Raw genomic sequence first — 72,089 nt, forward strand, 5'->3', positions numbered from 1 at the left:
TCCGGTAAGATGTAGATCACAATTTCCCCATCCAAAAACATGCTGGTTGACATAGAGAAAACATGTTCACTTGACCGCTCCGCTTCACAACAAACAAAGAAACACCGGCTGTGTCTCGGTGCTAAAGACAGCTGCAATCCACCGCTTTCCACCAACAGCATTGTTCTTTATAGTCTCCATTATTAAGTGAACAAATTGCAAAAGATTCAGCAACACAAATGTCCAAATTACTGTGTCATTACGCCATGAACAGAAACAACTTTCAGCCATGTTTGGTGCAGCGCTAATATTTCCTTACAGTCCGTGACGTCACGCGTACGTGTCATCATTCCGCGACGTTTTCAACAAAAAACTCGCGGGAAATTTAAAATTGCAATTTTGGCATCTGTTGCAATGTCAAAGGTCTACTGAAATGAGATTTTCTTATTTAAACGGGGATAGCAGGTCCATTCTATGTGTCATACTTGATCATTTCGGAATATTGCCATATTTTTGCTGAAAGGATTTAGTAGAGAACATCGACGATAAAAAAGCCTTGCCTGACAAAAAAGCCTTGCCTGTACCGGAAGTCGCAGACGATGACGTCACCCGTTGATGGCTCCTCACATATTCACATTGTTTTTAATGGGAACCTCCATCAAAAAGTGCTATTCGGACCGAGAAAACGACAATTTCCCCATTAATTTGAGCGAGGATGAAAGATTCGTGTTCGAGGATATTGATAGCAACGGACTAGAAAAAAGAAAAAAAAAACGCGATTGCATTGGGACAGATTCAGATGTTTTTAGACACATTTACTAGGTTAATTCTGGGAAATCCCTTATTTTTCTATTGTGTTGCTAGTGTTTTAGTGAGTTAAATAGTACCTGATAGTCGGAAGGGTGTCTCCACGGGTGTCTTGACGCGCAGTGTCTCAGGGGAGTCGACGGCAGCTATGGACGGCCCAAGCTCAGCTTTTCTCCGGTAAGAACTGACTTTTTAACCACAATTTTCTCACCGAAACCTGCTAGTTGACATTTGGTAGGGATCCATGTTGGCTTGACCGTGCTCTGATCCATAGGAAAGTTTCACCTACGGGAATTTTAAACAAGGAATCACCATGTGTTTGTGTGGCTAAAGGCTAAAGCTTCCCAACTCCATCTTGCTACTTTGACTTCTCCAATATCAATTGAACAAATTGCCAAAGATTCAGCAACACAGATCTCCAAAATACTGTGTAATTATGCCGTTAAAGCAGATGACTTTTAGCTGTGTGTGTGTGCAGCGCTCATACTTACTAAAAACCTGTGACGTCTTGCGTACACGTCATCATTACACAACGTTTTCAAGACAAAACTCCTGGGAAATTTAAAATGGCAATTTAGTAAACTAAAAAGGCTGTATTGGCATGTGTTGCAATGTTAATATTTCATCATTGATATATAAACTATCAGACTGCGTGGTGGGTAGTAGTGGGTTTCAGTAGTCCTTTAAGCATGTCAGCAAAACCCTTAATTCACATTTTTTACAACTAGAAGTGTCGCCCTGTGCTGGCTCATTAATCACATGATGGCCACGCCCAATTTTTGTGTTTTTATATACATTATATTGCCAAAAGTATCCAAATGATCAGAATCAGGTGTCCTAGTCACTTGACCCGGCCACAAGTGTATACAATCAAGGACTTAGGCATGGAGACTGTTTCTCCAAACATTTGTGGCCATTTGGGCCCTCTTAGTAGGAACTGTCATAGGACGCCACCTGTGCAACAAATCCAGTCATGGAATATGCTGTAAAAAAACACCGTAATTGTAACGTAATATTTATTGTCCTTTTTACAGTGTACAATTTGATAGATAGCTTGCTTTAAAACCATAAGTCAAGCAGATATTGAAGTATTTTTGTCTATTTTAACACACATGAAAATGTGTGGAAACTATGGTAATGTATTATTTGTTGCAATGTTGCATAATATTAACATAGATGGATAGTACCTTATTGATTCCTTCAGGAGAGTTTCCTCAATATTTAAAAAGGTATGCAATTTCATGCAGTGTGTATATTTTTTTGTCAAAATGAAAAGAACAAATACATTTAGTACAAAAACATAAAGGTACTTCATTGATGCATATTTTCCTAGGCGTTCGCGGGCCATATACAATGATGTGGCGGGCTAGATTTGGCCCCCAGGCCTTCTGTTTGACACCTGTGTTCTAAAGCAATGGTACTGTTTAATACAATTTTTGGGTGCTCTACCTACATATATAAAAAATACCATATCTTAATGAATATAGTTTTCTACCACCATGCTTGACGTTAGGCATGCTTGACAGTAGGGATGTTGTTCCTGGGGTTAAAGGCATCACCACAGAACTTTTGTCCATGTGATGTCAGATGAAACAAAAATGTAGCTATTTGGCCATAATACCCAGCAATATGTTTGGAGGAGAAAAGGTGAGGCTTTTAATCCCAGAACACCATCCTACCGTAAAAAATGGTGGTGGTAGTGTTATGTTCTGGGCCTGTTTTGCTGCCAATTTAACTGGTGCTTTACATAGAGTAAATGGGACAATGAAAAAGGAGGATTACCTCCAAATTCTTCAGGACAACCTAAATATCGGAACTTGGATTATGGTGCAGTTTACTGCGTGGATTGTTTTCCCGAGATGCAAAAGAACTGGACCGGGCATGGCGTGAAGGTGAATACATGATTAAAGTCTTACTATAGAAAGTGTAAAAAAAAGGCGCTCGCACGGCTAAGGGAACAAAACTAACACTAAAACGTAAACTATGGGCATGAAACAAAAGACACTAACTGTGGCATTAATAAACAAAAACTTACTTGCGGTGACGTGAGCAGGGCAGCATGGACTATGAAATTGCATGAAACAGGCAGCGTGAACTAATCATGAAACGGAGTGATGACGCCAGGACGACTTACTGAAAACGACAGGCTTAAATAGTCTCTGTGATTACAAACAGGTGCGTGAGTCCAACACGTGAGACAGGTGAAACTAATAAGTTGACATGGTGACCAAACTTTGATTGATTGATTGATACTTTTATTAGTAGATTGCACAGTTCAGTACATATTCCGTACAATTGACCACTAAATGGTAACACCCGAATAAGTTTTTCAACTTGTTTAAGTCGGGTCCACTTTAATCAATTCATGGTAGGGAACGTAAAAACAGGAACTAATGGAGTCTTGAAGTAACAGAACATAACTAAACAAAACACGATAACAAGACATGACAATAAAATCATCAGCCCATAGGTTGGGTCTTGGGCGCAGTTGGGTGTTCTAACGGGACAATGACCCCCAAACACACATCAAAAGTGGTAAAGGAATGGCTAAATCATAGGCGCCAGCGCCCCCCGCGAACCCGAACGGGAATAAGCGGCAGAAAATGGATGGATGGATGGATGGGCTATGATTAAGATTTTAAAATGGCCTTCCCAAAGTCCTGACTTAAATGTGTGGACAATGCTAAAGAAACAAGTCCATGTCAGAAAAACAACAAACTTAGCTGAACTACACCAATTTTGTCAAGAGGAGTGGTCAAATATTCAACCAGAAGCTTTCCAGAAGCTTGTGGATGGCTACCAAAAGTGCCTTATAGCAGTGAAACTTGCCAAAGGACATGTAACCAAATATGAACATTACTGTATGTATACTTTTGACCCAGCAGATTTGCTCACATTTTCAGTAGACCCACAATAAATAAATAAAAGAACCAAACTTCATGAATGTTTTTTTGTTGACATCATGTCCCCCCTCTTTAGACCCCAGACTATTTGCAACTGAATCAACATTGCCTCATCTCGTTACGATGACACTCGGTTTTGCTTGAATTGTGTTAAGCCTCGATGACCCAACAATCAATTCCATGTTTCACTGATTTCTTGACTCAAGTGATTGGGATATTTATCTTTCATCCAAACTACGGCCGTTAAAAAAAACATCAACAGTACCAATGAGTCACCCTGTGTTGGACATTTTAAACCTAACATTTCAGGTTTTCTTAAAGGGGAACATTATCACCAGACTTATGTAAGCGTCAATATATACCTTGATGTTGCAGAAAAAAGACCATATGTTTTTTTAACCGATTTCCGAACTTTAAATGGGTGAATTTTGGTGAATTAAACGCCTTTCTATTTATCGCTCTCGGAGCGATGACGTCAGAACGTGACGTCACCTAGGTAGTCAACGCCATTTTCTCCACCACATTACACACAGCAAGTCAGATCAGCTCTGTTATTTTCCGTTTTTTCGACTGTTTTCCGGTACCTTGGAGACATCATGCCTCATCGGTGTGTTGTCGGAGGGTGTAACAACACGATCAGGGACGGATTCAAGTTGATTTACATAGAATGTGCATCTATTAGCACGGCATGCTAATCAATACTAACATGCTATTTAGGCTAGCTGTATGTCCATATTGCATCGTTATGCCTCATTTGTAGCTATATTTGCATCCAGCCTTTCCCTCCATTCACATTTAATGCCAAACAAACACATACCAATCGACTGATTTAAGTTGCTCCAGTGTCACAAGATGAGAAAGTCCCTCGTTTGTTTTTTACCGGCGATGCTACGACAGAAATGGCACAAAGATGGCAAGAATGTCTGGATATCCTGCGACACTCAAAGCAGATGCATTCCCAACGATAAAGTCAACGAAATCACAAAGGTGAGTTTTGTTGATGTTATTGACTTATGTGCTAATCAGACATATTTGGTCGCGGCATGACTGCCAGCTGATCGATGCTAACATGCTATTTAGGCTAGCTGTATGAACATTTGTAGCTGTATTTGCATCCAGCGTTTCCTTCGACCCACATTTAACGCCAAACAAACACTTACCAATCGACTGATTTAAGTTGATCCAGTGTCACAAGATGCAAAACTTTTGATCAGCACATTTTACCGGCGATGCTAAGGCAAACATGGGCGAATAGCGTCAATCGCTATTCGCTCAATAGCTTCGGTTTCTTCTTCAATTTCGTTTTCGCTATCTGCCTCCATACTCCAACCCTCCGTTTCAATACATGCGTAATCTGCTGAATCGCTTAAGCAGCTGAAATCCGAGTCTGAATCCGAGCTAATGTCGCTATATCTTTCTGTGCTATCCACCATCTGTTTGTAGTAGCATCACTATGTGACGTCACAGGGAAATGGACAGTGGTTTCGCAGATAGTGAAAATCAGGCACTTTAAAGCTTTTTTTTAGGGATATTCCGGGACGGGTAAAATTTTGAAAAATAAAATAAGCCAATGGAAACTGATTTTTATTGGTTTTAACCCTTCTGAAATTGTGATAATGTTCCCCCTTATGAAAAGGCTGATGGGCGGCATGCATCCAATCACACCTCATGCAAACATGGTCTGCCAGAGAACAAGAAGACGTAGCAGGAGGGATCAGTGTTGACATGCCCAGGCGTGCTCACCTGCGTAGAAACAAGGTGACGTCGGTGCGTATTAAACTAAGTAGAGGGGGGTCTTAAAGGCGGATTAAAAGCAACCTTAAAGACAAACTAACATGAGTCCTCTTCTGAACGGGTGAGTGCAAGTCTGGAAAGCTGCTCGGCTCACGTCTGTCAGGCTGGCTTTTTAATTGAAAAGCCGGGCCGCCCACCCCCCTCCTTGTTGTCACGCGGCCACTCCGCCATATCAGTCATAATTAAACCTGACTCCCCGACAGGGAGGAGGAGATTAAAAAGTCACGGGAAAAACCTTTAGCAAAGGGCAGTTTTTAGTGACAAAAAGTCTGATCTCCACTTCTGACAGATTCATCAACCTGCTGAGGTTTTATCATCACGCCATGGACTTGAAAAACCTGATGTACCGTATAAATATGCACATGAATGGAGTTGACGGTCCAATTATTTACTGTATAGAGGTCTGTGGAGGGGGGCGTGGCCTGCGGGTCGGCCGCCGAGCGGCGTGTGCAAGGATCGGCCTCGAAAACAGCGGCAGGTGAGTAGATTGCCCGGCTGGGCCTTGTTATGTAATCAGCTGTCGCCTTTATTAGCAGCAGCCGGACTGAGACAAGGAATTAAGAGTTGGAGATAAACAGAGAGAGAGAACACATTGAGACACACAGGACTTAGAAATCGTTAATATATTGCTGGAAAGCACGTCATACTTCCATCCATCCATTTCTACCGCGTGTCCCATTCGGGATCACGGGGGGTTGCTGGAGCCTATCTCAGCTGTATTTGGGCGGAAGGCGGTGTACACGCTGGACAAGTCGCCACCTCATCGCAGGGAAACACAGACAGACAGACAACATTCACACTCACATTCACACACTGGGGCCAGTTTAGTGTTGCCAATCAACCTATCCCCAGGTGCATGTTTTTGGCGGTGGGAAGAAGCCGGAGTACCCGGAGGGAACCCACGCAGTCACGGGGAGAACATGCAAACTCCACACCGAAAAATCCCGAGCCCGGGGTTGAACCCAGGACAACTCAGGACCTTCGTATTGTGAGGCACATGCACGAACCCCTGTTTCACCGTGCTTCCTCCGTCATACTTGTGTATGAAAAATAAAAGGCTTGCTCCAACCTGTCTACCGAGCTCACGGGAGACCTATCGGCACCAGGAAAACCCTCCCCCACTCAAAGACGTTCACAAGGTCAGACTGTTTTTTGTAGGCTGGCGATAATTGGGTATATATTAGTGATGCCCTAAATCTTCAGTTACAGTAGGGAAGTCATTCATAAGGCCCCATCTGTGAAGACTCTTCTTCGGCATGGTAATGGCGGTGTGGTTTTCCCGTGGATGCGTCGAAGCCGAACACAGCATAGGTAAGATAAAGGGTATTTAATAACAAAAGTCTATGAACAAAAATACTGGTGTAAAGAGAAAAAGTAAACAAAAGACGCTAGCGTGAAAGCTAGGATAAAAACAAGGAAAACTAAAACTTGGTACGAGGACACAAAAGAGTAAACAAAACATTCAGCATGAAAGCTAGAAAATAAAGTGGCTTGGCGTGGGAGCTAGCGAGAAAATACATACGAAGGATGAGAGTCGTCACTGATGCGCGTGGGCAAATTAGGATCCGAGAATGAGTAAACAGAAAAGGTGAGCTTAAATAGGAGGGTGAAAATTAGTAGCAGGTGTGCGGGGCGAGACTAACAGGTGGACTGATGTGTAACCATAGTGATGGACAAAAACAGGAAATAAACGGGTCGGACTGAGAATGAAAAAACAAACACGTGAAGATCTGAGCAGCAGATCGCAACAGTATTCCCCCCCAACAAAAGACAGATACCAGATGTCTTAAAAAACAAACAAAAACTTGAACCCCCTCCCCAAAACCAGAAAGTTCACAAACGAAGGGAGGGCGGAGGGAGGCCACGGTGGAGGGTCGCCAGATCGCATGTCCCCGAATCCACCGAGGACACATCATGTGGCGGCGGCGGGTGGAACGCTGCTGCCGAAAAAGTTTTGGCGGGCGACCTCGAAAAGGCCACATTAGTGGCCGCCTCGCAGGATGAGGTGCCCGGCGAGGCGGACGACCCGGGCACGGCCACATCCGTGGCCGACATGGAGGAGGGAGTATCTGGCGAGGAGGATGACCTCGCAGAGGCCACGCCCGTGGTCGACATGGTGGACGACGCCTCAGCACCGAAATCCCAGCAGGCTTGGAAGCAGCAGACGAGGGTGCGGGGACTGCAGCCAAAGCAGGCCCGAGTGCAGCTGGCGAGGATGATGCGGGTGCTGCAGCCGAAGAAGGCGTCGGAGGCGGCCTGGGAGCCGCAGGAGTCGTCGGAGGCGGCCTGGGAGCCGCAGGAGTCGTCGGAGGCGGCCTGGGAGCCGCAGGAGTCGTCATCGACGTGAATGCAGGCGTAGTCGTCGGTGGTGCTGGTGTGGGCTCCAGCCCCGTCGTCGACGCTGGTGTGGGCTCCAGCCCCGTCGTCGACGCTGGTGTGGGCTCCAGCCCCGTCGTCGACGCTGGTGTGGGCTCCAGCCCCGTCGTCGACGCTGGTGTGGGCTCCAGCCCCGTCGTCGGCGGTGCTTGGCGGCGCGGAGCTGGCACCGGTGCTTGGCGGCGCGGAGCTGGCACCGGTGCTTGGCGGCGCGGAGCTGGCACCGGTACCTGTCGTGGTGCTGGTACCGGAGTGGGCTCCAGCTTAGGAACTGGTGCTAGAGTGGGCTCCAGCCTTGGAGTTTGTGCTGGCGTGAGAACCAGTTTAGAGTCTGAAACTGGTGTGAGAACAAGGCTAGAAACATTTTCTGGTGTGAAAACCAGGCGAGAGTCTAATTCTGGTGTGAAAACCAGGTCAGAGTCATGTGCTGGTGTGAGAACCAGACTGGGAGCAGTGCAGAACACCGGTGGTGGAGGACGTGCTGGAGGTAATGACCTCGCGAGTCCGAACACCGGTGGAGGAGGTCTACAAGGCCGTTGAGACTTGGCCGGGGGAAAAACAGGTGGAGGAGGTCTACAAGGCCGTTGAGACTTGGCCGGGGGAAAAACAGGTGGAGGAGGGCTACATGGTGGCTGTGGTTTAGAGGGTAGTATCTGTGCTACCTCCGTAGCACAGCTTTAGGTCATAGCCCCTTCCTCCAGACGGGGATCCCAGACCCGTTCCCTATGGTCAGGGACTGACCTTAAGGGAGGGTGGTGGGAGGTTTGGAGGCGGGCCGACTCCTCCCCTTTAATTTTTCCAGAATTTCCTTTAGAAAAGGGAGGAAACACCTTGGACTTGGCCGGAGAATGAGGTTTTAAAGGAGGTGTAGGAGAAAAACTAGCTGACTGAGGTTGACTAGAATAATAAGAAAAAATATCCTGATAATTCTGTATCTTGTCATAAATGTTATTGATATTCGAAAAAGGTTGGGAATGAGAATTACTGTCCACAATATAAAAATCTTCTGAAAAAATGTCATCAACAGAGGCCGGTGTTGCGTCACCGGTGGGCGTTCCCCAAATGACGTCATCGCTTGTGTCAGAAAAAGTGTCATGGCAGCTTAAGGAATGATTTGAAAAAAAACAAGCAGGATTACCGGTAATGACGGGTGAATCCTGGACGGGGTGAAACTTGCTGTGTCCATGGGGAGGAATAAGTGGTGCTGGAACATTACTGCCGCGCGGGGGACCTCTCCACTGGACCCCCCGCTTCTTCGGGGCAGCGCGAACGGCTTCGGAGGAGACTTCAGGCCCACAGTCGAGTCTTTCCTGCTCCCAAGCCATGAGCTCCAACCACAACCCTAAGTCGAAGGGTTCCTCCCGTGGTTTCGACGCGGAAAAACAACTTGATGCTCGGATCCTACTGTGAAGACTCTTCTTCGGCATGGTAATGCCGGTGTGGTTTTCCCGTGGATGCGTCGAAGCAGAACACAGCATAGGTAAGATAAAGGGTATTTAATAACAAAAGTCTATGAACAAAAATACTGGTGTAAAGAGAAAAAGTAAACAAAAGACGCTAGCGTGAAAGCTAGGATAAAAACAAGGAAAACTAAAACTTGGTACGAGGACACAAAAGAGTAAACAAAACATTCAGCATGAAAGCTAGACAATAAAGTGGCCTGGCGTGAGAGCTAGCGAGAAAATACATACGAAGGATGAGAGTCGTCACTGATGCGCGTGGGCAAATTAGGATCCGAGAATGAGTAAACAGAAAAGGTGAGCTTAAATAGGAGGGTGAAAATTAGTAGCAGGTGTGCGGGGCGAGACTAACAGGTGGACTGATGTGTAACCATAGTGATGGACAAAAACAGGAAATAAACGGGTCAGACTGAGAATGAAAAAACAAACACGTGAAGATCTGAGCAGCAGATCGCAACACCATCCCTGTTAATCTTTCTGCAATGCAGTCTGCTGAAAATGATGGAAAGTGCCACTCGACATGGCAACTGACGCTGTGGTCAAAGTTGAAATTGCCACAAAACACATTTTAAGATATTCTACAATCTACTGCCATCCCCCCAATTTGTCGCTTTTCCTGTGTTAGGTTGAGGGTCAGCAACCCGCGGCTCTAGAGATCTTTAGCGCCACTTTAGTGAATCCCTAGACCTATTTCAGAGATGTGTGAAAATTAAAAAAGAAAAATACATATTTTTTGTTTTAATATATTTTATGTAGGAGAACAAACATGACACAACCCCACTGTTTGTGTTATACATGATTCACTGACGAGAATATTTGGCAAACACCATTTTGTCCTACTAATTTCAGCGATACTTGAACTCACCATAGTTTATTTACATGTACAACTTTATCCGATGCCGCCAAAAGAAGATGTGTTTTATGCCACTCCTTCTTGGCTCATTTTGTCCACCAAACATTTTATGCTGTGTGTGAATGCACAAAGGTGAGCTTTGTTGATTTTATCGATCAGCTGGAGTGCTTATCAGGCATATTCGGTCAATCCATGACTGCAAGCTGTTCTATGCTAGCATGCTATTTACTGTAGGCTAGCTGTATGTACATATTGCATCGTTATGCCTCGTTTGTAGCTATATTTGATCTCATTTAATTTCCTTTACTTATGTCCTCTGTGTGTTTACTTTATATTAGCATGTCTCATGACACATTATCTCATACTTGCCAACCCTCCCGGATTTTCCGGGAGACTCCCGAAATTCAGCGCCTCTCCCGAAAACCTCTCGAAAGAAATTTTCTTCCTAAAATCTCCCGAAATTCAGCGGAGCTGGAGGCCACGCCTCCTCGAGTTCCATGCGGACAGCGGACCTGAGTGGGGACAGGCTGTTTTCACGCCCGCTTTCCCACTTTATAAACAGCTTGCCTGCCCAATCACGTTACAACATCTACGGATTTTAATAAAAAAAACTGCACACACAAGGAGACGAAGCAGAAGAACGAGGAAGTTACAGCCATGGCGACGCCGTCTGTAATAGAGTGATTCTATGTTGTCTGTCGCCATCTCCTGGTGAATGTTGGCTATAGCGTTATGGGGTTGCTTTTTGATTGGCCAACGATTTATGTGGTGTTGCGCACCTGACGGCAAGTGACTCTCGCCAATACGCAAATGGCAGGACAAAGGTTACTATTGTTGGTTTTATTTTAGTAACCAACAAGCACAGTACAGTTAGTAGAACAACTGTGTTTTTATTACTGTGTATTTGATAGGTGCCGTCTGAAATTCAACTATTTCATACATACATATATATATATATATATATATATATATATATATATATATATATATATATATATACATATATATATATATATATATATATATATACTCCCGTCTTAACAACGCCCCCCGCCCCCCAACCCCCCACCTTCCGAAATCGGAGATCTCAAGGTTGGCAAGTATGCATTATCCGTATGTAATATTGAATGCATTTGTCATAATTGTTTGTGTGCCATGTTGTTCCAGACCACAGCAAACTTTACAAAGCTTGCAAAGATTGTAATAAATCCATTAGAAGAAGACAACATGTCCTTTCCTTTAACTAGGACATCTATACTTTTGGCCATTCTGAGCCAGTCCTTTCCAGAAGTTATCTCATCCTGTGAGAAGCCTACATTTTACTAAGGATTTCTAATGTTGTAGAAATGTGTAGAATAAATATTAAAAAACAACATTTCTGTCAACAAAGATTCGCGTCAGCCTTTGATAGTAGGCTATTATAGCTAATATAGACACTTACATTGTGTGTTGCCTTCATTATAACACGTATATAAGTCTTTTAATTTTTTGCGGCTCCAGAAATATATATATATATATATATATATATATATATATATATATATATATATATATATATATATATATATATATATATATATATATATATATATATATACATATACATTGTTACATTGAGAAGATGACTGCACCAAAATGGATACATGGATGATACAGCAGAGGATTGGGAGAATGTCATGTGGTCAGATGAAACCAAAATAGAACTTTTTGGTATAAACTCAACTCGTCGTGTTTGGAGGAAGACAAATACTGAGTTGCATCCCCAGAACACCATACCTACTGTGAAGCATGGGGGTGGAAACATCATGCTTTGGGGCTGTTTTTCTGCTAAGGGGACAGGACGATTGATCCGTGTTAAGGAAAGAATGAATGGGGCCATGTATCGTGAGATTTTGAGCCAAAACCTCCTTCCATCAGTGAGAGCTTTGAATGGTTGAACAAATACTTATTTTTCACAATAATTTACAAATAATTTCTTTAAAATTCCTACAATGTGAATTCTTGTTTTTTTTTTTCATATTCCGTCTCTCACAGTTGAAGTGTACCTATGATGAAAATTACAGACCTCTGTCCTCATTTTATGTGAGAGAACATGCACAATCGGTAGCTGACTAAATACTTTTTTGCCCCACTGTACGATACAACGCCATTACCAATGTGTTTGATGTCATGTGACATGCTACTTTCCATGTGGTTGAATGTCAACAAGACGGCGTCAAAAGCACAGCAAGTTCAATGCAGGAAGTAACGTTTTACTAACGAAAGCAACAACCACAAAACACACTAAAATGAACGTGATATCAAATAAAAATCACACAGCAAACAACACAACATGTCACAACATGTCACAACAACACAACATGTCACAACATGTCAGTACACACACAGCTACGGTACAAACACTACTACCATTACTATGAGAGAATAATGAACAACAAGTCAATGATTAAAGTGACAAACATGCAATAATACAACATCTGGTTTGTGGACAAGGAGACTACAGCTGCATTCAATCTCTTCATTAACCAGTGGTAACACAATCCAGTGAAAAGATATCACATAGCTGTCACTGCCGTCAAAGAGCCGCTAAGCTAACAAAAACATGTGAGCTAAAATGTTGCTCCGTCTAAGAGCAGTCACTTGTATTTGTATTTTTTCATTTGAAGGACAATGTGCAGTTACATTGAGAAGATGACTGCACCAGACGTAATAAGCAACGCCTTAAAAGGGGAACATTATCACCAGACCAATGTAAGCATCAATATATACCTTGATGTTGCAGAAAAAAGACCATGTGTTTTTTTAACCGATTTCCGAACTCTAAAAGGGTGACTTTGGCGATTTAAACGCCTTTCAATTGTTCGCTGTCGGAGCAATGACCTTTCCCTTGTGAAGTTATAATGGGGAGCAATCCACCATTTTCTCAAACACATTACACACACAAGTCAAATCAGCTCTGTTATTTTCAGTTTTTTCGACTGTTTTCCGTACCTTGGAGACATCATGCCTCGTCGGTGTGTTGTCGGAGGGTGTAACAACACGATCAGGGACGGATTCAAGTTGTCTTACGTGGAGTGTGCATCGATTAGCACAGCATGCTAATCGATGCTAACATGGCAGAAATGGCAAGAATGTGTGGATATCCTGCGACACTCAAAGCAGATACATTTCCAACGATAAAGTCAACGAAATCACAAATTAGAGTTTTGTTGATGTTATTGACTTATGTGCTAATCAGACATATTTGGTCAGGGCATGACTGCCAGCAAATCGATGCTAACATGCTATTTAAGCTAGCTGTATGTACATTTGTAGCTATATTAGCATCCAACCTTTCCCTCCACCCACATTTAATGCCAAACAAACACTTACCAATCGACGGATTTAAATTGCTCCAGTGGTCAAAAGATGCAATCATTGGTTAGAAAGCGATCGCCGAATAGCTGCAATAGTTATTCGCTCAATAGCTTCAGTTTCTTCTTCAATTTCGTTTTCGCTATCTGCCTCCACACTCCAACCATCCGTTTCAATACATCCGTGATCTGTTGAATCGCTTAAGCCGCTGAAATCCGAGTCTGAATCCCAGCTAATGTCGCTATATCTTGCTGTTCTATCCGCCATGTTGTTTGTACTGGCGTCACTATGTGACGTCACAGGAAAATGGACGGGTGGATTTACAGATAGCGAAAATCAGGCACTCTAAAGCCTTTTTTCAGGATATTCCATGATGGGTAAAATTTTGAAAAAAAACTTCGAAAAATAAAATCGGCTACTGGGAACTGATTTCTATTGGTTTTAACCCTTCTGAAATTGTGATAATGTTCCCCTTTAAAAAGGCACACACGCTCTGTTCTCATGAAACATCACTCAACTGCATCTGCCAGATATTAAAAATACATTTTTTAATGTATGGTATGCATTAATTAATTTCATGTATTAGGAATAATTATGTCCGTAATTGTATTTGGTAAAGTAACAATTACCCATAAAATAATTATTTTTTAAAAGTAATTTTCCAAACACTGGTAATGAAAGCCATTTTTATTTTATTTTTATATTGACCTATATTTGAGATGAAACGTGAATATACTGTATGTTGATGCAAAAATGTATGGAAATTAATTCAGTTAATTGGCATGCCGTTTCATCCCTAAACTACATTGGATTGGTTTGAGTGTGTTTACTTACCGGTTAAAAACAGAAGGATATTTATTAGTTTTTCAACTTGGCCCTCAGAATAAAGAAGTTTGGACACTCCTTTCGAAAGTTTGTCCTTCTCAATTTGCACCAGCACACTTTATTTTTGTGTGGATCTTTGTGGTTCTGACCTTCCCGAAAGAGTGAACTCCTCTCCGGCTGTAAAAGTCTCACGGGAAATCAAAGTGCTTGTACTTGATTGGCGATGCAAGAGTTCATGTAAACAAGCGGGAAGGCTCCCTCTGGGAGGTCACAACCATAACTTACTTCCTGTTTGCCTAGCAGGGTCCTTAAATAGTCATTTAGATAAAAGCCTGCAGGGTTGGTTGGTTTTTTTATATGCGAGAGAGAGAGAGAGAGAGTTATGGCGTGGCGAAGCTTGTCCATCACAGCGTGTCTTATTTCAATCAGCCAATTAATGCAAGCAATCTGGCCTTATGGGAAGGAAATGCAAATACGTTATGGAACGTCTCCCTCTGAGACCGTTATCAGACAGAGAGTCTCACAATATGCTCCCACAACAGAAACTTCCAGAAAGTCTATTCAATTATTCTTATGGTGGCTCATTGTGTAGACTTTGACTTGGATATGTTCTGCTTCTTCTACGCAGAGGATAATTTGCACGAGCGAGACATGAATGTAAGTACATATTGTTTTATTTATACACTATAATACAAAAAGGCAAAACAAAGGGCGCGCTCGGTGGCGGATAATAATCTATACTAAAACTTCAAACAAAAACAGCACAATGGCATGACTATCCACAAATGAACAGAGCATACTGTCAAAGGCACAAAGCAAACCAAAAACTTGCACTGAGGCATAAATACAAAACGTTTTACATGGCCTGGTCAAACAATAAACAGCGTGGTAAGGCATGAGGGTCCGGCAAGGAAAGGTAGGTGCATGGTCATGAGGGTTCAATACAATCCAGTAGGTAAAGTAGCCAGGCAGAGGAACAGAAAACAAATGGCTTAAATACTAGCTTTAATTATTGGAAACAGGTGTGAGAACTGAGGACCAGGGCGTGACTAGGAGACCAGGTGGAAACTAATGGGTTACTATGGAAACAAACAAAACCAGGAAGTGCAAAACGGGAAACAAGAGTCCAAAAAAACAAAACATAACATGATCAACCATAAAACCTGATTCACAGGCATGACACTCATAAGATATATATTTAATGACTGACTGTCCAGAGTCGAGACCCAGGATGGACCGCTCGTCGGGACCCAGGATGGACCGCTCGCCTGTATCGGTTGGGGACATCTCTACGCTGCTGATCCGCTTGAGATGGTTTCCTGTGGACGGGACTCTCACTGCTGTCTTGGAGCCACTATGGATTGAACTTTCACAGTATCATGTTGGACCCGCTCGACATCCATTGCTTTCGGTCCCCTAGAGGGGGGGGGTTGCCCACATCTGAGGTCCTCTCCAAGGTTTCTCATAGTCAGCATTGTCACTGGCGTCCCACTGAATGTGAATTCTCCCTGCCCACTGGGTGTGAGTTTTCCTTGCCCTTTTGTGGGTTCTTCCGAGGATGTTGTAGTCGTAATGATTTGTGCAGTCCTTTGAGACATTTGTGATTTGGGGCTATATAAATAAACATTGATTGATTGATTGATTGATTAATGCTTGAAAAATTGACTGAAAGTCACCTCAAATGTATAATCCTCCTAATATTACTTTTTCTTGCTCTGTATTTATTTTTATTGAAGAAAAAAAATACACAAATCCAAGTCAATTTGACCTCCTTTTTGGTCGTTATATTTTAATGTGTTTCGATTCATCGCCATTTTGTTGAATTACCGCAGAAATGCAGTCGCTTGTTGATTTATTGTTTGTTTTAACTTGAAGGAGACCTAATTAATTATGTACCTAAAAAAAACAACTAATGTACTACTTTGACAAATTGGGACAAAATAATATAAATAATAAACAAACAATGCCAATACATTTTAATACTTACCTCCAAGCTTGGCACTCAGCATCAAGGGTTGGAATTGGGGGTTGAATCCCCTAAAATTATTCCTGGGCGCAGCCACCGCTGCTGCTCGCTGCTCCCCTCACCTCCCAGAAGGTGACCAAGGGTCATGGGTTGTCAAATGCAGAGAATAATTTTGTCACACCTCGTGTGTGTGTGTGTGTGTAACAATCATTGGTACTTTAACTTTTTAACTTAAAGGCCTACTGAAATGAGATATTCTTATTTAAATGGGGATAGCAGGTCCATTCTGTGTCATACTTGATCATTTCGCGATATTGCCATATTTTTGCTGAAAGGATTTAGTAGAGAACATCGACGATAAAGTTCGCAACTTTTGGTCGCTAATAGAAAAGCACTGCTTTTACCGGAAGTCACAGACGATGATGTCACCAGTTGAGGGCTCCTCACATCCTCACATTGTTTTTAATGGGAACCACCAGCAGCAGTCGACAATTTCCCAATTAATTTGAGCGAGGATGAAAGATTCATGTTTGAGGATATTGATAGCGACGGACTAGAAAAAAAAAAAAATCAAGTTAAAAAAAAAAAGGCGATTGCATTGGGACAGATTTAGATGTTTTTAGACACATTTACAAGGATAATTCTGGGAAATCCCTTATCTTTCTCTTGTGTTGTTAGTGTTTTAGTGAGTGAAATAGTACCTGATAGTCGGAAGTGTGTGTCCACGGGTGTCTAGAGACCAGTGTCTGAAGGAAGTCGACGGCAAGCTCAGCTGATCTCCGGTAAGTGGCGACTTTTTACCACAATTTTCTCACCGAAACCTGCTGGTTGACATTTGGTCGGGATCCATGTTCGCTTGACCGCTCAGATCCGTAGGAAAGCTTCACCGCCGGGAATTTTAAACAAGGAATCACCGTGTGTTTGTGCTGCTAAAGGCTAAAGCTTCCCAACTCCATCTTTCTACTTTGACTTCTCCATTTTTAATTGAACAAATTGCAAAACATTCAGCAACACAGATGTCCAAAATACTGTGTAATTATGCCGTTAAAGCAGACGACTTTTAGCTCTGTGTGTGCGCAGCGCTAATATTTCCTAACCGTCCGTGACGTCACGCATATACATCATCATTCCGCGACGTTTTCAACAAGAAACTCCCGGGAAATTAAAAATTGCAATTTCGTAAACCAAAAAGGCCTTTTTGGCATGTGCTGCAATGTTAATATTTCATCATTGATATATAAACTATCAGACTGCATGGTTGGTAGTAGTGGGTTTCAGTCGGCCTTTAAGTTTGCAACAATTTTTCGCAGGATTGTTATTGCGGGTCTCATTTGTTTGTGTTTTCAAGCAATGGGATCTCACAATATTTCTCAATCAAAGTTGACCTACATAGCCCTTAATCACAAACGTCTCAAAGGGCTGCACAAGCCACAGCGACATCCTCGGCTCGGATCCCGCATCAGGGCAAGAAAAAAACTCAACCCAATGGGAACAACGAAAAACCCTAGAAGGAACCCTTCCCTCACACGGTGCAATGGATGCCGAGTAGATACAGATAATAACTTGAGAGTCCAGTCCACGGTGGTTCTTCAATCAATCAATCAATGTTTACTTATATAGCCCTAAATCACTAGTGTCTCAAAGGGCTGCACAAACCACCACGACATCCTCGGTAGGCCCACATAAGGGCAAGGAAAACTCACACCCAGTGGGACATCGGTGACAATAATGACCCAGTGGGACGTCGGTGACAATAATGACTATGAGAACCTTAGAGAGGAGGAAAGCAATGGATGTCGAGCGGGTCTAACATGATACTGTGAAAGTTCAATCCACAATGGATCCAACACAGTCGCGAGAGTCCAGTCCAAAGCGGATCCAACACAGCAGCGAGAGTCCCGTTCACAGCGGAGCCAGCAGGAAACCATCCCAAGCGGAGGCGGATCAGCAGCGCAGAGATGTCCCCAGCCGATACACAGGCAAGCAGTACATGGCCACCGGATCGGACCGGACCCCCTCCACAGGGGAGAGTGGGACATAGAAGAAAAAGAAAAGAAACAGCAGATCAACTGGTCTAAAAAGGGAAACAGCAGATCAACTGGTCTAAAAAGGGAGTCTATTTAAAGGCTAGAGTATACAAATGAGTTTTAAGGTGAGACTTAAATGCTTCTACTGAGGTGGCATCTCGAACTGTTACCGGGAGGGCATTCCAGAGTACTGGAGCCCGAACGGAAAACGCTCTATAGCCCGCAGACTTTTTTTGGGCTTTGGGAATCACTAACAAGCCGGAGTCCTTTGAACGCAGATACATATGGTACAATACAATCGGCAAGATAGGATGGAGCTAGACCGTGTAGTATTTTATACGTAAGTAGTAACACCTTAAAGTCACGTCTTAAGTGCACAGGAAGCCAGTGCAGGTGAGTCAGTACAGGCGTAATGTGATCAAACTTTCTTGTTCTTGTCAAAAGTCTAGCAGCCGCATTTTGTACCAACTGTAATCTTTTAATGCTAAATGTAATCTTTTTAATGCTAGACATGGGGACATGGTTCTTGCATGTAGAAAGGTCGGGGCGCAGTGACGTCATTGACTAATACAAAAAGTAGTGGTCCATCCCGGGTCCCGACTTTGAACAGCTAGCGATTCACACATGGTCACCTGATAACCTCTCCACACAGGAGAGGGGGGCAGAGCAGAAAAGAGAGACAGCAGATCAACTGATCTAAAAAGGGGTCTATTTAAAAACTGGTGCTCTGGCCCCGGAAATACACTTAATTATGGCTGGTTTACTAAGCTGTATGTTCCGGGTGAGGGAGTCCCCTGTGACTAAGGTGTGGAGCCTGGTAGACTGGGGTGTGGGACTACCTAAAGGGCTAAATATATTATGCGTTTTAACCGGGTCACCATGGCTTGTAGGCCGCTTAGGGGTGTTACAAGTTGGGCTAGTCCGCAGCGTCTAAAGTTACGAAATTACTCTGCTCCAACTTGCGGATATTTTCCTCGAGTAGGGCCAACCTATCCATGAGAACTACAGATGACCAATAATATTGGAATCCTCAGACTTCCGTTAAATGCTTTAAAATGTAATATCGGACATTATCAGTATCGGTTTCAAAAAGTAAAATTCATGACTTTTTAGAAGGCCGGCCCAATCACAAAAAATCTACGGCTTTTCACACACACAAGTATACTTGGTCAACAGCCATACAGGTCACACTGAGGGTGGCCGTATAAACAACTTTAACACTGTTACAAATACGCTCCAAACTGTGAACCCACACCAAACAAGAATGGCAAACACATTTCGGGAGAACATCCGCACCGTATCACAACATAAACACAACGGAACAAATACTGAGAAGCGCTTGCAGCACTAACTCTTGCTACAATATGCACCCCCCAATACTCCGTACCCTCCACCCCACCGAAACCTCGCTTTCCCCCAACCCCGCCCGCCTCAACCTCCTCATGCTCTCTCAGGGAAAGCATGTCCCAAATTCCAAGTTGCTGTTTTGAGGCATGTTAAAAAAAAAGAATGCACTTTGTGACTTCAATAATACATTTTTTGCAGTCCCATGTTGGCATTTTTTTCCATGACTTGAGTTTATTTATTTTGGAAAACCTTGTTACATTTTCTAATGCATCCAGCGGGGCATCACAACAAAATTAGGCATAATAATGGGTTGATTCCACAAATGTATATATTAGTTGATATCAGAATCGGTAATTAAGAGTTGGACAATATCGGATATCAATAAAAAAGCCATTATCGGACATCTCTAATGAGAACGGTGCATGACGAGCAGGGAGTCATACTCACGTTGTTTATTCCACCGAGTCGAGTTCTTGTCGTTTTCGGAGAAGTGGCCGCAAATGCCGTCGGAGCGTAGTTGCTTCCGACAGCGATGTGCTTAGTTTCGTTAGTTTAACAGCTAGCTAGGTTGTTTCTTTCGCCGAGTCGAGTTCTTGCTGTCTTCGGAGCAGAAGAATAGCAGATGCTGACGCAGCAAAGTTGCTTTGAGCCGCGACTTACTTAGTTTCATTAGCTTAGCATCTAGCTGAGAGAGGAGCTGTGAGACAGAGAGTGGGTGCTTTGCAAGTTTGATAATACTACTGGATACGTTTGAGAAGGAATAAAGGAAGCTTTAAAAGAATCAAAAGCACACAGATAGAGAGATAATAGAAACCCTGTTTCCATATGAGTTTGGAAATTGTGTGATGTAAATATAAACGGAATACATCCATCCATCCATTTCCTACCGCTTATTCCCTTTTGGGGTCGCGGGGGGCGCTGGCGCCTATCTCAGCTACAATCGGGCGGAAGGCAGGGTACACCCTGGACAAGTCGCCACCTCATCGCAGGGCCAACACAGATAGACAGACAACATTCACACTCACATTCACACACTAGGGCCAATTTAGTGTTGCCAATCAACCTATCCCCAGGTGCATGTCTTTGGAGGTGGGAGGAAGCCGGAGTACCCGGAGGGAACCCACGCATTCACGGGGAGAATATGCAAACTCCACACAGAAAGATCCCGAGCCTGGATTTGAACCCAGGACTGCAGGAACTTCGTATTGTGAGGCAGACGCACTAACCCCTCTGCCACCGTGAAGCCCATATAAACGGAATACAATGATTTGCAAATCCTTATTAACCCAAATTCAGTTGAATGCACTACAAAAACAAGATATTTGATGTTCAAACTCATAAACTTAATTTTTTTTTGGAATTAATAATTAACTTAGAATTTCATGTCTGTAACATGTGTCAAAGTAGTTGGGAAAGGGCATGTTCACCACTGTGTTACATCACCTTTTCTTTTAACAACACTCAATAAACGTTTGGGAACTGAGGAAAGTAATTGTTGAAGCTTTGAAAGTGGAATTCTTTCCCATTATTGTTTTATGTAGAGCTTCAGTCGTTCAACAGTCCTGGATCTCCACTGTCGTATTTTACGCTTCATAATGCGCCACACATTTTTGATTGGAGACAAGTCTGGACTGCAGGTGGGCCACAAAAGTACCCAAACTCTTTTTTTACACGCGCTGAATGTGGCTTAGCATTGTCTTGCTGAAATAAGCAGGGACTTCCATGAAAAAGACGGCGCTTGGATGGCAGCATATGTTGTTCCTAAGCCTGTATGTACCTTTCAGCATTAATGGTGCCTTGACAGATATGTAAGTTATCCATGCCTTGGGCACTAATGCACCCCCATACCATCACACATTCCTGCTTTTGAACTTTGCGTCGATAACAGTTTGGATGGTTTGCTTCCCTTTTGGTCCGGATGACACGATGTTGAATATTTCCAAAAACAATTTGAAATGTGAACTCGTCAGACCCCAGAACACTTTTCCACTTTCATCAGTCCAACTTACGTAGATGATATTGGGCCCAGAGAAGCCGGCGGCGTTTCTGGATGTAGTTGATAAATGGCTTTCGCTTTGCATAGTAGAGCTTTAACTTGCACTTACAGATGTAGCGACGTACTGTATTTAGTGACAGTGGTTCTCTGAAGTGTTCCTGAGCCCATGTGGTGATATCATTTAAAGATTGATGTCGTTTTTCGATACAGTGCCCCCTGAGGGGATCAAAGGTCACGGTCATTCAATGTTGGTTTCCGGCCATGCCGCTTACGTGGAGTGATTTCTCCAGATTCTCTGAACCTTTTGATGATATTATGGACCGTAGATGTTGAAATCCTTAAATTTCTTGCAATTGCACTTTGAGAAACGTTGTTCTTAAACTGTTTGACTATTTGCTCACGCAGTTGTGGACTAAGGAGTGTACCTCGCCCCATCCTTTCTTGTGAAAGACTGAGCATTTTTTTGGGAAGCTGTTTTTATACCCAATAATGGCACCCACCTGTTCCCAATTAGCCTGCACACCTGTGGGATGTTCCAGATAAGTGTTTGATGAGCATTCCTCAACTTTATCCGTATTTATTGCCACCTTTCCCAATTTCTTTGTCACGTGTTTTTGGCATCAAATTCTAAAGTTAATGATTATTTGCAAAAGAAAAAATGTTTATCAGTTTGAACATCAAATATGTTGTCTTTGTAGCATATTCAACTGAATATGGGTTGAAAATGATTTGCCGATCATTGTATTCCGTTTATATTTACATCTAACACAATTTCCCAACTCATATGGAAACGGGGTTGTACTGGGCTTTTTCGCAGCAGCAGCAGCGGGCGTCAGAGACTTTTCTTTACTTGGCTTTAAAAATACAACTGGACGTTCTAAAAAAAAACAAAAACGGTGAAAACATTTTTCTGTAGTTTTTCCAAGAACCAGGAAATAGGCTTTCAACAAACAAAGGGTTCCACTTTTGTTCAAAACATGTTTCCGTGTTGACATAGTTTGTCCATTAACCCAACATCAATAAACCAGGAAGAATCATGTTAGCCAACAAACAGACGAATGAACAAACACCGAAATGGTGTTTACCTTTCCCCCCCCCACAATTGTTAGTTTTATTTTTTTTATTTTTTGAGTCACAAACAAGTTAGTCTCGGCCCAGAATCAAACAGCGCAGTCCTGTTTGCATTACCTTGTCTTTCAAAAAACAGAAAGTAGATTTCTATCTAAAAAAACAAACTGACATTTTTGTTATATTTTTGTTTCTGCTTGACTTTGAACGACAATGGAACTTCAGCCCTCGCCCCTGAATCCGACATGGCACAGTCCCGTTTGTCCAGTTCCTTCAACCTCCATGAACCAAGACGTAACTTGCTAGCTAATAAACTACAATACTACAACATAAATATTTGTGTTTGCCTTCATTTGAAACTGCCCTCTTTAGACCCAGACTCTGACGTTGCACAGTCTTGTTTGTCCATTGACCTCAACCTCCAAAAACTGAGAAATACAATATCCTGCTAGCTGACAAATGGACGGAATAATAACTGTTAATTTTAACAGAATTTTTCAATTACATTTTCGTCAGTCTTTAGACAAAAATTAGTTAGTTTTAGTCGACTAAATTCCCCAACAATTTAGTCCACTGAAAGTACAGTTAATCTTGTCGACTAAAATATACATTTGACCAACTTCTCATGTCGTGCGGGTTCCAAGGACCACCAAGGAATGACATTTTTGCGAGCAGGTTTACACATATTTTATTTTTCAATACCAGAGTCTCTTCCGGGTTGCTTTTCAGCCTCGCCGTTTTCTTATGCTCGCTTCTCCGCTCCAGCTTTTCAGCCGCGTGCGTCGTCGTCTTCCTTGCGCTCTCTTTCGCTCTCTTTTTGCATCCGCTTCTCGTTCGCTCTTTCTCTTCTCAACGCCTCTCCCCCTACCGTTTCCGGCTGCCGCCCTTTTACACAGTGTGAGAGGATTATTTAATTGTGCCCAGCTAGTACCCGCACTCTTTTACTATGAAGCCACGCTGTTGTAACACATTGCTTTGCATTTTCTTGCTGAAATAAGCAGGGGCGTCCAAGATAATGCTGCTTGGATGGCAACATACGTTGCTCCAAAACCTGTATGTACCTTTCAGCATTAATGGTGCCTTCACAGATGTGTAAGTTACCCATGCCTTGGGCACTAATACACCCCCATACCATCATAGATGCTGGCTTTTGAACTTTGCGCCTATAACAGTCCTGATGGTTGTTTGCCTCTTTGGTCCGGAGGACACGACGTCCACGTTTTCCAAAAACAATTTGAAATGTGGACTTGTCAGACCACAAAACACTTTTCCACTTTGCATCAGTCCATCTTAGATGAGCTCGGGCCCAGCAAAGCCGGCTGCGTTTCTGGGTGTTGTTGATAAATGCCTTTGGCTTTGGATAGTAGAGTTTTAATTTGCACTTACAGATGTAGCGACGAACATTAGTTACTGACAGTGGTTTTCTGAAATATTCCTGAGCCTATGTGGTGATATCCTTTACACACTGATGTCTGTTTTTGATGCAGTACCGCCTGAGGTATCGAACATTATGGGCAATGCCTCTTACGTGCTGTGATTTCTCCAGAGTTTCTGAAACTTTTGATGTTACGCACCGTAGATGCTGAAATCTCTAAATGTGTTGCAATAGCTCGTTGAGTAAAGTTGTTCTTAACCTGTTCGACAATTTGTTGAAGCAATTTATGTAATAAAGTAAACAATAACACAGTCCTCCTTTAGTGCAAGACTGCCTGTAAAACTGAATAACAGGAAATTATAAAATGGGCTCAAAGCTGCCCTGCTCTAACCTATTTGTAAGAGTAACACAAATGCTAATGGTGAGTGCTTGAAGTGGCCTACCAGTCAGTCAGAGCTTCTGAAATGCTGCGTTGAGACAGGGCACCTCCATTCACTGCAAGCTGCAAAGTGTGCGCCATCCAGGGCAGACAAAGCCACACCAAACGCCATCGTAGCTGAGGTGTTTTTTGCTGTATTTTTGTTTTTTCTCGGCGGAGTCTTTAAGCGACAACTGTCTGGTACTACTTTTTTTTAGTGTTTGCTTTTCATCCATCTTCCGCTTGTGTTCATCGTGGTTATCCTTAAGATTCCTGAAAAGGTGGGAGATCTAATTTCTTGTATTAAAGGAAGACGTCTTTATTCCTCCTCGCATAACCAACTTGTTGCAGTCATTGCAAATTGCCAGTTTTTTATCTGTCAGACACACTTTAAAATAATCCCAAACCATTGACATGGTGTCGTTAGTCAGTCACCAATGGAGCTCACTTGTTAGCCACGGCTACAGCACCGGCAACAACACACTCTTGTTGTTGTTATGCCACGCTTGCGGTGGTTTGAATAGGTGATCGAGAGTCGCCAGTTAACCTCTCATTCTGCAGTTGTGCTGCAACTCCTGTGTTGTGTGTGGGAGAGGGGAGAGGGGAGGGGCTGCTGACTTGGAAACGCAACGTCCGTGTTTTACTGGATATGTACCACTCTGTACAGCGGCATTTTAAAAAGTCATTCATTTTAATTTTTGAAACCGATACCGATAAATTCAGATACTACATTTTAATACATTAACCGGCCAATAATATCGGCAGGCCGATATCATCGGCCATCTCTAGTAACGGTAATTAAGTAATTTATTAAATTCATCCACTGCGATAGCCAATCAGATCACAAGTTGTTGATAGTAGCCTATCTAGGAGGCCTGACGTTAACAAAACTGTGATTGGATCTTTTGTCACTCCAAAGTGAGTATCCAATTACAAGTTGCAATTTACTGAAGCAGGAAGTGTTGCACCGTTGCCAGGCCAGGCTGGCAGAGAAATCCCCATTACTCAGTTTTTTAACCCACAAAGAAATAGAAGAAAACGTTGATTAGGTGGCAGATTTATTTTTGTCGGGCCATTTTCAAGAAGGATATTTAAAGAGAAACTACATCTTGTGGGACGACGTCGGCCAACCCAGGAACCTTGCTTAGCTGTCCCGGCGATGAAATGGGGAAATGCCCGCCACTTCCTCTTGAATCAACAGACTACAAGCTGTACCACGGGCTTGTACGGCATGGAATGGGTGCTACAAATTGTGAGTTCAAATACTTAATTTCTCTATTTTTTAATGTATTTTTACAATTTTAATGTTGACAGTACCACATAAGATATGTTTTAATTATTGTATGCGGATTTATTTTTAAATACGCCAGAAAATAGCCTGTATGGTACACTGTAGGGCGTACATATGTTTCTATATAGTATTTCTCCAGCAATGGTCATGTGGGGACATAAACGATGGTATTTTGCGAGGTAATCATTGAATTCGGACATCACTAAAGGCTTAGGTGGGGAACGCACGGCCCGCCACTGACCCACGGTAGGTGTATGTTGCGTTAGTAGGCCTAAAGTCTCTTTGCAAGCACGGCAAACAAATCAACTTCCTTGGTGTTGTTGACACGGAAGGAGTTTGTTTTGTCTTTGCTGCATTGTCCTCGAGGGGAATATTGAAGAAAAGACCTAACCAGGTAGCTTGCAGCCAAAGAAAACCATATTTGTGTTTGAACAAGTGAAAAGAATTGTGAACTTTTCACTCTAATTGTCTATTTCTAGTTCCCAGATCCATCATGCAGAGCAGACGGCGTCTCAAAGATGTTGTCCAGTTTGTAATTTAGTCTAAAATCACAAAAGTTTGAGTGTTCATGCTCAGCCTGCATCCTTTATTAATTTGTGGAAGCTTTGGGGCACCTTCAACAGCTGCCAGCATCTTCAAATTTGCAAAGCTTACACCAATCAGCAGATGTCCGGTTATCATGATTCCGAATTGGTAGATACACTTTATTACCAAAAGTATTTGGCCACCCATTCAATGATGAGAATCAGGTGTCCTAATCACTTTGCCCGTTGTATAAAATGAAGCACTTAGGCATGGAAACTGTTCCGACAAACCTGTGTGAAAGAATGGGACGGTCTCAGCGTGGAGCTGTCATAGGATGCCACCTGTCCAACAAATCCAGTCGTAAAATGTCCTCACTCCTAAATATTTCAAAGTCATTTTTTATTTTTTATGTTTTGTTTGTCATGAAAAAGGGACATTTTTGTCATGAAAAAGGTAGGTTTTTGTGGTTGGTGCACTAATTGTAAGTGTATATTGTGTTTTTTATGTTGATTTAATATATATATATATTTTTTAAATGAATAAAAACTTCTTCTGCGGCCCGGTACCAATTGGGCCACGGCCCGGTGGTTGGGGACCACTGCTTTAAGGTACTCAAAGCGCTATGATACTATTTCCACATTCACCTTTTCACATACACATTCACACACTGATGGCGGGAGCTGCCTTGCAAGGTGCTAACAACAACCTATCAGGAGCAAGGGTGAAGTGTCTTGCTCAAGGACTCAACAGACGTGACTAGGTTGGTAGAAGCCGGGGATCGAACCAGGAACCCTCAGATTGATGGCACGGTCACTCCCCCAACTGCGCCACACCGTCCCCAGTGCAAAAAGAGGCAACAAGAAAGTTGAACAAGACAGGACGAGAGAAAGACGCAAGCAGGGAAGATACGGATAGGGGAGGGAACGCGACCGCCTTTGCCTGTAGAGCCAAGCCGACCGTTATGTGCAAGTCTGCACTATATTTTTTGCAAACACTTAATTTCCCACCTTGATCCGCATCAGACTCCATCCCATAACGAGTCGACTTGTGCCAGATGTCTTCAGGAGTGCCGTGTGACAGGCAGTAATTGTATCTGACTGGTGATGCTGAATGATGCTCAAGTGTGACTACACGCCCCGAGACCCAGAAAACCCCCTCAGGTGTTTTGTTCTGAAGACCCCAGCTTTCAACGCATTGCACATTCCTTCAACATTACATCAAAGGAGCGAAGGTCATTTTAGGTGAAACTTAATTGGCTTCAAAAAAATAAAAAAGGAAGGTACAAGTGGATGTGCCGTGGTGTTGCGTGTCCTATCATCATTTATCAAAGACACGGCGAGTCATACATATTTATACTGTCAGATGGCATTTATGCTTTGTAAATACACAGCGGACTTCTGACTAAATGGGAAGGGAACGTCCAAGTAAATTAGTGTACAAAGCATGGTCCTTATTAGAGGCTGCCTGCACTGATGCCCTCCCACTTTTTGCATAATTACAAATACTTCTTAGGTGGAAAACTTCAAGAACAACTCATTCATGAGTAGTTTTGTTGTTCTTTTGAGTTTGTATTAAAGTGGCGACAAAAGGATGTCCAGTGTGGTTTAAAGTTTTTTTTTTTTGTCCTGTCCAGCTTCTCAGGCAAATCATATAGTTGATGTAGGTGCCCGTATCGGCTGTTCAGATTTACTTTACAAAAGAGAAGTGTAGGATACTTCTCTTGTTGTCTTATTTGAATTTGACTTTATTAAATGTATTTATATTATCATTTGGTGCAGCCGGGCCGGGGCAGGAGGGGATAGAAAGAGAAAAAAAGAAAGACATCCATCCATCCATCCTTTTTCTACCGCTTATTCCCTTTTGGGGTCGCGGGTGGCGCTGGCGCCTATCTCAGCGACAATCGGGCGGAAGGCGGAGTACACCCTGGACAAGTCGCCACCTCAACGCAGGGCCAACACAGATAGACAGACAACATTCACACTCACATTCACACACTAGGGCCAATTTAGTGTTGCCAATCAACCTATCACCAGGTGCATGTCTTTGGAAGTGGGAGGAAGCCAGAGTACCCGGAGGGAACCCACGCAGTCACGGGGAGGACAGGCAAACTCCACACAGAAAGATCCCGAGCCTGGATTTGAACCCAGGACTGCTGGACCTTCGTATTGTGAGGCAGACACACTAACCCCTCTGCCACCGTGAAGCCCAAAAAACAGAGGGGGAAATTGTGGAGATAAGAGGGGGATTAGACAGAGACAAAAACAACAACAGCAAATACAACAATAACAACAACAACAATAGAACAACATCAGCACATACAATATGTACAAATTTGATTGTAAAAGTGATAGCAAATAGGCAGTTAGTGAAATAAATGATATAGTAATAACAATGAGCATTTTTACACTAAAACTGGAGCAATACAAATACCAATAGAAAAAGCGCTATTGATCATGAACTAAACCAATAGTTTACCTCTATTATCAACAATACAGTTGTTCAAATGCAACAATACGTATATATAATGATAGCTAGAAAAATAATAAAAATGAATGAATAAATGAAAAAAAAAAAAAGGAATACCGAAAGATGAAAGGGAAGAGAGAGAGGCAACCTATAATAATCTTGTAGATTGTTATAGTAACAATGAGTTAAGCTCTGTCAATATGCCTTGTGTTACCCAGTTTACCCTAGGGCAACAAGGTTGATATATGTTTGATGAAACATGATTATGTGCATGAGTGTATGTATGTATATGTACTTGTATATGAACAGAATGTGTATATGAAAGTTTGTACAGTAAATGTATATGTACAGTATATGTATGTTTGTACCGTGAATGTGCGTGTGGATTGTTTATAGTTTCAATGCGATTAACGCTCCCGATATCTCTCGGCTTTCCAGGACCGATTCTGATTACCGACCTGGAGGTAAGAAAGCCTCGAACAAACAATGCGCAGGGTCCTTTGATTTTTGCGGGGGTCCCCTTTTTGTATAAAGAGTAGAGGTGGGAATCTTTGGCCACCGCACGATTCAGGAGCTACGATTCCATAAAAAATTTGATTATGAATGCATCTTTAAAGGGGAACATTATCACAATTTCTGAAGGGTTAAAACCAATAAAAATCAGTTCCCAGTGGCTTATTTTATTTTTCGAAGTTTTTCTCAAAATTTTACCCATTACGGAATATCCCGAAAAACAGCTTCAAAGTGCCTGATTTTAACCGTCGTTATATCCACCAGTCCATTATCCTGTGATGTCACAGCGTGATCACACAGAAACAAACATGGCGGATAGCACAGAAAGGTATAGCGATATTAGCTGGGATTCAGACTCGGATTTTAGCGCCGTAAGCGATTCAACAGATTACGCATGTGTTCAAACAATCAATCAATGTTTATTTATATAGCCCTCAATCACAAATGTCTCAAAGGACTGTACAAACCACTATGACTACGACATCCTCGTAAGAACCCACATAAGGGCAAGAAAAACTCACGCCCAGTGGGCAAGGAGAACTCACACCCAGTGGGACGCCAGTGACAATGATGACTATGAGAACCTTAGAGAGGACCTCATATGTGGGCAACCCCTCCCCTCTCGGGGACCGAAAGCAATGGATGTCGAGCAGGTCTAACATGATACTGTGAAAGTTCAATCCAAAGTGGCTCCAACACAGCCGCAAGAGTTCAGTTCAAAGCGGATCCAAGACAGCAGTGAGAGTCCCGTCCACAGGAAACCATCCCAAGCGGAGTGGGATCAGCATCGTAGAGATGTCCCCAACCGATACACAGGCGAGCGGTCCATCCTGGGTCCCGACTCTGGACAGCCAGTACTCTAACATTTGACAACCAAACAATTAAACAAGGCGACACGGTAAAGAATCTGGGTATTATCTTCGACCCAACTCTCTCCTTTGAAGCACACATTAAAAGCGTTACTAAAACGGCCTTCTTTCATCTCCGTAATATCGCTAAAATTCGCTCCATTCTGTCCACTAAAGACGCTGAGATCATTATCCATGCGTTTGTTACGTCTCGCCTCGACTACTGAAACGTATTATTTTCAGGTCTCCCCATGTCTAGCATTAAAAGATTACAGTTGGTACAAAATGCGGCTGCTAGACTTTTGACAAGAACAAGAAAGTTTGATCACATTACGCCTGTACTGGCTCACCTGCACTGGCTTCCTGTGCACTTAAGATGTGACTTTAAGGTTTTACTACTTACGTATAAAACACTACACGGTCTCGCTCCATCCTATCTTGCCGATTGTATTGCACCATATGTCCCGGCAAGAAATCTGCGTTCAAAGGACTCCGGCTTGTTAGTGATTCCCAAAGCCCAAAAAAAGTCTGCGGGCTATAGAGCGTTTTCCGTTCGGGCTCCAGTACTCTGGAATGCCCTCCCGGTAACAGTTCGAGATGCCACCTCAGTAGAAGCATTTAAGTCTCACCTTAAAACTCATTTGTATACTCTAGCCTTTAAATAGACTCCCTTTTTAGACCAGTTGATCTGCCGTTTCTTTTCTTTTTCTCCTATGTCCCACTCTCCCTTGTGGAGGGGGTCCGGTCCGATCCGGTGGCCATGTACTGCTTGCCTGTGTATCGGCTGGGGACATCTCTGCGATACTGATCCGCCTCTGCTTGGGATGGTTTCCTGCTGGCTCCGCTGTGAACGGGACTCTCGCTGCTGTGTTGGATCCGCCTTGGACTGGACTCTTGCGACTGTGTTGGATCCATTGTGGATTGAACTTTCACAGTATCATGTTAGACCCGCTCGACATCCATCGCTTTCCTCCTCTCCAAGGTTCTCATAGTCATCATTGTCACCGACGTCCCACTGGGTGTGGGTTTTCCTTGCCCTTATGTGGGCCGAGGATGTCGTGGTGGTTTGTGCAGCCCTTTGAGACACTAGTGATTTAGGGCTATATAAGTAAACATTGATTGATGATTGATTGATTGAATTTGGACTCTTTAAAATTAAAAATTTGACCGAAAAAAATGAAGAGAAAAACTAGCTCATCGAATCTTTCTGAAAAAAGTTAAAAAAGGATTTATGGAACATAATTAGTAATTTTTCCTGATTAAGATTCATTTCCGAATTTTGTTGACATGTTTTAAATCGGTTAAAATCCAATCTGCACTTTGTTGGACCCAGCTATATTTCTAACAAAGACAAATCATTATTTATTCTAGATTTTCCAGAACAAACATTTTTAAATAAATTCAAAAGACTTTGAAATAAGATTTAAATTTGATTTTACAGATTTTCTAGACTTGCCAGAATATTTGTTTTAATTTTAATCATAATAAGTTTGAAGACATATTTCACAAATGTTCTTCGTTCAAAAATCAGATGCTAAAATGAAGAATTTAAAATGTATTTATTATTCTTTACAATAAAAAAAAATACTTGAACATTGATTTGAATTGTCAGGAAAGAAGAGGAAGGAATTTAAAAGGTAAAAAAGGTATTTGTGTTTAAAAATCTTAAAATCTTTTTTAAGGTTGTATTTTTTCTCTAAAATTGTCTTTCTGAAAGTTATAAGAAGCAAAGTAAAAAAAAAAAAAAGAATTTATTTAAACAAGTAAAGACCAAGTTTTTAAAATATTTTCTTGGATTTTCAAATTCTATTTGAGTTTTGTCAATCTTAGAATTAAAAATACCGAGCAAAGTGATACCAGCTTGCTAGTAAATAAATACAATTTTAAAAAATAGAGGCACCTCACTGGTAATAGTTGCTATTTGAGCTATTTTTAGAACAGGCCAGCGGGCGACTCATCTGGTCCTTACGGGCGACCTGGTGCCCGCGGGCACCGCGTTGGTGACCCCTGCTGTACAGTAAGCCGAAATTCTCCAAGCTTAATGCATACTCTCTCTCTGTGTTTCTCCACCTTCGTCTTGATTGGTCTCGTGTCCCCCTTGGCGTCTTCCAGCAGCAGATCACCTACCTCACCTCCACCTGCAGAGGTCCTTGAAGCACGTGACCAGGCCGCCCACGCCTCCAGCACGCCTGCCCAGGCGTTTGAGGGACCGTCTGCGCGGGAAGTACTGTATCTACAGCAGCCGGGACCAGCGAGGACGCACACCCCCCCAAGTTCGCCTCCTCCCTCCTCTGTGCAGTGACTGTGTTAGGCGCGTGGGGTTCTGCAAACAAAAGTCAGAGGGAGAGTCACGTGCACAGCGCCGTGGTACTGGTGATACTTCCTACTTCTGTTGAGTCCAGTTGTGCCTCGCGGTGCACCGCCAGGTGGTCCTCGGCGAGGGTCACCGCTGCTACCAGGTCTCGGGGTCGGTGACACCGGACCATGGTCGCCGTCCGCGCCGGGATCACCTTCAGAAACTGCTCCACAACCAGCCTCTCCATCACGTGATCGTCCCCCTCCTTCGGTTGCAGCCAGCGCGTCAAAGCCTCTCGGAGCCACTGAGCCTACATGAACGGGCGGTCCTCTCTCTCCAGTCGCAGCACTCGGAACTGGCGCCGGTGGTCTTCTGCGGTGCAACCGGTCTGGTCCAGCACCTCTGGGGAAGTGCACTCGGGAGGCCGCCGGCAGGCTGAGCACCGCTCTTACCGCCTCTCCTGCCAGCAATGGCAGGAGACATACTCTCCACGCGCATGCCTCCGCTGTGGCCACAAAAAGGTCAATGAAGGCATAGGAGTCTTCCTCTTCCCCCATGCGCTGCATGTTGACGGCGGCTCCCACCCGGTCCGCTGGCGCTTGCAGGATTTGGCCCTCCTAGGCCATTTGTTGGCGGACCGCCTCCAGCTGTTGGTGGCTGGCCTTTGGTTGGTCGCCAAATTGGAGGTTGCCCTCCCTTGGACCGTCCTCTGCACCACCAAGGATCAACACGAGAGCCCGGGTTTCAGGATGCAACACTGGTTTATTTTCTATTATTTTGCTTTTCAGCACAAATTGTCTCTCTCGTGCTCTTGCCCCAGTTCCAACCAACTCTCATCTCCTCGGCTGCTGCTTAAACAGAGTGACAGATGATTAGATAACAAGGCCCACCTGGCCCAACTACGCACCTGTCGCTGACTTCAAGGCTGGTCCTGGCACAACCCCTTCCGCTGCAGGTCCACGGGCCACGCCGCCCTCCACACCATTGTCTACCACTTGTCCTTAAACATTTTAACAAAATAATAGAATGGAAAATGACACAATATGTTACTGCATATGTCAGCAGCTAAAGTTGGAGCCTTTTTTTGCTTGCTTACTACTAAAAGACAAGTTTTCTTGTATGTTCACTATTCTATGTAAGGACAAACTTGCAATAAGTACCCTACCGTAATATTTTTTGTGGTCCCCTTTATTTAGAAAACTACCGAAAAGTATCGAAATATATTTTGGTACCGGTACCAAAATATTGGTATCAGGAAAACACAGATTACATCTCATTAGATATGCAATATAAAGTCAAAATTCTTAAGTCAGAAATCAGAAATGTACTTTATATATCAATGTATTCAATTAGTTGGCATTAAGCTTAGTTATAATCAAGTTAACCTAATGTTCATTTTTAAGTAACAGGTGTGTGCTTTTATTTGTTTGAGGACAATTACTTACTGCAATGCCAAATCGGCGTTATTTGCAGGAGAACTCTAACAATAAAATGGACCAGATAAAAACAAAACTTGGGAGTTCCTTTCAGAATCATAAATCTGGGTCAAATGTTCGGCTATAATGTAACCGTAAATCAGACTGCCATTTCGGGTATAAGCTAGCATGTAGCGCTATGTTAGTTTCCAGCAGGTCGACCCACGACCCACGCACAAGCAGCCATCAGGCGCCCAAGACCCGGCATGGATTGTGGCAGCTGCTGGTGCGCCGTGGCCACTCGCGTCCGCTTCCTCGTCGGCCACGGACATGGCCGTTCCTTGATCGCCCGCCTCGCCACATGCAGCGGCGTTCAACAGGTCGCCGTCACCTGACTCTCCCTCTCTCCCTTTCCCTTATCTCAAATCATTCTTCATGTGAAACACCTCCTTGTGGTCTATATGACATGTAATGGTGGTTCTTTCCTCAAAATGTTGCATAGACTATGTTCTACAGATCATCTTTAAACCGCATTTCTTCGGAATGTGGCATTTTGTGGGCAGTCTTATTTACGTGCTTCCATGTCACGGTTCGGGCATGCATCAGTGCGCATTCATCTCTGTGATGCGCTGAGCACAGCTCCAAAAGCGCGCAAAGCAGTGAGCACTAATCACTCTGGTAACACTTAGCAATTATTTCCTACACTTAGTCTTACACCACACAGACTCTTGGGTTTTTGGTCACACTCCATTCTCCTGCTGATGTTGTATATTATTGTTTGATTAATACATATATAGTATTTATATGTAATAAATACATAGAGATTTACTGCTCCCTTGTGTTTGTGCCGTCAACTCCCTCCTGCACACATAACACTCCACTTCGACTTTTTCTTCTACCAGCCATCTTTGTTGTAGTTTTAGCGGATCCATAGCAAAACTACTGACCGATATAAGTAGGAATTATACGCTACTTTGTTCTAGAAATGACAACAGAGCGGATACATGTGCCTGTACGAGTCAGTCTTCCCCACGGCAAAAGGATAGGGAAAAAGAAGGCGCTTATTGACTGCAATGCCAAACTACAATGGCAAATTGGGTACATCTCGACCAGGGACGTGCACATGATTATAGACGGGCAGGGGTTCAAAGTCAGAAAAGGGCAGGACATTTTTTTTTGGTTCTTTACACAATATGGAAATTAATGTAGAATTAAATTTGCTAATAGGAAACTAACTACTTAGCTGTGTGTCCTTTGTAGGTAAAAGTGATTGCCATTTCTTTTGTGTCAACAAATTATTGTCATAATGAGTTAATTCACATTATCATAGGCCTGGAAGACACGAAAAGCAACAAAACACTGGTTTATTATTAGGCTACTTATTGTTAAAGCTAATTACTTTAATATTGAACATTGAACAGTGCAACATGAACTTCGAAAATAAATAAATAAATAAATATCCAAATGGAAAAAACTTCGATGTGAAAATCTGTCTTTCTTCCCTTAACTTGATGAAAACACCATCAAGTTGTAACTTATGGTCTTTCTCACTTAATGCTCAGACTAAACAACTGAAACGCAATACAACTTTATATCTAAACCTGTACTGTCAGAGAAACAGTGCATTTTATTTTGAAAATTAACCCGGTGTTTTATTTTGTATTTTGTACACTACTTCCTGTCACGCACGATCCGCTCTGCTCTGTGCGGAATTGTTGTGCCATGCTCAATTGATGCGCTGTGCTCATTTGATGCGCTGTGCTCCGACGTCCGGCAAAAACAGAAGCTGAAACATTGAATAATAGAATAATACAGCGTTTTTCTGAAATATTACCCATATTAGATGCTGAATAAGTGGACGGAGACTAGACCATAACTCACAGGTTCAAGCTGCTCCACTGTCACTTCTCCTCAGGCCGCAGTTGGCTCTTCCTCCTCTCACTCTCTCACTCACTCACTCGCCCTCTCGCTTTCTCTCTCTGGCGGAAGCGCAGGCTCAAACAACCCAGTATTACAAGAAAACGTGGAGTTTTTGTACCGCTGTTTTTTTTGTTGTTTTGTTTTGTTTTTTTACATCCCTATCAGGAATTTATTAATGTGGTTTAAAGAAAAGAAAAACAAAAAACACACAGGCAGAGGGCACTTTTTAAGACGAGGCAAAAAAGGGCAGGGGTTCAAGCACCCATAGGGCCCTATGTGTGCACGTGCCAGATCTCGACCATATATGGATAATCCGCTAACATCATCGGGATCTGAGCTGATGATGTCGTTGTGGCTTGTGCAGCCCTTTGAGACACTCGTGATTTAGGGCTATATAAATAAACATTGATTGATTGACTGATTGATTGATCATCGGTGCTAAAAAAAATCACAAGTTTTGCTTGTTTAGAGGAAAAATAAGGGAAAGCAAGATTGTTTCATAAATATCTCTTCAATGCCCCCACTGTTTGAGTTCACATTTTTGGGAAATAAAGTGAATTATATTTATATAGCGCTTTTCTCAAGTGACTCAAAGCGCTTTACATAGTGACACCCAATATCTAAGTTACATTTAAACCAGTGTGGGTGGCACTGGGAGCAGGTGGGTAATGTGTCTTGCCCAAGGACACAACGGCAGTAACTAGGATGGCACTAGCGGGAATCGAACCTGAAACCCTCAAGTTGCTGGCACGGCCACTCTACCAACCGAGCTATGCCAAATACACAAAAACAGGCATCGGTAGGTAAGAACAGTTGGGTTTGCATAATCGGGGCCCTTTTAATTTAAAACTCAAAATATATAAAACATTAATGAAATGAAGAAGCCGAAATAAACGTATTAGAATTAACCTGAGGAGTTTGAAGTGGAGAGGCACAACAAGACTGGTCGGTTCATTAAGAAAAAATATTTGAATAATTTAGTTTTTATTTATTAAAACAAAATACTTGGACATAAAATATTTATTTGCACACATGTCCCAACTGGGCTGAACCGTGCCTTTATTTGGTTTGCTGTCTTTGTTTAAAATTCTATTGGCACCATAAGATCACAATCTATTCATATCCCATTCTACTTTAATTATTATGTATATATAATCGTTCGTGGTACTCAATGGGCAACATCTTGGACCTCAAGTACGACATTCCATGCTGGTATGACAATAAAGTGCCTTCAGTCCTTGAATTATTAATGTATCCATCCAATTAGTTCATCATTATGCTCTGGTGCACAATGTATCTTTAAGTATTTTCCTAATGCAGCTTAATAATAAAAATGCATGTTACCGATTGTTCCTTTTTTTTTTTTTAAGAATACTTTCAGATGAATAATAACTGACAAATTCACCGGAAGCAATTAGACTTCATTCAATACGACGTCTATAATTTCAATGCCAGTCATTATTGCACTTATTATATTGTAGCTGGCATAAAGGAGCGGAAAAGTCTTTTATGTGTGCAAAATGACACCAGGCGTAATGGCATGATAGACATGCCATTAATTAAATATAGTATATTTTCAAGGAGGACTTGCAGATAAAAGTTAATATAATGTATTCATTCCATTCAGAGGGAAGTAATTAAAACTCCTTCCACGATGGGTTGTAAAGAGGAACGGACACTAGAAATGATATTCATGTGCACTTAATTTGACTTTGCCAACTTTGCGCTGCTTCATGAACTAAATATGGATTGCCTCTCTGAACATGAAAACAGGGCTTCATGTTTGTATTTTTGTTTTCCCAACTTAGTTTATTTGCAGGGTTATTCCCAACCAAACGTTGACTCTTGGGTGTGCCTCTTCAGGAAAAGTCCTCTTTTCTCATTCTTTTTAAAGACAAGAAACTCAAAAAACAAGTTCAAACATGAGCTAAAAAAATCACAGACACTCATCTTTTTCCGGCCTTTTTTATTATATAACTGCTCCCATAATTAAAACAAAACAAATCACACCTACTCAGTGGCATAGTGGTTAGAGTGTCCGCCCTGAGATTGGTAGGTTGTGAGTTCAAACCCCGGCCGAGTCATACCAAAGACTATAAAAACGTCTGCTTGACACTCAGCATCAAGGGCTGGAATTGTGGGTAAAATCACCAAAAAATATTCCTGGGCGTGGCCACCGCTGCTGCTCACTGCTCTGAGGACTATAAAATGGGACCCATTGTTTCCCTGTTGACACTCAGCATCAAGGGCTGGAATTGGGCGTAAAAATCACCAAAAAATAATCCTGGGCGCGGCCACTGCTGCTGCTCACTGCTCGCCTCTCCTCCCAGGGGGTGATTGGTCAAAAGCAGAGAATAATTTCACCACACCTTGTGTGTGTGTGTGACAATCATTGCTATTTTAAATTTAATTGTGACTTCCTTGTGGTCTACATAACATGTAATAGTGGTTTATCAAAATGTTGCACAGATTATGTTCTACAGACCGTTGTGGGGGGCGGTCTTGTTTACGTGCCTCCACTTCGACAGCGTCTTCTCCCCGCCAACCATGTTGCAGTTTTTAGGGCTTTTACTGCGAGTCTACCGACAGATATAAGTTCGAACTATACGCTACTTTGTGTTAGAAATGGCAAAACCAGAGGATGCATGTGCATGTACGTGCCAGTCTTCCCCACAACACATACTTGCCAACCTTGAGACCTCCGAAATCGGGAGATGTATGGGGTGGCGGTGTTGCGGTGGGTGGGGTTGGGGGGGCGTGGTTTGGTGGTTGCGGGGGTGTATATTCTAGTGTCCCGGAAGAGTTAGTGCTGCAAGGGTGTCTGGGTATTTGTTCTATTTTGTTTATGTTGTGTTACAGTTGTGATCAAAATTATTCAACCCCCACACAATTTTGGTGTTTTAGCAAGTTGGAAATTTATTCCGTATTTTGTTTATAGTCATATAGAATAAAGATGCATTAAATAGACAAATGCAATTTAAAATTACAACATTATATTTTGTAACATACCAAACAGTGTCATTTCTCAATATCTCATTGAGAAAATTATTCAACCCCTTGAAGATCATAACTCTTAAGAACAGAATTGGAATAAGGTCTTTTCAATCAGGTGTTGAAAACACCTGTAGATGTGATTAGAACCATAACGAGCAACAATTAATCTGATTGAAAAAGACTGTGACGCTCAGCTTCTTGTAGATGGTCAATGGTGTATTTGCAACATGGTGAAGTCCAGGGAATGGTCAAAGAAGTCAACAGAGGGGTGGTTTTTCACCACTGTACGCACACAGCGTCCTCTTTCTACCACGCCCAGGTAGTGTTTCCACTGTGCCTTTAGCTTTAAACTTGCGAATTATGCTCCCAACCGTGTCTCTTGGAATGTGTAATGTATTTGCTATTTTCCTATATCCATATCCTTTCTTATGAAGAGAAATTACCTCCTCTCTTGACTTCTTTGACCACTCCCTGGACTTCACCATGTTGCAAATACACCATCGACCAGCTACAAGAAGCTGAACGTCACAATCTTTTTCAATCAGATTAATTGTTGCTCGTTATGGTTCTAATCACATCTACAGGTGTTTTCAACACCTGATTGTAAATACCTTATTCAAATTCTGTTCTTAAGAGTTATGATCTTCAAGGGGTTGAATAATTTTCTCAAAGACATATTGAGAAAAATGTCCTTTTTTAGTACTTTGTAAAATACAGTGTTACAATTTAAGTTGCATTTGTCTATTTGACACATCTTTATTTGATATGACTATGAACAAAATACGGAATAAATGTCCAACTTGCTAAAACACCAACACTGCGTGGGGGTTGAATAACTGTATGGTGCAGATGGATGCCAGAATTTGTAATATCATCCAAAACTAATGTAAAGTATCAAACAACAGAAGATTTAGGATTATTACATTTTAACAGATATTAACAGTAAATAAACATTGATAAGTACATTAATAATTAATTTTCTACCTCTTGTCCCTCATAATTTTGACACAATAATAGAATGAGACATCACACAATATGTTACTGCACATGTCTGCAGACAAATTAAGAGCCTTTTTTTGCTAACTTACAACTAAAAGAGAAAATGTCTACTATGTTCACAATTTAATGTAAGGACAAATGTGTTATTTGATTGCCAAAAGAAACAAATGTTAAATGTGTCTGTGGAAGTTGCCTCCTAGCGGGTTTTGCTGATCACACAGGTGTGCGGGAGACCGGCGTTCAGAGTTCAATTATTGAACATCAATTACATGTTTGTAGATGGGCACGAGTCTCGACTTTTCAGTCCGGTTCTTTCATTTTGGTTCTCTCCGTCTCTCCAAGCCCTCTCTTCTCCTGCTGCTCCTGGCAGCTCCTGACAAAGGCAACAGGTGATCAGACAACCGTTCCTTGCTGGTCAGTCTAATCATCAGCTGTGTTCCAGGCGCACACCCTACGCCTGCAGCAAGCGGGCCGACCACCCCCCCCTCCACAGTGTCATAAGCGTTCCTGTTAAAATAAAGTCAATAACCAATTATTTTTTGTTGTACTTTTTGTTTTGAAAAGTATCGAAATACATTTTGTTACCGGTACCAAAATATTGGTATCAGGACAACCCTAACCTCGACCTTATATATGGAGATATCAGCTGGCGTCACTAGCAACAAGTAAGTCACTTTCTATACAAATTCTATACAGCTTGTTTGGATGAAGTATGAAAGAGGCAAGATTATTTCATAAACATCTCCACCACTCTAGATGTGGGAGATAGCATAACGAAAAAATATCTCCTTCTTCAACGCCATTCACTGATATTTTAGCCTTCTGAACATCCATTCCTTTTCCGGTACCGCAGCTCATTGTACATGTGGGAGACGGGAAAATGCCAATCAAAGCAAACTAAAGTCCTTTTAAGTCTTCTAGAAAAGGGAAATGTGTTACCTGTGTACAGGGGAAGAAGACGGCACAGACAGCAGGGACGTCATTTTATCTCTAAAGTTATTATATATATATATATATATATACATATATATATATATATATATATATATATATATATATATATATATATATATATATATATATATATATATATATATATATATACCGTATTTCCTTGAATTGCCGCAGGGCATATAGTATGTGCCTGCCTTGAAATACTGCCGGGTCAAACTCGCTTCGCAAAAATAATTAGCGCATCCTTTGTATTACCCCCTGCTCAAACACGTGACGTCCGGCTGTCATCATTTTCAAAATGGAAGAGGCTGATTTCAATACTGGTAAATTGAAATCGCATAAAGGAAAGAAGATTAAGAGCTATTCAGTAGGATTTAAGGTCCAAGCTTGAATCACACTAAAATTTTTACTGCATGCCTTTGGTAAGTGCCGGAGTGAAAATAGGTTTTAAAATAATTTGTGCATGCTTACTTTTACCGCATGTCTTTGACAAGCGCAGGAGTAAGAATAGGTTTTAAACTAATTAGCGCCCCTGCGGCAATTCAAGGAAATACGGTATATATGTATACAGTATATATATATATATATATATATATATATATATATATATATATATATAATAGAATGGAATGTAACTAATCCAGAATATGTGTGGTGTGCGACTATGTGTGGAAATTAACTGGGGAGCAGTACCAGTAGTGTGGAGCGAGAGGCGGAGTCCAAGAGGAGCAAGGCTGGCTCAGAGGTCCGTGAGCAGGCAGTAGAGAGGCGTCAAAGTCCATGTCCAGGCGGGAGGTTGAGATCCAAAAGGGGCATTCAGAGAACCAGAGGGGAACACAGGGAGACGAGACACAAAGATAGTGACTCAGGAACGGAGGAATGCTGCTGGAAGACAACAAGGGGGACACAAGAGCAATCAACACCGAGGGGGAGAAACACAGAGAGAGAGTATGCATATACTGTAGCTTGGAGAATTTCAGCTTACTGTACAGGAACAGGTTGCTCCATTCTGGTCCAGGATAGCAGGTTGCGCAGGCTTAAGAAGGCAGGAGAGCTCATCAGCGACATGTGTGTACATTGCTGAATGGCGATTGAATGCAGGCGCTTGCCGCAGCCGGAGTGGTGCGCAGATGAATGCGCTCGGGCCGTGACAAAATGCCTTACTTCGGTAGTCCGTGAAGAATTTGCTACCGGGCCGCATACAAACATTAAATAGTTTCGAAAGGAAGGCATTTTGTCTGACTTAACTTTTTTGGACACACTAATAAGTTTGTTTATGGATGTACACTAAATCTCCTGATAGGAAGACACCATTTGTTATATTTTTTATAACTTTGTTTTATGGAACAATGCACATTAATGAACATGTACAATATAAATGTGCCAGATTGTCGCCAAAGGCTAACCTTTTCTGGTTTATAGTACTTGCAGGGCACCTTTTCGTCGCAAAGAAACAAGCCCAGCGTTATGGTGGGATGTATTTTTCATTCCTATTTTTGTTGTATTTTTCTGCCACAAATGAAAGGATGTTCCGGAAAAATAATGCCTACAATAAACCGTCCCTTACGTTAATATGACACTATTTCATCAAACTACTGTAATTGTTTGCAGTACATTGTTCAGTGTTGTTTTTAATGTAATAGTTATTATCTGAAAGTTAGTGTTTTGTTTTTAAATGTCATGTTACATAACATATACTGTAAAAAAGCAGTTGTTAAATACCAACAATAAAACACCATATTTTATAGCAGTAGTAAATGCAGTGGATAACAGAAACAGTAGATAACCTAACTGACTCTGGTTATAAGACGTAGAAAACACAGGACTTTACTGTCAAGATAATGGAAAATTGTACAATGCATTTGCAAATACTGTAAAGTTACAAGGATACAAATACTCCAAACAAAATGTGCTGAATTATTATGTCTAAATTAAATATGTTTTAGATTGTACATTTCAATTTACAGTATACCTTAATTGTTTTAGGGGTTTGTGTTAAAGCATTAGCCTTGTTAACTTTTGGCTAAGAACACGTTTTGTTCTATTCTTGTGGAAAGTGGTTTCAGGGATTATGTCAATGGGCTTCATTGCATACTGCATGGAAATGAACCACGATGGGGTGGTATAGCCTGGTTGGTAGAGTGGCCGTGCCAGCAACTTGAAGGTTGCAGGTTCAAGTGAGGTTCATGGCTACTGACTTCATCACTGTCAGATTTATAAACATATGAACCCTAAAGAGTATCTTATTCACCATTTGAATGGCAGCAGTTAACGGGTTATGTTTAAAAGCTCATACCGGCATTCTTTACACATGCAAACTGTAGCACACAAAAAACCACATTTAATAAAAAAAAAAAAACGTTATTACGGTCTTACCTTTACTTATAAATGAAGTCCATGTGCCACTCCTTCTGAACAAAAGCTTCGATAACTTGTTTATAGAAGTCTTCCTTATCTTTCTTCAGTTTTAAAAGTTTCTCTGTCTTGATGGAGATCACTGTCTGAAGCAAACCTTTTAGCTTCGGCGTTGGTCCATCTTTAATTATTACCTCCTGCTTTGATTGAAAGTCCAGTTTAGAAAACTGTTTTATTTTAGATATGTAATCATCCATGTTAAAAGTCCAGGGCAGAGGAAAAAATAAACGATCGCTGCCGCTGCACTTGACTTGCTAACTGTAGCTTGTTGTCACTTATTTCAGCCGAGTAATCGCAAGAATGATCCCTGGGATCATTAGCGCCCTCTATCACCATGAGGCGGGAGAACAGGTGCCTCACAGTGCGTCTACGCAGCCGTTTTATGATTGCCCAGCACTAGAAATACGTTACACACATACAGTTGTTGACAAAATACACTTTACATTATATACCTCAGCTAAGTAAACTATGGAAATGTATAATATAATTCATACAGCAATACGGACTCACTGCACAGCAGTTAGCAGTTAGCCGAGTCATTGCGCAATCCATGGTGAGTCTCAACTGGCTGGTGACTCAACGCAAGTCTCTTCTCAGTATTTGAACGGCAAATGTGAAAACTCAACGATTTTGAATAAAAATAATCTAAAACTGGTGAAGTTAAATGGAAAATAACTTTATAAAGTATAATCACTGGATACATATAAAAATGTAATTTTTATTTCTTTTTACATTTTTTTCTTCCCATGATGGCACGTGAGGCACTTCCTCACCTGCCTCCCCTGACTGCACGTCACTGGCAGGTTCGATCAGCCTAGTCACTGCCGTTGTGTCCTTGGGCAAGACACTTTACTCACCTGCTCTCAGTGCCACCCACACTGGTTTAAACGTAACTTAGACATTGGGTTTCACTATGTAAAGCGCTTTACTATCTATGATCCGCCGGCCGGATCATATATAGTTTTTGTTTTTGAGTCCTTTTGTGTATTTTGTTTGTTCTTGACTCTTCCGATTCTTAGTTTTAGCACTTCCTTGTTTGTTTTTGTCACCATGGTAACCTAATTTTCACCTGCCTTGACGCACACTTGTGTTTATTAACCACGTTCTGTATTTAAGCCTGCCCTTTCCGTTCACTCGTTCTCTTCTCTTATTTTGTGTTACACACTGTTTGTGTTCACAAGAGACGACTCGGTTTCTGTATTTGGACTCGCTAACTTCCACGCTTAGCCTTTTGTGTTTTCTAACTCCTATGCTAGCTCTTTGTTTTACCTGTTGTGCCTCGTGCAAGTGTTGTGTCTGTTTCTCTAGCTTACATGGTAGGAGCTCTTTGTTTTCCTTTTTCTGCCTAGCACCAGTGTTTTTGTTCTTAGCCAGTTTTTTAGTTTTAATAAAACAATACTTCTTACCTTTACGCTGTGTCCGTGCCTGATCTGCATCCTGAAAGAGCTCCACCCGCATAACGATGCCAGCCAAGCGTCACACTTTTGTATGCACATTAAATCAACAAAATGTCCTGATTCTGGAGCAATGTTCACAGACTCTAGTATTTGGCTCTCTAAACGTAACGTAGACATTGGGTTTCACTATGTAAAGCGCTTTGAGTCACTAGAGAAAAAGCGTTATATAAATATAATTCACTTCACTTCACTATGTGTTTAAGTGTGTTGGAACTGTTATTAAGCAGCTATTCAACAGATACAGAGCATATAAGCTCATTTTTAGTGGGAACATGTTGCGGAAGGCCTTGTTGTGAGTTGTCCAGTGAAAGGTTGTACAAATACTTTCAAGTTAAATTCCTCATGTACTACTCACATGTTTCCGAAACACAGGCATTTTGCAAATACTAGTAGTAGTGGCGGGGCAGCAAGGTGGCGCTGTTGTTATCGTTCGTGCCTCACAGTGAGAAAGTCCTGGGTTCGATTCCCCGGCTAAGGAGCTTTCTGTGTGGAGTTTGCATGTTCTCCCCATGACTGCGTAAGTTCTCTCCGGTTACTCCGGCTTCCTCCCACCTCCAAAAACATGCACCTGGCGATAGGCTGATTGGCAACACTAAAATTAGCCGTCATTTGCTATACAGTAAACTCCTGGCAGCCAAATTTTATAGGTTTTTTGAACATGTTAACAAAACCTTTTTTTTTTTTAGTAATTTTACCATAGGCAAAAACAGTAATCAATTGTGAAATTAACAAATTCAACATCAACATACCGTAAAGTCCTGTTTTTGGTTGTTTTTTTTTTACGGTGAATTACTGGCAACCGCAGCTGCTGGTATTTTAACGCAAATCGTGCAGATTTTTTTTTCCTATTTCAATGTCAATTTATTTGGATGATTTGATTTGAGACAAGTGTTTTGATTTGCAAGCTCAGTCATGGAACGCATTTAGCTCATTAATTGAGACACTACTGTACGTTTATTGTTTGTGGGTTGACATAATTAGTTATTATCAGGTGACCACAAAGCCTGTGTGCGTGTGTTAAGTAGGGTGTAGCTTATATGCTCAAAGCCCAGAGTGGGCCGTGACATATGGCTTACAACACTATGGAAAGTTAGCAGCCTATTCTTTAATTGTAAGGCTGCCTCAAATAAATAGGGGGGGGGGGGGGGGGGGGGGGGGGAATAGAATTGAAGATTAACAATGTTTTTAATAAAAATTTAAAAAAAGACTAAGTACAAACAATAGCAATACCAGCTCTGGAGAAAGGACCGAGCCGTCTCCAAAATTATCGCCCGCCTCGCGATCTTTTGTCCACATGGGCTGCATCGCCTTGGCAGTTAATGTGGTGTAAGTGTTGGACACACACACAAACACACACACACACACACACACACAAATTATTGTATTTCTTACCTTCTTGAGACTTCTGAAAAATGCCTACCTCTTTAGGACCACCCTTTCTAGATATATAAAGATGTGCAACATTAATAATACATATATACTATGCAAATATGAAAAACGTAAGCTTTTTGTTATTTTTTTTCCATTTTATTTTTTAACTGATTTTTAATCTTCATTATTTACTTCATGGTATTACTGTATGTCTTTATGTACATTTTTTATTCATTTATTTATTTTTTTAGGAATTTTGGCCAAAGGAGGCGAATTTCAATTTCTTAGACACATTTGTTATTCCATATAATGGCCAGAGGGGGAGCATTTCAATTTTTTATTTCAAATGTTGACAAGAGGGGGAGCACTTTTAAAACCAACACACAGTCCATCCATCCATCCATTTTTCTACCAGTCAATTTGAAAAATACTTCCTTTTTGGGACCACCCTAATTTTGATAGATTTCACCACCAGAGGTCCGAATGGGATCTCTATTTTTTGTTTTTTGTAAAGTGCAGAAGGCCGATGATAAACGAGTCACAGACCACAGATGGCCCTTGTGCCACACTTTAGACTACCCAGCTGTAGGAGAAAACGGTTAATGGCCACTACAGTGTTAGTACCGTAGGGTATTTGTTCATCTTATGGTCACATACGGGACACGGGTTGTCTTTCGTCAGCACCGGAAGTCGTAAATATTTTTCGGAGATCAATAGGGAAGTCTTTCTTTAGCTGCCGTCTTGTTTAATCATATATTACTGCCTTTACACCTTTCAAAGTTTACTTTTGTGTGATGATCCGCCGGCTGGATCATATATAGTTTTTGTTTTTGAGTCCTTTTGTGTATTTTGTTTGTTCTTGACTCTTCCGATTCTTAGTTTTTGCACTTCCTTGTTTGTTTTTGTCACCATGGTAACCTAATTTTCACCTGCCTTGACGCACACTTGTGTTTATTAACCACGTTCTGTATTTAAGCCTGCCCTTTCCGTTCACTCGTTCTCTCCTCGTAATTTGTGTTACACACTGTTTGTGTTCACAAGAGATGACTCGGTTTCTGTATTTGGACTCGCTAACTTCCACGCTTAGCCTTTTGTGTTTTCTAACTCATATGCTAGCTCTTTGTTTTACCTGTTGTGCCTCGTGCAAGTGTTGTGTCTGTTTCTCTAGCTTACATGGTAGGAGCTCTTTGTTTGCATTTTTCTGCCTAGCACCAGTGTTTTTGTTCTTAGCCTGTTTTTTAGTTTTAATAAAACAATACTTCTTACCTTTACGCTGTGTCCGTGCCCGATCTGCATCCTGAAAGAGCTCCACCCGCATAACGATGCCAGCCAAGCGTCACACTTTTGTATGCACATTAAATCAACAAAATGTTCTGATTCTGGAGCAATGTTCACAGACTCTAGTATTTGGCTCTCTAATAGATGCAATGGTTTTCCGTACTGGGACCATGATTTCGGTCCTAACTTGATTAGCGGTCCTCATGTGGAAGGTACTTTTCCTTGTTGATGTCTCAAGAAGGGTACAAATACAAGAACACACACACACACTTACACACACAAACACACATTCCTGTCCATTCTCCCTTTGTCTCATTCCTGCATGGTAGCTCTTCTTTTGCAAATGTGATACAATGTGCGTGTATTTGCAAGGCTAGAAATCCACAGGGTGCATTCATGTTACGTCCTTGAACATAATGTACTGCGCGTGGAATGAGATCTCATCACTCTGCCCGATGGTGGGGGAATATTCTTTAAACAGCCCCTTTTACTAGTGATGGGTCGAACGATGCCGAGGGCGCATTATGAAACACAAGAAGTTACACGGTGCCCAAGCCTCGGTGTGCGTGTCACTTTAAGACAAAAGCTTGTGTTTGATATTGATGCAGCATTTTTGAATGTTATTTTCATGACTATTTACATTGGAAATTTTCACTGAATGCATCAAAACTATGTGGAGTTACGTACTTAACAAACAAAAGTGAAATAACAGAAAACACGTTTTATATTTTAGTTTCTTCAAAATAGCCACCCCTTTGCTCCGATTACTGCTTTACACACTCTTGGCATTCACTCCATGAGCTTCAAGAGGTAAGTCAACTAAAATGGTTCTCACTGCACGGTGTGCCTCATTAGGGTTGGTTGGGGGAATTTCTTGCTTTATCAATGGCAGGGGTCTCAGACACGCGGGACGTTATTTTGCGGCCCCCGCCTTAATATGAAAATTCGATGTTAGTGCGGCCCGCAAGTTTTATATGAATGGTGCTTGACAGCGTTGTGTTGTTCGGGTCCAAAATGGCTCTTTCAACGTTCTGGGTTGCCTACCCCTGCATTAGTGGAAAAGCGGCAAATGAGTGAAAGCGACAACGACGTCGCCATGGAGACGAGGGATTTCTTACGTGCCTGGCTGCAGTCACACCGCAACGACACCTGTCCGTCAGTAATAACAGTCCCCGATAACCTGGACCAATTCAAACCGTTATTTGTTTTTTTTTTATTGTTTAACTTGCATTGCCTCACACGATGAACACTACATATATTTCTATATGATGCCGTCACTTTTTGGCGCTCGCTATCCCGGTGTTTTCCCGGGATAGCGCCGACCGCTGTCTTGCTGTTGGGAGGAAAAGTGGAGCGACACACATTGCAGAAATAACATTATTCTCCGTGCGCCGGCTAAATAAAAATATATTTCACAACCCCAAACATGTCTTTTTAAAAGCCTGCAGTGAAGAGAAAGGTTAGTGATGAGGAGAGACAATCCCAGGAAAAGTGGGAGATGCAATATTTCTTAGTTGAGCACAGGGGCACCTCGACGTGTCTTATTAGCACAGAGAAAGTTGTGGTGCACAAGGGATACAATTGGAAATGTCATTATAAAACTATACATGCTGACTCCGCATCCAGGGGCCCCCAGGTGAATTGAGTTTTACACCCCTGATCACTGGGGTTGGAACCATCAGTTGTGTTGTGAATGACAAGGTATGTCCAAAATGTTGGCCTGTACTGTAAGTTTTCTTGAAAAACAAAACAAAACAATGACCTATAAAGCGCACTCACTATAAGCTGCACCCGTCCAATGTTATTTATTCAGGGTTTTTTTTTTTTTGTGTACATATTGAGGCCGCAAAAGTTCACAAGCCATCCACTGTAAACCTGAAAAAGCAAGCAGAACTCAAAAAAAGTGAGGCAATCAGTTGCCACATATTTTTGAGTTCATAAACTCAAAAATTTGAGTATATCAGATCGTAGAAATTTTTTAGTTTATGTTAAATAATAATAATAATAACAATGATAATAATAATAATAACTTAAACTTATATCGCGTTTATATAGACACTCAAAGCGCTCACAGAGAAGTAGGACTCAACATTCATTCACAACTGGTGGTGGTAAGCTACATCAGTAGCCACAGCTGCCCTGGGGTAGACTGACGGAAGCGTGGCTGCAGGTCTGCACCTACGGCCCCTCCGGCCACCACCAATCATTCATTCATCATTCATTCACCAGTGTGAGCGGCACCGGGGGCAAAGGGTCCTGCCCAAGGACACAACAGCAGCGATTTTTTGGGATGTCAAAAGGTGGGAAGCGAACTGGCAACCATCAGGTTTTTGGCCGGCCGCTCTACCCACTACGCCATGCGGCCCCAATGTACTTTTAAATTATAATTGCATTTAACTTACCAATTAAAGGCCTATTGAAACCAACTACTACCAACCACACAGTCTGATATTAGAAATATTAGTGCTGCGCACACACACAGCTAAAAGTTGTCTGCTTTAACCTCATAATTACACAGTATTTTGGACATCTGTGTTGCTGAATCTTTTGCAATTTGTTCAATTAATATTGGAGAAGTCACAGTAGAAAGATGGAGTTGGGAAGCTTTAGCCTTTAGCCACACAAACACACGGTGATTCCTTGTTTAAAATTCCCGGGGTTGAAGCTTTCCTATGGATCAGAGTGGTCAATCGAACATGGATCCCGACCAAATGTCAACCAGCAGTTTTCGGTGAGAAAATTGTGGTAAAAAGTCGCCACTTACCGGAGATCAACTGAGCTTGTGCCGTCCATACTGCTGCCGTCGACTTCCATCAGACACTGACCTCAAGACACCCGTGGACAAATCCCTACGACTATCAGGTACTATTTAACTCACTAAAACACTAGCAACACAATAGAAGGATAAGGGATTTCCCAGAATTATCCTAGCAAATGTGTCTCATCCAAAAGTAATGTAAAGTATCTGACGAGTCCACATTTCAAATTGTTTTTGGAAATATTCGACATCGTGTCATCCGGACCAAAGGGGAAGTGAGCCATCCAGACTGAAATCGACGCAAAGTTCGAAAGCCAGCATCTGTGATGGTATGGGGGTGCATTAGTGCCCAAGGCATGTTTAACTTAAAAATTTGTTAAGGCACCATTAATGCTGAAAGGTAAATACAGGTTTTGGAGCCACAAATGTTATAATTCAAGCAACGTTATCATGGACGCCCCTGTTTATTTCAGCAAGACAATGCCAAGCCACGTGTTACAACAGCGTGGCTTTGTAAAAAAAGAGTGCGGGTACCTTCCTGGCCCTCCTTCAGTCCAGATCTGTCTCCCATCAAAAAAGTGTGGCGCATTATGAAACGTAAAATACGACAGCGGAGACCCCGGACTGTTGAACGACTGAAGCTCTACATAAAACAAGAATGGGAGAGAATTCCACTTACAAAGCTTCAACAATTAATTTCCTCAGTTCCCAAACGTTTATTGAGTGTTGTTAATGTCACGTGTTGCGGCGCGGAGTTGCCACTTTGTGGATGCACAACGACCAGTCAGCAGGATTGCAGGTAAGACTTGTTTTTAATATAATAAAACAAAAGAACACTGACACAAAATGGAAAAACAAAGTGCGTGCCTATGCACGGGAAGCTAAAGCTAAAACTAAAACTTAGCAGGAGACAAAAGTACAAACAAAAGACTTGCCGAGCGCACGCGAAGCTAAGGCGGAACTTAGCACAAAGGAATCTCTAAAACATGGGAACTTACGTAACTGTTGCATTTAGCAAACAATGAGCCGAGGACGAACTGAGGAATCAGGTGGGCTTAAATACACAAATAATAATCAGAAACAGGTGTGTGACAGGAGCCCCTGAAGAGGAGCCCATTACATTGCCATGGTGATTAAATCAATCAATCAATCAATCAATGTTTACTTATATAGCCCGAAATCACTAGTGTCTCAAAGGGCTGCACAAACCACAACACAAACCACTATGACATCCTCGGTAGGCCCGCATAAGGGCAAGGAAAACTCACACCCAGTGGGACGTCGGTGACAATGATGACTATGAGAACCTTGGAGAGGAAGAAATCAAACAAACAAACAAACAAACAAGGAACAAACAAACGAGGAAGTGCTCAAACGCAAGGAATCGGCCGAGTCCAGAACTAAACATTAACAAAGACATATAAACGACAAAACAATAAATGATCCGCGTAGCGGATCGTGACAGTTACAAGAAAAGTTGATGTAATACAGTGGTGAACATGCCCTTTCCCAACTACTTTGGCACGTGTTGCAGCCATGAAATTCTAAGTGAATTATTATTTGCAAAATAAAAAAAAAAGTTTATGAGTTTGAACATCAGATATTTTGTCTTTGTAGTGCATTCAATTGAATATGGGTTGAAAAGGATTTGCAAATCATTGTATTGTGTTTTTAGACACCTCTAACATAATTTCCCAACTCATATGGAAACGGGGTTTGTAAAATAAAGCCAATTATTAAATGTTTTGTGGTCCCCTTTATTTAGAAAAGTACTGAAAAGTACCAAAATACTTTTGATTTAGGTACCGGTACCAACATATTGGTATCGGGACAACACTAATACACACCGAGCACCCACTGGCAGAAATGTAGATTGGTGCCTATGTGTGCAACTATTTAACTTTTTTTATGTTTGTTTTTGTTAAAAGCTTAATGGCAGCTCCACCTCTTGAACTCCACCTAACCTACAAACACATCCTTAACGCTCTTTGTTTGCAGACTTTATCGCCATCCAGCTTTAGTTACGCCAGCGTGGGTGACGTCTAACGGCCGGAGGATCAGCGGGTCGGCCGGCTTTGAAGTTTTAGGTTTTCTTTACCTGCCGTAAAAAAAAAAAAAAAAAAAAAGCGCCTTATCACGTTAGGCAGCCACTTTCTGGCTAATCCCCTAAACGCCGGCAAAAGCGAGGCCAACAGAGCGTCATTATTCTCCGTGACGCCGTAGAAGGGGACAAAAAAAAAAGTGTCAAAGTGCCTGTTTCCATCAAATATTAAAACCGCCGACTCATATCAGCGACGCTTCCGTCATATTTCCAAAAGTGTTTGTCCTTGAGCCGACTCGTATTTCCGTATTATTGGGACTTCTCTGGCCCTGATATCCAACCTGCGAGGATGATGGAAAGATATTGCTTCTATTTATTTTCTCTTCGGCGCCTTAAAGGTTACTCGCCGAGGCTTATGGCGCCCTGATATCTGGGAAATGTGTTTGGGGTTTATCAGATCATGTCGGCTTGTATTGTTTTTACCCTGGGACGTTCCATCATGGGGGCCCAATGTCGGCTGGTTCTTGGCGTGCAACCGGAACCACCAGAACCCGAATAGTGCTAATATCAACGTAGTCAGTAAGATCAAGACAAAGTCGGGGGATCCAAAATTGTGGCCGCTAAAACGGTTGCATACATATTTTCTCAGTTCTCCGTTTCACACAATTGGAAGGGGAACTGCACTTTTTTTTGGAACAATCATTCCAAGAGACAAAAGGACTAATCGGTATCTGTAGAGTATTAGCCCACATTTCTTATTTTGTTTGTACACAGCTAGCCAAACAGGGGACGGCGTGGCGCAGTGGGGGAGTGGCCATGCGCAACCCGAGGGTCCCTGGTTCAAGCCCCACCTAGTACCAACCTCGTCACGTCCGTTGTGTCCTGAGCAAGACACTTCACCCTTGCTCCTGATGGGTGCTGGTTAGCGCCTTGCATGGCAGCTCCCTCCATCAGTGTGTGAATGTGTGTGTGAATGGGTAGATGTGGAAATAGTGTCAAAGCGCCTTGAGTACCTTGAGGGTAGAAAAGCGCTATACAAGTACAACCCAGGAAGGAAGTGTATGTACTGTAGTTATAATAATACCCGTGATTGATATTAAAGTGTGATTAACTCAATAGATAGTTTGGTCCACATTTTCTCTGCTTATTAGGGTAAGCACTCCATTTATGTTGAAATAGCTTGTCTTGAATTCTGTTTTGTTTAGTTTTTGACCCCCTCAGTTCTTGTGGAGTGGTATAGCTCGGTTGGTAGAGCGGCCGTGCCAGCAACTTGAGGGTTGCAGGTTCGAATCCCGCTTCCACCATCCTAGTCACTGCCATTGTGGCCTTGGGCAAGACACTTTACCCACTTGCTCCCAGTGCCACCCACACTGGTTTAAATGTAAAAAAAAAAATAGATATTGGGTTTCACTATGTAAAGCGCTTTGAGTCATGAGAGAAATAGTGCTATATAAATATAATTCACTTCACACACTTCACTTCCCGTTTTGAGCACCCCTGGGTTGGTGTATTGGTTGCCATGAGTGCAAACTGGTTTCACCTGCCGAAGATTAGTGTTTGGCACGCTCACCTGCTGCCGGGCACTAATCGGAAAGCTACTTATTATGCCTCACTCAGTCTGCTTTCCTTGTTTGCTTTATGCAACCAGTGCGTTGGATAGTTTCTTGCTTCCTGTTTACATGCTTCTGTGCAAGCCAGTTCCTTTGCTCCCCATGCGATCGGCACGCGTCTCTTTGTTTGTATCCTGTATTTTTGTATTTGATATAATTTATGAGGAATAAATCATATCCTTACCGGCACGCTTCGTCCATAGTTCCGTCTGCATCCTGGGAGAACGACCCACGCAGTAATATGTGACCCAACCGTGACATAAGCACTCCATTTATGTCGAAATAGCTTGGCTAAAATACCACATTTATAGCGTCGTCACTTTTGCCTCTCTCTCTTGGCTTCAGTCTGCTCCAATGGCTCACCCTCTACTATGAGCAGCAGTTCATCTTCAGTATATTCATTTTCAAAAATATAAGGTTGTCCAACCTCATTCGTGTAAAAATAGTCGTCGTTGTTGTTTGTTACCAAACCTGTTATGATTAGAACACACTCACGCCTTTGTTTCGGGAGGTAGGAACACACATTTCTTGCCAGAAGTTGGAGGTGTGCTGCTATGGAAACATAACTCAATGTGCTGAAGAAATCAGTCATTGATTAAAATTATCCAAATACTTGGACAAGCTTAACAATGTCTCGGCTGAATGAGCATATATCGGACATCTCGTTCTCCTGAGACGCATCCTCGCTCATCCATGCAGACTGGACACTGGCCGAAAGTTATTGGGATGGCAAGGGTGGAGTCAACTCTCTTGATTGCTTTGTTGGGTCTGCTCCTTTCTCTGGCCATGCTCCCCCCACCCCAGCAGATGATGGCGTGAAACACCGCATAGGTGTTGAAACGATGTTGTTGTTGGGTTGCTTGTCCATGCATGGTGCAATTGCGTGTGCACAATATATATTATTGGTTAATTATTGTTTTTGTTTTTTTGTTGTTTTACTTTTGTAGATGCATGTAGAAATGACACTGCTGGAGTGGCAGCTGGTTGCATCAGCTTTGCTCTTTTAATGTCTTTAGTGTATTTTGTGTTGTTTAATGTTTCCCTACTACGCAAATGTGTATGTGTGCTATGGCTATGAGCTTTGTTTCCCTTGGCCTCAGTCTGGACCCCCTCTCTAGGGGCCTAGGCTTAGACTGATTTGTATTTATATTTGTATTTTAATTTTTATTTTTTTTGCTTTTATTTTCTATTTAATTTATTTATTAATTATCATTATTATTATCATTATTATTATTGTTATTTTTTTCACTCACTCAAAAATTTCAGTATTCCTTTAAGCCACTAAAAAGTGCTATATAAATCTAATCTATTATTATTATTACATTTAAGCTAATATTACAATTACTGTCTTACACTTGTTTGTCTGCTGTGTTTGTACGTCTCAGATATATAAGTGAAAATAGCCAGAAGTTATTCTCGCTCACACCCTACTCTTCTGAGCTGGCAAAAATTATGTAATCCATCAATTCTGAGGAAAAGAAAGGATTGAATCATGAAAAGCAAACAATAAAAAAAATGAATACAACAGACCACTAGTACTTGGTTGCACCACCTATGGCTTATACAACAGCTTGCAGTATCTGAGGCATGGACCTAACGAGGAGCAAACAGAACTTCATCAATTACCCTCCAACTTTCACTAGCTGATTGTCAGATCAGCTTTGCACATGTTTTCCATTGGCTTTGCAGGCCATGACATTGACCATAAGTATCTTTCTTTAGAGAACGTTTTTACAGTTTATGCTCAACAATAGATTAGTACCCTTTCACAAATACAATGCCTGTGTTTCCGAGACATGAAGGTTTTTACTTGAAAGTATTTGTACAACCTTTCACTGGCCAACTCACAACACAGCATTCCTACAAGTGAGCTATTTAAAAATGAGCTTAAATGCTGCGTATCTGTTACATAGCTGATTGCTAGCAGCTCCAACACACTTAAACACACAGCGTGGTTAATTTCCATGAACGTGTTGTTACCCAAAAGTTAGCCAGGCTCATGCTTTAATTCAAACCAGTAAAACAATTTAATTATGCTGTAAATATAAATGAACAATCTGCACAATCTTTTAATTTAGACACATTATTACTGTACATGTTTTAGTATGTGCATGCTTGTTACAGTAATTGCCAGTTATCCAATGCATTGATGAACTATTTTTATTTCACCGTTTTTTACTGTTGCTCTTTAACAATTGCTTGCCGCAGTTTTTGCGGTCATTTTTTTACATAAGATGCATGATCTTCTTTAAAATGATGGAATAAGAGACACATTTACTAAAGATGTAACGACAGCCATCTCCCCAGTGCCACTACCTGTTTGAGCTTGTTTTGTCTTCAATGACTATACAAACTGGACGGTTGAGCTTTACCCTACTCACAGGGAACTTTATTCAACAGTTGCCATTGCCAGTCACTCTAAAGCCTCCGGGTAGCACAAACACACATAAAATCAATTCCTATAGCTACACTACCTGACACGCAGCCCCATATCATCAGTGACTGGGGAAATGTCCAAGTTTTCTTCAGGCAGTCGTCTTCTTAAATCTCAATGGAACGCCACCGGACTAAAGTCCCATGCATCATCCTCTGCTGCCATTTCTAATGCAAAGTAGCAAATAGTTCGAAATTAATCCGTCATTAAACTTGGTATGGAAATGCCCAAAAAACTGCCACGAAGATGGGGGCGAGAGGACGCAGTCGAAGTGGAGGCACGTAAAAAAAGACACTGTCAGAAAGCGGAATTAAACGGTCTGTAAAACATAATCTATGCAATATTTTGACCAAATAACTACCATTACATGTTATGGGGACCACAAGGAAGTGTTTTACATGTAGACAAAACATCACAATATAACTAATAATAAAGGAGTGTTTTGGGCTAAAGGCCTTCCAAAACATCCGGTTTTACTTACTAGCATTAGCTTACATTTAGCGATCGACATAACATTGTTTTAGTAGCATGGGCGGACAGAAAGTGAGTGTGAAGGACGATGCTGAGAAGAATCAGCAGATGATATTGCAATCCTTAAAGAAATATTTCAAAAACATGACATTGTGGACATTTAGCCATAAAAATATTGAAAAGCTGCTGATTTTGTGTTTGAGTAGCAGCTGAAAGAAGTTAACACAGAAGCCACTTTCCAAGGTAAATGTTGTTCATTATTACTTTACGTCACAAAACCTCTCTAGTTGCTTGTACTACAATGCATTGTATTGTTAGTTTCATTTTCTTTTTAAATGGTAGATGGGTTACACATGTATAGCGCTTTTCTACCTTCAATGCACTCGAAGCGCTTTGACACTTTTCCCACATTCACCCATTCACACATACATTCACACACTGATGGCGGGAGCTGCCATGCAAGGCCCTATCCACGACCCGTCAGGAGCAAGGGTGCTATGTCTTGCTCAAGAACACAATGGGCGTGACTAGGTTGGTAGAAACTGAAGATCAAACCAGAAACCCCTCAGGCCACTCTCCCAACCGCGCCACGCCGTCCCAGACATTAAAATAGTGTTTTTTGGCTGGGCCAAGTCCAATTAAATTAGTTGAAATTCATTTCGATGGGCGTTGTTGATTTCAGGTTTTTGAGTTAAGAGCTCCGTCACAGATGCAATTAAGCTCTTAAGTCAAGGGTGTCAAACTCTGGCCCGCGGAATTTGGCCCACCGTGTAATTTAATTTGGCCCTTGAGGCAATATCAAATTAACATTAGAGCTGGCCCACCGGTATTATAACACCGCATTCACCGCTAAGACTCATACTTACCAACCCTCCCGATTTTCCCGGGAGACTCCCGGATTTCAGTGCCCTCACCGAAAATCACCCGGGGCAACCATTCTCCCAAATTTCTCTCGATTTCCACCCAAACAACATCATTGGGTACCTGCCTTAAAGGCACTGCATTCAACGTCCTCTACAACCTGTCGTCCCGTCCGATTTTTTTCCATACAAACATTGTGTCGGCCCAGTCACATACTATATGCGGACTTTACACACAAACAAGTGAATGCAAGGCATACTTGGTCAACTGCCGTACAGGTCACACTGAGGGTGGCCGTATAAACAACTTTAGCACTGTTACAAATATGCGCCACACTGTGAACCCTCACCAAACAAGAATGACAACCACATTTAGGGAGAACATCCGCACCGTAACACAACATAAACTCAACAGAACAAATACCCAGAACCCCTTGCAGCATTAACTCTTCCGGGATGCTACAATATACACCCCCCCACTACCACCAAACCCCGCCAAGTTAATGTTGATATTTACATCAGAAAGCTGCGAAATAGGAAAGAGGCATTCAATTTTTTTTATTTAATATACCATTGATATTTTTAAATTATTATTATTATTATTATTATTTGAAAATCGATGTTGCATGTCACTATAAAGTCATACAAGCCTTACTCGTTCAATATTCAATGCAAAACTTGTTTGGGTCTTTATTAAAAGGTTAATTTGTTCAACCTTGGCTTTGGTCAGTTTAAAATTTTGGCCCACTCTATATTTGAGTTTGACACCCCTGTCTTAAGTTGAGGTACTACTGTATATCTTTTCACGGGGTGCTGCATTTGGTTTATAATATTTTGATGACATCATGTACATTAGCTAACTGGGGTAGCCAAAATACTAGAAACAGCTCTCAGTATTACTGCAGTTACTGCAAACGACAACAACTAATCGAACTGAGAACTCTGAGATGAAAATATTGCCTCTAATTCATAACGTTTCTTCCTGTTTTCATCCCAAAAAGAAACCAAATGGTGCACTCATTTGGTCCGACGTTTGAACGCAGCGTAATCATAGCGCATTAGCCGACACGTCTGCGGCCTGGCTACTGTGGACGTCGACATCAGAGATGACAAAGCGGAGGAACACTGCTAGCACCTGAGTCGTGTGCATTTGTGAAAGAGAGAGACACACCGCAGACGAATGAGGTCCTGCCGCCGCGCGCTTCGTGGAGCATGACAAAAGGTTCCATGCGGGGAAAGGGAAGCGTCGCGCATCACGCGAGCTGTCTAAGAGGTTGAAAGCGAGTTCAAGAGATGAGTCACAATCCGCACTTGACGGCAGTTCTCGCTGCAGAGAAACACTGCCAGCCTCTACCTGACATCTGGCATCATGCAGACACTTCCTGCCTCCTGACAGGTCTAGCTGGAGGAACCTTCAACCCGAGGACTTGTCTTCTGATCTCAAGATGTTGGCTCTTGGATGTTTACAGCAGTAGAACTCGGGAGAAGATCAAAGGCCAAGTTTGTTTTTTTTCTGCGGCAGGTGCACTTTTGGACGATGAAGCAGAGAACATCTTTACAAAGTTTTGTCTGATTTAAATCCCAATTGGACCAGTCACAGTTCTATCTGACCCGTCAAAGTTCTATCTGATAAGACTAAGTTAAACTGTATCTGACAAGACAAAGATCTGTCTGATCAGGTAAAGTTCTATCCGACAAAACAATGTTATATCTGACCTGTCAAAGCCCTAAGTTAAAAGACAAAGTTCTATCCAACCATTCAAAGATCTATCGTCTGTCTGGCCTGTCAAAGTTCTATCTGATAAGACAAAGTTAAACTGTATCTGACAAGACTAAGATCTGTCTGATCAGGTAAAGTTCTATCTGACAAAACAATGTTCTATCTGACCTGTCAAAGTTCTAACTTAAAAGACAAAGTTTTATCTGACCATTCTAAGATCTATCGTCTGTCTTACCTGTCAAAGTACTATCTAATAAGACAAAATTACTTTTTTGACCAGTTTATGTTCTATCTGACCTTTTAAAGTTCTATAAAACCAGTCAAACTGCTGTCTGACCATTCTAAGTTCTATGTGACTAGTCAAAGTTATAGCTGACCATTCAAAGTTCTATCAGACCAGTCAAGGTTTTATGATACAAGACAACGTTGTATCTGACCTATCAGTGTTCTGTCTAATTAGTCAAAGTTCTATCTTACAAGACAAAGTTCTGTCTGACCAGTCAAAGTTTTATCTGACTAATAAAAGTTTGATTGTCTGTCTGACCTGTCAAAGTTCTATCTGACCATTCAAAGTTCTGTCTAACCAGTCAAAAGTCTGTCTGATAATTCAAAGTATTATCTGACTAGTGAAAGTTATATCTGATAAGACAATGTTCTATCTCACCTTTTAAAGTTCAATCCAAACAGTCAAAGACCTGCCTGACTATTCAAAGTCCTATCTGACCAGTCAAGATTTTATCTGATAAGACAACGTTGTATCTGACCTGTAAAAGTTCTATCTAACCAGTCAAAGTTCAATCTGACCATTCAAAGATCTATCGTCCGTCTGACCTGTCAAAGTTCTATCTGATAAGACAAAGTTAAACTGTATCTGACAAGACTAAGATCTGTCTGATCAGGTAAAGTTCTATCTGACAAAACAATGTTCTATCTCACCTGTCAAAGTTCTAACTTAAAAGACAATGTTCTATATGACCATTCAAAGATCTATCGTCTGTCTTACCTGTCAAAGTACTATCTAATTAGACATAATTACTTTTTTGACCAGTTTATGTTCTATCTGACCTTTTAAAGTTCTATAAAAACAGTCAAAGTGATGTCTGACCATTGTAAGTTCTATGTGACTAGTCAAAGTTATAGCTGACCATTCAAAGTTCTATCAGACCAGTCAAGGTTTTATGAGACAAGACAACGTTGTATCTGACCTATCAGTAACTAGTCAAAGTTCTATCTTACAAGACAAAGTTCTGTCTAACCAGTCAAAGTTTTATATGAATAATCAAAGTTCTCTCAATCAATGTTTATTTATATAGCCCTAAAACACAAATGTCTCAAAGGACTGTACAAACCATTTCGACTACGACATCCTCGGAAGAACCCACAAAAGGGCAAGGAAAACTCACACCCAGTGGGCAGGGAGAATTCACATCCAGTGGGACTCCAGTGACAATGCTGACTATGAGGCAACCCCCCCCCCACTCTAGGGGACCGAAAGCAATGGATGTCGAGCGGGTCTAACATGATACTGTGAAATTTCAATCCATAGTGGCTCCAACACAGCCGCGAGAGTTCAGTTCAAAGCGGATCCAAGACAGCAGCGAGAGTCCCGTCCACAGGAAACCATCCCAAGCGGAGGCGGATCAGCAGCGTACAGATGTCCCCAACCGATACACAGGCGAGCGGTCCATCCTGGGTCCCGACGAGCGGTCCATCCTGGGTCTCGACTCTGGACAGCCAGTACTTCATCCATGGTCATCGGACCGGACCCCCTCCCTTGTGGAGGGGGGGACATAGGAGAAAAACGAAAAGAAGCGGCAGATCAACTGGTCTAAAAAGGAGGTCTATTTAAGGGCTAGAGTATACAAATGAGTTCTAAGGTGAGACTTAAATGCTTCTACTGAGGTAGCATCTCAAACTGTTACCGGGAGGGCATTCCAGAGTACTGGAGCCCGAACGGAAAACGCTCTATAGCCCTCAGACTTTTTTTGGGCTTTAGGAATCACTAATAAGCCGGAGTCTTTTGAACGCAGACTTCTTGCCGGGACATATGGTACAATACAATCTGCAAAATAGGATGGAGCTAGACCGTGTAGTATTTTATACGTAAGTAGTAAAACCTTAAAGTCACATCTTAAGTGCACAGGAAGCCAGTGCAGGTGAGCCAGTACAGGCGTAATGTGATCAAACTTTCTTGTTCTTGTCAAGTCTAGCAGCCGCATTTTGTACCAACTGTAATCTTTTCATGCTAGACATGGGGAGACCCGAAAATAATACGTTACAGTAATCGAGACGAGACGTAACAAACGCATGGATAATGATCTCGGCGTCTTTAGTGGACAAAATGGAGCGAATTTTAGCGATATTACGGAGATGAAAGAAGGCCGTTTTAGTAACGCTTTTAATGTGTGACTCAAAGGAGAGAGTTGGGTCGAAGATAATACCCAGATTTTTTACAGAGTCCCCTTGTTTTATTATTTGGTTGTCAAATGTTAAAGTTGTATTATGAATTAGAGGTCGGTGTCTAGCAGGACCGATAATCAGCATTTCCGTTTTTTTGGCGTTGAGTTGCAAAAAATTAGCGGACATCCATTGTTTAATTTCATTAAGACACGCTTACAACTGACTACAGTCCGGTGTGTTGGTCAGCTTTAGGGGCATGTAGAGTTGGGTGTCATCAGCATAACAGTGAAAGCTAATACCGTATTTGCGTATATTCTATCGTCTGTCTGACCTATCTGATAAGACACATTCATTTTTGACCAGTCAAAGTTCTATCTGACCAGTCAAAGGTATACCTGATAAGACAAAGTTATATCTGACAAGTCAATGTTTTTTCTGACAATGTTATATCAGACCTGTCAAAGTTCTATCTGACCATTCAAAGTTCCATCCAACCAGTCAAAGTTCTATCTGACCTGTCAAAGTTCTATCTGATAAGACAAAGTTAAACTGTATCTGACAATACAAAGATCTGTTTGATCAGGTAAAGTTATATCCATCAAAACAGTGTTCTATCTGACCTATCAAAGTTCTAACTTAAAAGACAAAGTTCCATCTGACCATTCACGTTTGTATCGTCTGTCTTACCTGTCAAAGTTCTATATAATAAGACAAAATTACTTTTTTGACCAGTCAAAGTTCTATCTGACCATTCAAAGTTCTGTCCAACCAGTCAAAGGTCTGTCTGACCATTCAAAGTATTATCTGACTAGTCAAAGTTATATCTGATAAGACAACGTTCTATCTCACCTTTTAAAGTTCAATCTAAACAGTCAAAGATCTGCCTGACTTTTCAAAGTTCTATCTGACCAGTCAAGGTTTTATCTGATAAGACAATGTTGTATCTGACCTGTAAAAGTTATATCCAACCAGTCAAAGTTCTATCTTACAAGACAAGGTTCTGTCTGACCAGTCAAAGTTTTATCTGACTAATAAAAGTTTGATTGTCTGTCTGACCTGTCAAAGTTTTATCTGATAAGACACAATTATTTTTGACCAGTCAAAGTTGTATCTGACCAGTCAAAGGTATAACTGATAAGACAAAAATTATATCTGACAAGTCAAGTTTTTTTCTGAAAAGAGAACATTCTATCAGACCTGTCAAAGTTCTGTCTGAACATTCAAAAGTTCTATCTGACCAGTCCAGGTTTTATTGGACAAGACAATGTTCTGTCTGAACAGTCAAAGTTCTATCTGACTAGTCAAAGTTCCATATTACCAGTCAAAGTTCTATCTGACCTGTAAAAATTTTATCTGATAAGACACCGTTCTAGCATTTTATTGTGGTGTAGTCTGCATGAGACGAATAAACTTGAACCTATCTTACCTGTCAAAGTTCGATATGAACTTTCAAAGTTCTAACTTACCTGTCAAAGTTCTATCTGATAAGACAACGTGCTATCTGACCTGTCAAAGTTTGGTCAGACCTTTCTAAGTTCTATCTAACCAGTCAAAGTTCTATCGTCTGTCTGACCAGTCAAAGTACTACCTGACTTGGTAAAGTTATCTCTGACCTGTGCAAAGTACTGTCTTATGAGACTAAGTTCTATCTTCCCAGTCAAAGTTTTATCTGACAAGACAACGTTCTATCTGACAAGACAAAGATCTATCTAAACAATCAACGTTCTATCTGACCAGTCAAGGTTTTATCGGACAAAACATCATTCTATCTTATTAGACAAATTAATATCTGACCCTTCAAAGTTATATCTGACCACTCAAAGTTATGTCTGACAATTCAAAGTTCTATCGTCTGTCCGACCTGACAAAGTTCTGTCTGACCATTCAAATTTTATTCTGACCAGTCAAAGTTTTATCTGACAAGACAACGTTCTATCTGACCTGTCAAAGTTTTATCTGACAAGACAACAATCTATATGACCTGTCAAAGTTCTGTCGTTTATCTGACCAGTCAGATTTCTACCTGACTTGGTAAAGTTCTCAATGACCTGTCAAAGTTCTATCTTATAAGACAAAGTTCTATCTGACCAGTCAAGGTTTTATCTAATAGGACAATGTTCTATCTGACAACACAAAGATCTATCTGAACAATCAAAGTTCAATCAATCAATGTTTATTTATATAGCCCCAAATCACAAATGTCTCAAAGGACTGCACACATCATTACGACTACAACATCCTCGGAAGAACCCACAAAAGGGCAAGGAAAACTCACACGCAGTGGGCAGGGAGAATTCACATCCAGTGGGACGCCAGTGACAATGCTGACTATGAGAAACCTTGGAGAGGACCTCAGATGTGGGTCAACCCCCCCTCTAGGGGACCGAAAGCAATGGATGTCGAGCGGGTCTAACATGATACTGTGAAAGTTCAATCCATGGTGGCTCCAACACAGCCGCGAGAGTTCAGTTCAAGCGGATCCAAGACAGCAGCGAGAGTCCCGTCCACAGGAAACCATCTCTAACGGAGGCGGATCAGGAGCGTAGAGAGGTCCCCAGCCGATACACAGGCGAGCGGTCCATCCTGGGTCTCGACCCTGGACAGCCAGTACTTCATCCATGGTCATCGGACCGGACCCCCTCCACAAGGGAGGGGGGGACATAGGAGAAAAAAGAAAAGGAGCGGCAGATCAACTGGTCTAAAAAGGAGGTCTATTTAAAGGCTAGTGTAGGAGCCAAATAGAGGGCCATACTTGAATTTATGTTTATTCTATTGTTTTTGAGTGATTCATGCGTGTATGTCAGTGTGCACCCTTTGCAGGTGGTGAAAAGTTCCCACGCAGGCCTATAAGGGGCAGGAGCGCGCTGGGCGCGTGATTGGCAGTCGGGCACCAGCATACCGTCTTTGACCTCACCTGTTTGTAGACCTCACCTGTCTGTAGACCTCGGCTTTATATAAGCTACCATTTATTTTGTTTCCCGAGCATTCAGTTCCTTAATTATTGTAAATAAAACAATCTTCAATATCGCTGCTGGATCAGCTTGAATTAGTGGAGGGAAAGAGGGAAAAGGAAGAATACGTGACAAGGAAGGCTGTGTAAAAGGTGTGAGTCAGACAAGATGCCCGCGCCCCAAGTGGAACAAACATTTGAAACAAAGGGGTTATAGGAACAATCACTTTCAGTGTTTTATGCCACTACAGCTAGAGTATACAGATGAGTTTTAAGGTGAGACTTAAATGCTTCTACTGAGGTAGCATCTCGAACTGTTACCGGGAGGGCATTCCAGAGTACTGGAGCCTGAAAGTTCTATCTGATCAGTCAAGGTTTTATCTGACAAGACAAAGTTCTATCTGACCAGTCAAGGTTCTATCTGACAAGACAAAGTTCTATCTGAAGAAATAAAGTTCTATCTGACCAGTCAAAGTTCTATTGTTCTCTAGAATCTGTGGTCAAAGATGATAACAAAGATATTTTTTGTCTTCAAGGGCTAACATGTGAGTGTTCCCTGTGCGTGGCCTTGTCCCTTTTGATTTAAAAACCCCAGTGTATTTTAAGCACTGTCCAATTAAGAACGTGTGAGTTTCTGATTTTTTTCCTTAACCACGAGCCAGTTCTCTTGTGTTCCACATGAGTGCTGTAGTCTCCACTGACTCGTGAGTGCTCGGAGCGAGACCCTGTTTGATTCTGAGCGCTGTATTACGATAAATAAGAGACACCTGAGCTCAAAGACGAGATGTGGCACTGATCATCTCTAATTAATTCATTGTTCCGCTTGAGCACAAGAACCCTATTCATTTCCAAATGAACTCCACTGGTTTTGGCTCTGTTCGTCTTGCAATGCCAACACATTATAGTTCAGCTGACAAAGGTCGCAAAGAAGTATGGGAAGTCAATGGTTCGTTCTGCTATTGAATCTTTTGGTTTTGAGACCCGCAGTCACAATAATGTTGCGTTTTTTCACACACATATGAAACTTGTTGGTCAGCCTCCTGTTACTTATTTTCATAGACCTATTTACTGTACATAGTGTAATCATAATATGACATCCGTTGGTTTTAAGTGTTCTTTCATTCCTTCCTCACAGCAAGGTCTCTGTTGGTTTTGGCCTCACCTGAAAGCCCAAAGACACGGGTGTGCTTGTATATTGCCAGTCATTGCAGAGGTCTGCACCCCCATTGCTCAACGCTGAAATATGACAGTGACAAAGCGCCCCAGAAAGAATCCAGGCCAGCGCCGGCTGCATTTTTGTTGCGGTCGTATTCCGCCCGATGGATGATGGATGCGGGATCAGGCGGTGTCATGAATCTCTGCACTCGCTGGAGGATCCGACGATGAAGGCTGGAATCTTAAACGTGCATTGAAATTGCCCCCAAAAATAAAACCCTCCTGAGGTCTGTAGACTGCAGAGGATGGGGGAGATTACATTGGAATAATCACACTTTTTGATTGACACTGTTAGCGGACATCTCTGGCAGCTTGCATTTTGGAGTTGTGCTGTCTCGTCGGAGTGTGAGGGTGTGTGTGTGTGTGTGTGTGTGTGTGTGTGTGTATGTGTGTGGGCTTTTTTCACTCTAATTGCTAGGTGACACTCTTGTAGTGATGTGGAGTCGGTAATATTATCCTGCAGCATCGCAGCTCCCAGCCTGTTGGAACAATGGCTGCTTGTCTTTAATGCTGACTACAGCCTATTTGATGTTACATGTAAGACCAATGACTACAATAGTACGGGTGTGACGGTACTGTAAATGGCAGCAAACTTTGTTCTTGAGAAAATGCAGTTCTGTCACTTTACGATTTTTGTGCTTTTATTTTGAAGAGCCCACTCTTATTTTGTGACTTCCTTTATTGCCGATGCTTTTACTTCCTGCTGCCGTTCCATCTGACATAAACAGCATACTCACGTTCCTCAAGGACTGGTAAACATGCTGACAAAGATATATTTGTCATGTTCTGTGTGAATATTTGTGAAAAGTTATTTTAATGTGCCTCGTGTTTGTGTTGTTTATGTGTCACATTTAAGCAGAGTCACTACGAGCTGTGTGTGGAAGCTAGGCTAACAAGCTGAGCAAACCTAGCACCCTTGAAAGCGGAAGGAGGTAAGAGGAGACTAATAGTTTATTTATTTAAAACAAGTGGTTCATTTCATTTGAAACAAATGGGAAAATGTCGTTATTTTTATTTACTAAAAAAGATGTGTTCATAAGTTTAAAAATGTAAACATGATTTATGCTTTGTTTGTGGAAATATGGTACGATGGCATTTGTATTTTCTGTCCATCTTCATAGTTTTCACGGTGTCAAAATTGTGAGGAGAAAACGAGGAGAGAATTAAAGTTGCACGAGTCGAAGCTCTCTGCATCTTGTGTCATTACTCCAAGTGGGCCGCTACAGGTACGGACTCGGTTTTTTTGGGCACTGTAAAAGGCGGTGCGATTTTTCCATTCCTCACAGTGAACCGCAGCTGCTCTGTTTACCGGCAGCACTCATGCGGCCCCAGACTGTGCTTGCGCTGTAGGCAAGACACATTTTGAATCGAATCAAACTTTATTTATAGAGCACTTTTCATGCACAGGCAAGCACAAAGTGCCGTACAAAACAAAACAAAACAAAACAAACAAACAACAATAGCAGAAGAAGAGAAGAAAACACACACACACGAACGTACAAACACACACATACAACACTATTGACAAGAATGAGGCAAGAACTAAACATGGCTTGGAACTGAGAATTTGAGGTAAAACACCACCTTTGAGGCATCCATAGGTACACTTCAACTGTGAAAGACAGAATGTAAAAAAAAAATCCAGGAATTCACAATTTAACAATTTTAAAGAATTCATTTGTAAATTATGGTGGAAAACAAGTATTTGGTCAACCAGTCAAAGCTCTCACTGATGGAAGGAGGTTTTGGCTCAAAATCTCACGATACATGGCCCCATTCATTCTTTCCTTAACATGGATCAATCGTCCTGTCCCCTTAGCAGAAAAACATGATGTTTCCACCCCCATGCTTCACAGTAGGTATGGTGTTCTGGGGATGCAACTCAGTATTCTTCTTCCTCCAAACACGACGAGTTGAGTTGATACCAAAATATATGGAAACCCTGTTTTCATATAAGTTGGGAAATTGTGTTAGATGTAAATAGAAACGGAATACAATGATTTACAAATAATTTTCAACCCATATTCTGTTGAATATGCTACAAAGACAACATATTTGATGTTAAAACTAATAAACTTTTTTTTTTTTTTTTGCAAATAATCATTAACTTTAGAATATGATGCCAGCAACACGTGACAAAGAAGTTGGGAAAGATGGCAATAAATACTAATTAAGTTGAGGAATGCTCATCAAACACTTATTTGGAACATCCCGCAGGTGTGCAGGCTAATTGGGAACAGGTGGGTGCCATGATTGGGTATAAAAACATCTACCATGAAATGCTAAGTAATTCACAAACAAGGATGGGGTGAGGGTCACCAATTTGTAAGCAAATTGTCAAACAGTTTTAGAACAACATTTCTCAACGAGCTTTTGCAAGGAATTTAGGGATTTTACTATCTACGGTCCGTAAAATCATCAAAAGGTTAAGATAATCTAGGAAAAAACACTGCACGCATGCGATGATATCACGGACCTTTGATCCCTCAGGCGGTACTGCATCAAGAACCGACATCAGTGTGTAAAGGATATCGCCACATGGGCTCAGGAACACTTCATAAAACCACTCTCAGTAACTACAGTTGGTCGCTACATCTGTAAGTGCAAGTTAAAACTCTACTATGCAAAGCGAAAGCCATTCATCAACAACACCCAGGAACGCCGCCGGCTTCGCTGGGCCCGAACTCATCTAAGATGTACTGATGCAATGTGCAAAAGTGTTCTGCGGTCTGACGAGTCCACATTTCAAATTATATATTTGGAAACTGTGGACGTGGTGTCATCCAGAACAAAGAGGAAAATAACCATCCGGATTGTTATATGCACAAAGTTCAAAAGCCAGCATCTTTGATGGTATGGGAGTGTATTAGTGCCCAAGGCATGGGTAACTTACACATCTGTGAAGGCACCATTAATGCTGAATGGTCCATACAGGTTTTGGAGCAACATATGTTGTCATCCAAGCAAAGTTATCATGGACGTCCCTGCTTATTTCAGCAAGACAATGCCAAGCCACGTGTTACAACAGCGTGGCTTTGTAAAAAAAGAGTGCGGGTACTTTCCTGGCCCGCCTGCAGTCCAGACCCGTCTCCCATCGAAAATGTGTGGCACATTATCAAGCGTAAAATACGACAGCGTAGACCCCGGACTGTTGAACGACTGAAGCTCTACATAAAACAAGAATGGGAAATAATTCCACTTTCAAAGCTTCAACAATTAGTTTCCTCAGTTCCCAAACGTTTATTGAGTGTTGTTAAAAGAAAATGTGATACAACACAGTGGTGAACATGCCCTTTCCCAACTACTTTGGCACGTGTTGCAGTCATGAATTTCTAAGTTAATTATTATTTGCAAAAAAAATAAAGTTTATGAGTTTGACCATCAAATATCTTGTCTTTGTAGTGCATTCAATTGAATATTGGTTGAAAAGGATTTGCAAGTCATTGTATTCCGTTTATATTTACATCTAACACAATTTCCCAACTCATATGGAAACGGGGTTTGTAGTTCTCAAACATAAAGTCGCAAATAGAGGCGTTTGTAAATCGAGGTTTAACTGTACTTTGATGCAAGCCGTACACATACTACTCTAAAGTATATACATTTGTCTCAGTTATCATGGCTTCCTGGTACACAGATTATTCTAAAGTATATACATATGTCTCAGTTATCACGGCTTCCTGAGAACACGAGTTCAGATAAAACAGCAATTCTTGACATGTTCACTTTGTGCGTCCACATTATGACGCTGGGTTTGAGCGAAGTCCACCGAGCGGTTCTTGTCTCCGCCATGACTCAGTCCGGCACAGTTTCACTCCATTGTGCGGGCGTCACTCAGGACTCCAGCCTTGCGTGGCAGCTGTTAATCATCAGGGCTGAGAATACGGACCACCAGGTGCGAAGACGTCTTATCCGTCCCATCAACCTCCTCCGCCACATGAATATGGAGATTCACGTTTTAATTATCAGCCATTGTGCTCGACTTCCCGGGGAAAGCAGCTCCGTCTGATTCGAGTCTGGGGAAAAGACGGCCTGACAAACAAAGTGCTTGACTTTTCTGCAGAAGTTCAAAGTCGAAAAAGGAGCACCGCGGCGGGGTTTAAAGATAATCGACATCCTAAACGGTCGTGACAGACTCTCTGCTCTTCGTCCAGGAGCGAATTTGTTCTCCAAGTGAGATGACGAACTTCTGCTTCTTCCTTCACAGACAATTAAATCCAGCAGAGCCGCCGTGCGTGTCGATGTTTGAGAGCGTTGGAGTTTGTGCAAGTAGGCCGCGTCACGCCACCGCTATCTCCGCCGAGCACGTTTGTAAACTTTGGCAAGGTGACAGCAAACACTGTGTGTGTGTGTGTGTGTGTGTGTGTGTTCTTGTATTCACACCCTACTTGAGACATCAACAAGGTAAAGTACCGGTATGAGGACCGGTGAACAAGTGAGGACCGAAATCATGGTCCCGATACGGAAAACCACTGCATCTAATAGAAAGCCAAATACTCAAGTCCGTGAACATTGCTCCAAAGTCAGGATTTTTTTGTTGATTTAATGTGAATGCAAAAGTAAACATTGACAGGTGTTGGATCCACTATGGACTGGACTTTCACATTATCATGTTAGACCCGCTCGACATCCATTGCTTCCGGTCTTCCCTGGCGGGGGGGCAAGGGGAGGGGGGAATTGCCCACATATGCGATCCTCTCCAAGGTTTGTCATAGTCAATGTCACCGACGTCCCACTGGGGTGAGTTTTTCCTTGCCCTTATGTGAGCTCTGTACCGCAGATGTCGTTGTGGCATGTGCAGCCCTTTGAGACACTTGTGATTTAGGGCTATACAAATAAACATTGATTGATTGATTGATTGATTGATTGATTGACAGGTGCAAAGACTTAGACTTCTTTTTATCGTCATTCAAATTTGAACTTTACAGTACAGATAAAAACAAAAATGTAGTGCAGGATAAAAGTGCAGTAAGGTGCAGATATAAATAAATAGATTACTGTACAGATATATGATAAAACAAGACAGTAGCTAAAGAAGGACTTCCCTATTCATCCCCGAAAAAACCCGCCAGCTGACTTTATGACTTCCGGTGCTAAGACAACCCGTGTCCCGTATGTGACCATAGGATGAACAAATACACTACCTTACTAAGACTATAGTAGCCATTAACAGTTAGCTTCTACTGCTGGGTTGCCCAAAATGCAAAATTTGGTCAACATATGAAATAACAAGTGAAGTGAATTATATTTATATGTAGCATTTTTTTTCCAGTGACTCAAAGCGCTTTATATAGTGAAACCCAATATCTAAGTTAAATTTAAACCAGTGTGGGTGGCACTGGGAGCAGGTGGGTCAAGTGTCTTGCCCAAGAACAAAGGTGGTGACTAGGATGGCAGAAGAGGGATCGAACCTGGAACCCTAAGCTGCCAGCGCGGCCACTCTACCAACCGAGCTACATGCTATAAGTATGTGTACAAATCTGAAGTGCTCCCCCTCTGGCCACATCCGCAGTCCCCTCCAAGGTTTCTTATTGTATCCCATTGGGCTAACTTTTTTTCTCGGGGTGATGTGGGATCTGAGCCGAGGATGTCGTTGTGGCTTGTGCAGCCCTTTGAGACACTTGTGATTTAGGGCTGTATAAATAAACTTTGATTGATTGAGAAACATGCACCTGGGGATAGGTTGATTGGCAACACTAAATTGGCCCTAGTGTGTGAATGTGAGTGTGAATGTTGTCTGTCTATCTGTGTTGGCCCTGCGATGAGGTGACGACTTGTCCGGGGTGTACACCGCCTTCCGCCCGAATGCAGCTGACATGGGCTCCAGCACCCTCTGTCACCCCGAACGGGACAAAAGGTAGAATATGGATCGAAGGAATGTTTAATTTCAAATATGGAAATAACATGAGCAAGCCTGATCCAATACAGCCATTATAACAAAATGAAAACAGTGGAGAATAAAAACGAAAAGAAAAAAAATAACCAAATGAGCAATGGACTTTTTTTTTTTTTTTTTTTACATATTTAAAAAAGAATGAGAATAATTGTACACTTATTTAATCCCACTCCTTGTCTTTAAATCATAAATTACTCTAAGCTGTAACTACCTGTTCACTCTATGTTCAAATTTAATGAACTTGTATATACATATATTATAAATATATACATACATATGCACACTACACACATACACTATATTGCCAAAAGTATTTGACCATCCATCCAAATGATGAGAATCAGGTGTCCTAATCAAATGGCCCGGTGTATAAAACCAAGCACTTAGGCATGGAGGCTGTTTCTACGAACATTTGTGAAAGAATGGTCCGCTATCAGTGATTTA

Source organism: Nerophis ophidion, linkage group LG03 (genome assembly GCF_033978795.1).
Source record: "Nerophis ophidion isolate RoL-2023_Sa linkage group LG03, RoL_Noph_v1.0, whole genome shotgun sequence".
NCBI classification, from domain to species: domain Eukaryota; kingdom Metazoa; phylum Chordata; class Actinopteri; order Syngnathiformes; family Syngnathidae; genus Nerophis; species Nerophis ophidion.